Source organism: Quercus suber, unplaced genomic scaffold (assembly GCF_002906115.3).
Source record: "Quercus suber isolate HL8 unplaced genomic scaffold, Cork oak 2.0 scaffold_772, whole genome shotgun sequence".
In the NCBI taxonomy this organism is placed as follows: domain Eukaryota; kingdom Viridiplantae; phylum Streptophyta; class Magnoliopsida; order Fagales; family Fagaceae; genus Quercus; species Quercus suber.
In genome coordinates, this window is record NW_027070208.1 from 181,861 (window position 1) to 238,424 (window position 56,564).

The following is a 56,564-nucleotide window of genomic DNA, read 5'->3' on the forward strand; positions in this document are numbered from 1 at the left end:
CGGTCAAGGCGTCCCAAGGAGGGATTGCTTTTTCTCATTTGTTCTTTGCTGATGATCTGGTGTTGTTTGCAAGGGCTGATCGAAAAAAATTGTGTGGCGGTGAGGGAAGTTTTGGAGTCCTTCTGCGAGCTTTCTGGTCAAAAGGTTAGTCAGGATAAATCTCGGGTCTTCTTTTCCCCCAATGTTTCAGCTAATGGTAGGACTGACCTGTGTAATTTTCTGGGATTCCGATCCACCCCGTCGCTCGGAAAGTACCTTGGTTTTCCCATTAAACACTCGGGTACGCCACAAGATTTTGGGTTTATCTTGGAAAGGGTGCAAGGGAGACTTGCGGGGTGGAAAGCTAACTTGCTTTCCTTTGCGGGGAGGCTTTTTCTCACACAAACTGTCACTTCCACAATTCCTAATTATGCGATGCAATGTTGTGCTCTTCCTGCCAAGGTTCTCTCTAATGTGGATAGGCTGAGTCGTAACTTTCTTTGGGGTTCTTCAGAGAACAAGAAAAAACTGCACCTTGTCGGATGGAGTAAGATTACTAAGCCTAAAAAAGAGGGTGGTCTGGGTATTCAGGCTGCCAAAGCCAAAAATATTGCTCTTCTAGCTAAACTTAACTGGCGCCTTGCTTCGAAACCCAACTCCTTATGGGCTAAGGTGCTGACTCAGAAATATCGTACCCCTCGAAGAATTTCCAATCCTCTCATTCCCTTTAGAACTTGCTCTGTCACGTGGTCAGCTATTCGAAAGGGTGAGTCAGTATTCAAGAAAGGGTCAAAATGGATTGTCGGTAAAGAGAGCAACCTGTCCTTATGGTATGATAAATGGTTGGATAAAGGCGCTCTTCGAAGCTTGATCGAAGGCCCTTTGAATCGTGGAGAGGAGCATATCAAATTAAAAGAAGTGGTGAACTTCTCGGGTTGGGACTGGCAGAGTTGCTCTTTCACTCTTCCGGATAAACTTCGGATGGAGGTTAAAGCAACACCTATCTCTTTTACTGCTCAGAATTTTGAACAGATCACTTGGTCTTCCTCCCCAAGTGGTAAATTTGAGCTGAAAGATGCTTACAAAATAGCAAAAATGGAGGAAACGGGTAACTCTCCTGGTCGGTTTAATGGTGATTGGATTTGGAAAGTTCCGACTATTCCTAAAATTCTTTGTTTCATTTGGCAATGTTTCTATAACAGCATTCCAGTCCGGGCTGTTCTTGCGAGTCGCGGAATGGAGGTGCCTATTTCTTGCTTGTTGTGTGATGATGGTACTGAGAATGTTATCCATGTTCTTAGAGATTGTGGTTCTGCCCGAAGCTTCTGGGACTCCTTCCCTCCCCCTTTCCCTACGGCTGTTTTTTATAGGACAAATCTCATTGATTGGTTGAGGTTGAATTGTGGTAGCACAAAGAGCTGTGTCTCGACTAACCTAAATTGGGGGACCGTGTTTTCCTTTGGGATTTGGAGTCTCTGGCTTCGAAGGAATGGGGTCCTGTTTAGGGGTGAAAGACCCAATCGGAATGTGAGGGAAGAAGTTATCTCTAAAGCCACAGAGTTTGCCTATGTGGGTATCAATGGAAAGAAAACCTAGACCCATCAAAAAATTTGGGTTCGCTGGCAATGTCCATCTTTGAATTGGTGTAAAGTAAACTCTGATGGCTCGGCGCTTGGTAATCCTAGGCGAGCAGGAGGTGGAGGTTTGATCCGCAATGATAAGGGAGAGTGGGTTCGAGGTTATGCTAGAGCTATTGGCAGCACAACAAGCGTGGCAGCGGAACTATGGGCTCTAAGGGATGGTATCAGACTGTGTATTGCCTTAAAAATTCCTGTTGTGGTCTTTGAGCTTGATGCTAAACTTGTTGTTGAGTTGCTTCAGAAGGGAGAGGACCATCCGAATGGTATAGGAGCTTTAGTGAGTGATTGCAAAGCAGGGCTTCAAGAAATTCCTTTGGTTCAGATTCAGCATTGCTATCGTGAGGCAAACAAGTGTGCCGACACCCTTGCCAGAAGGGGAGCTCTCTTAGCACAAGATTTTGTTGTTTTGTTAGAACCTCCATTGGAGGTGGCTTTTCTTCTGAGGTTGGACTCTGTGGGCGCATCTTATGAGCGCCTCATTCCTTCTTGTAGTTCTGGTTCTTAGTTCTTTAATGAAGTTCCTTTTCTACCAAAAAAAAAAAAAAAAAAAAATAGTTAACTTTAATCATCGGTTGAGAAATATATATTAAATTTTCTTTGCATTGCATTGCTCAATACAACTATTATATAGACAGACATGTTTTATATAACTTAATGTATGTGTCACTGTCATGTATGTTTTAGTATATACATACCCTAATCATGGCCCCTTATCATATGTAATTAATGACTTCTATAGGTCAATTGTTGTGTGTCTATATTTCCTTATATCGTGTCATAGAAGTCAAATTGTAGTTACTAGGGGCTTTTCAATGTAAATGTAGGCCATCTAGCCAAACTATAAATCCTTACTTTTGTTATCTCTAAATCTTTTATTTTCTTTATTTTATTTTAACAATAACCATGGGCTTGAATTAATTGGATAATGCAATTAACAATACTTAAGAAATGTACCTGCATTTTGCCTTTTGTAATCGCATAAGCTTTTGAAAACACGTTAAAACATATTGTCTTTTTGAAAAACGCAATTTAACACTAAACATATTGTGATAATTAAGCAATTATAATTAAATATTTAATTTGAATTTTTATTATTCAAACTAATTAATTACACATGCACTATTATATTCAAATGTTTATTGACAGTTTTTACATATATTACATAGGCTGGGGACTGGTGCTAAATCACTAATATAAAATGAAAGTTCCTTGTTTGGTTCTAAAAAATAATGTATTCACTTTTTATTTTCTCTAATCTGTATTTAAATTCTAAAATTGATTCATTGAATATAGAAAAAATGACTCATTTTTACATGTGAGGGTGTTTGGTAAGTTATTTTGAATACATTATTTGGGTATAAAATTTATCATACACGTTTTGGAATTGTTTTCAAAAATTTTTTTTCACTTACACACTCTCACATCAATTAGGTGGGGTCCCTTGTGTTTTCACAATATTTATGGAATTGCCACTGTATTCATTTTCTATGAAAATGAAAATGCTAAAAATGTGTTTTCATTTTTTGTATTAAAATCCAACTTTTAGGATACAAAAAACAAAAGCCGAGTACACGTTTTTAAACCAAACTAGTTTTTTTTGTGGTGTGTCTCACTGAAAATAAAAAACAAAAAACACAACTTTTTTTGGCTAACCAAATAGGCCCTTAAGGCCTTAACATCTCAAAATATTTACTATTTAAAAATTGTTCCATGCATTACTTGGGTTGTCAAATAGGAGAAATTATAAGTTTCTCAAGATGGACAAGTGATGTGGTCCACCATTCTACTAAAAAACTTCTACTTGTTTAAAATTGCTAAGTTTGATTTTTTTTTTTTTTAAATAGAAATTGATTACTGACTCAGTAACTTTAAACAAGTTAGAGTCTTTTAGTGAAATTGTGGACAAGTAACGTAGTCTACCATGAGAATTATATAATTTCTCGTCATATAGACATAATTTGCCTCTAAATTGGTTGGCGTGGTTGCTCAATAAAGTATCCATCTAAATTGGTGGGTTTCTCTCTCTCTCTCTCTCTCTCTCTCTCTCTCTCTCTTTCAATTCAATAGGTATAATAATGGGGATAGAGGGTTCAAACCATGGTTATGCTAACAAAGGAGAGCGGTTAACTAATCAACTTTTTCCAATGATGTTATGTAAGCTTTTTAAAGTTCAAAATTTTCACATAATCTTTCTTATTTATATTATTTAATAATTTATTTACCATGTCAAACAAAATGAAATAAAAGACTTTCGCTCTTGTTAAATCCTTCTTGTATTGCTACACAAGTTTAATTTTTCTTACATATAAAAGAAAACTAGTTAGAATTCGTTGTTTTATTATATATAATAAACCGACCAAATGCTAACATTTTTTACTAAATTATGTTTAGAATTTTCAAAAAAATCATATTCTTTATAAAAAAATTTAATTTATTTTTTATTTAATAATATATTTAAATATGATAGTTATCAATATTTTTTATAATATTTCAGTGCTAGTTTTCTTTAAAGTAAAAATAAAATTCATGATTTTGTAAAAAGTTGTATCAAACAACCAATAATATCTTGGCCAACCCTTATTATATGTTTTCGTAATCTTTATAGATTCTCTCAGATTTTACCTGCTACAATTTGGATACTATAATTGACTTAATAGCCTTGAAGATCATACCATAAATCCAAAAGTCCTAAATTCTATCTACTAGACTATGTTCATAGCATGTTCGAGGTATCTTATAGGTAGTAAGTAAAATAGTCCAACTAAAGATTGAGACATCGCTTCCTAAAATATATTGTAATATATAGCATTTTCAATAATAAATTAATTACTCAATTTGAGAAACACCTAATGATAAGACCAAAGAAAATAATAATTTACAAAAATAGGGCAAAAATACAAATTACACCATTTAATTTTGGTCAATTGTCATTTTACTATTGCAGGTTTTGTTTTTGTTAGTTTGGTCCCATCAATTCATATATGTTACCCTCATTACTTCTCCCATCCATAACTCCCAATTGACTATTAAATATAAATTTTAATACTAAAAAACCATTAAAATACAAATTACACATTTTATGTTAAAGGAAATTGTCATTTTGGTCCCGTAGATTTTATTTTTATCGTTTTTATCCTATAAATTCACATTTGTTGTCACCATTAATGCTCCTTAGCAATCAATTTTTTAACGAAATACTTCCTCAAATTTTTATTTTTATTTTTTTTTAACGAAATAGAGGAAGGACTAATGGCCCTTTGTTGAACGATATATTCATTATAGGAAATGTTAACGAGTGCCGTTGGGGCATTGGTTAAGAATCCATTTTAAGAAAGTTTTGATATCACTTTTATGGAAAATGAAAAAAAACTGTCAAAACATTAATTGTTTTTTTTTTTTTCTTTTCCCATAAAAACTTTATTTAATTGGATTGTTAACTAATGTCCTACGGTACTCGTTAACATGATCCATTCATTATTAGTATACTGTTAACTATATCTTTGTGTGTTAACAAAATCAATGTTGTTATTATGTAACATGAGTTCATAATAAATTACCAAATATCTATCCCATTAATTAAAATGTCAATAAAGTTTATTAAAAGATGTTTTTATCCCAATTTTGGTTCAAGTACTGGATTATCAATAAGGGTCTTGACGTGCGATCTCTCCCAATAGAAGAAAGTGGGTTATAATCTTCCTTCCCTATTTGATGTCATATTATTCTCAAGGTTTGTTTGTTAAAATCGAATATTCTACCGCATCACTTATCAATTCAAAATATAATATTGCATATTCTTAATATTGTCATATATAACATGTCAAATGTGAATAAAGTAAACGAGAGGGGAAAAAATAATGAAGAAAGAGAAAAACATGTCCCATGTGAGTAAAGTAAATGAAAAGACAATTTGTAATGAAAATAATAGAAAATGAACATGTTAAAGGTGAGATTTAACATGTTTATTTCCTATGGATAAGAATGGAATGAGATTTAAACTGAGGTGAAATATTTATGTAAACATGATCGAAAATAAAATTTTTTGACGGTTGCAATCGGAATGGAATAGAATTAATAACATTGGTAGACGACAAAATGTAATATGTTGAGAAAAGAGTGGGTGTAATTGTCATTTTCGGAACACCAAAGACTCAAAAAAAAGAAAAGAAAAAAAAAAGGCGTAAATCAGACAAATTGAGGCGCACTGAAAGACTCAAAAGTCCCAAACGAGTGAAAAGCGGGGAATGGAACCAAAATTTTGAAAGAAGTCAAGGAATTGGTTTCCTCACTTGACCTTCCATCTCAGCAAACCAATATCCAAGAAACGCGTAAAAGACTACCTACACCACGCCACACCCAATAGCTACCCAAAATTCAAATCCGAACCTGTGTATTTTCAAAACCCCGCCGTCTCTCTCTGCCTATCTGGCTGTATAAAATCCCAGAGAGAGAGAGAGAGAGAGAGACTAAGACGCATTGACATTACCATCATCAACAAAACACCAAAAAAAGCCTATTCAAAAAAAAGTCTCCATTTTTCTCTCTCACACACAGTCACTCTTAAGTGTAAAAGTGTGTCAGCCATGGCGCCCGTTAGCGAGTTGCCGTGCGACGGAGACGGCGCATGCATGGTGTGCAAGGAGAAGCCATCGGACGAAGACAAGCTCACCTGCAAAACCTGCGTCACGCCGTGGCATCTCGCCTGCCTCAAGACCCGCCCGGAGACACTCGCCTCCGCTCTCCACTGGGAGTGCCCCGACTGCACATCCATCGTCTTCTCCGCCGCCGCCGCTTTGCCGGTCGGAAATGCGGCGGGCGGGGCCTCCGACGACCTAATCTCCAAGATCCGAGCGATCGAGGCCGATGCGTCTCTGACGGACCGGGAGAAGGCGAAGAAGCGGCAGGAGCTAGTGAGCGGAAAGGCTTGCTGCGATGACGACGCGGACAAGAAGAAGAAGAAGAAGCAGCAGAAGAGGAAGAGAGGAGAGAAGGATGAAGAAGACGAAGACGAAGACGAAGACGAAGACGCGAAGGAAGAAGGAGAGAAAGATGTGTTGGATGTTCTCGATGGGAGCTTGAACTGTTCCTTCTGTATGCAGCTACCGGAGCGCCCTGTTACGGTTCGTTCTTTCACGCTCTCATTATTTTTCTGCCTCCTCTGCATTTCACTTTTTTTTTTTTGGGAAATAAATTGTGTTCATTTCTAATTTTCTTGTTCTTCGATGAGCTTAGCGCTCTCACATTTCTCCTATATCTCTTTGTTGTTTTGGATTTAGGGTTCGATTTCTTTTTTGAACTGCGTATTTTTCTCCGTCAAATGCTTCTTTTTTTTTTAATAGAACATTATAGACAGAGTGATTTGTAGTATGTTTGTACTGAATATGAATCTGTGTGAGCTATTTTTGGTAATATTATTGGTTCTGATCGATGGCTGTTTTTTGCTGGACTCCTATTTGGTTATTGTCCTCTGCGTTGTATGTGTATATGCACTAGTTTTAACGAAATTTCCATGGATGTTTGGATGAGATTTGGGTCTAAGATTTGTGCATTTTGATACTGTTTTTGAGAACTTTTCTCTGTGTACGTCATGTGGACCCGTAAATAGCTTTTTTTGACCTCTTTTGATGGCGTTCTACCCATTTTGCTCTTAGTTGTCGGGTTTCCTTTTTCAAACCCACTTTCTTTTCGTTTTAATTATCTTATGTGCATGTACTTGTTTGGCACATTCTAACCATTTTGTCTTACTCTTTCCATCCTTTTTTGGGTGCTCGTCTTTGTCAGTGAATTTTATATAAACCCCATATCTCATTTACGTTGGCAGCATCTTAATTAAGATTATCAAAGTGCCATCTTCGTCATCCTCATTCGCCTCCAGTTGATGGGAAATTCATGTTCTGGTGGGCCTATTTATTTGCAAACTAAATTGCCTAAATTGGCAATCTGGGATGAATATGTTTCATTGACATGGAAATTGGATTTCAATGTACCACTTGCCTTCATTGTGTATGTGACATTCAGCTAAGAATTAGCTTGTGATTTTGGTTCTGTTTGTGTTTTTACCAGACACCATGTGGACACAATTTCTGCCTAAAGTGCTTCCAGAAATGGGTCGGGCAAGGGAAGCGTACTTGTGCAAAGTGCCGTTGCTCCATTCCTCCCAAAATGGCAAGTCAGCCCCGCATCAATTCTACGCTTGTAGCAGCCATTCGTATGGCAAAGGTGTCCAAGTCAATTGGTGCTGGAGGGCCTTCAAAGGTCTATCATTTTGTACACAATCAGAATAGGCCTGACAAGGCATATATGACTGAGCGTGCACAGAGGAAGGGGAAGTCCAATGCTGCCAGTGGAAAGATATTTGTTACTGTTGCCCCTGATCATTTTGGTCCTATCCCAGCTGAAAATGACCCTGAAAGAAATCAGGGTGTGCTTGTTGGTGAATGCTGGGAAGATAGATTGGAATGCAGGCAATGGGGTGCACATCTTCCACATGTTGCTGGCATTGCTGGGCAATCAAACCATGGTGCCCAGTCTGTGGCTCTTTCTGGAGGCTACCTAGATGATGAAGACCATGGAGAGTGGTTCCTCTACACAGGAAGGTTTGTTTTTAGATTGCTGTTCTGTCAACTGATTCTAGTTGCTTTTGCAGCAGTCATAGAGTCTACTATCTTGCTCATGAAGTTTAAGCATTATTTAAAGGCTTAAAATTGAATTTGTTACTGCAAATCCTGGCTGCTATTGATGGTTTATTTCCAATTGGTTGTTACTGTAAGATTTGATGCTTGGAACATCTCAGTAGCCTTTGCATTCAAAGAGGTCTATAAATGGAGATTTATAATGTGAGGCCATGTAGCCATCAATTTAATTTCAAAGCTTAATACTTTAGGACTTGCAAGTTTCAAAACTTTGTTTCTCTATTGCAAGTCTTTCACTTTGGGTATGCTTATAAGATGTCCCTCTTTGAGTATGTCCTATATGTGCACAAGGACGTTCCTTGGTGGATAATATTAGGCTGGAACCATTGCTGTATTGTTTATAATTTTTTCATTTCACTTTCATTGTCCTATCCAATGAAGTGTAAAATCTTTGGTCATATTTTTTCATGTTTATTCTGCATCCCGCATATCAAGCTTATTTTATCAATAAATGTGATCAATTTACCTCCCCATCCCTGGCCTCATCACTTATTAAGAATCTGTTAAATTTTATACATGTGGATGGCAGTGGAGGCAGAGATCTTAGCGGGAATAAACGGACAAACAAGGATCAGTCTTTTGATCAGACGTTTGAGAAAATGAATAAGTCACTTCAAGTTAGTTGCTTAAAAGGGTATCCTGTTCGAGTTGTCAGGTAAGTGTTAATGACTCTATCTCTATCTCTATCTCTCTCTAAGGTATTTTAAATCCTTTATTGTTTCATTATTTAAAAAATTCATAATCTCAAACATAAATGCTTTGCCTAGTTAAACTCCTTTTGTTATGCTACAAGTGTTAATGTAATTCTTTGTGCAGGCATTGATTTTGTAATTGAAACAATATTTTAAAGGTGTGTATGAACATTGTCCATTTGAGACCATTTTATATGCAAGTTTCCATAACTGTTGGCTGAGGGAATAATTCTCGTTCTTTTTCTTGGATAAGAATTAATTCTCATTCCTGCTGCCATGTATAGAAATAGACAACTAATAGCTTACAGTGAAGCAACAGTGCTTGTTAGATGAAGAATAAATTCTGAGACTGGCTTTAAAGGATAGTGATTGCCTAAACGGATGAATCTTTTCCTATGAGTTGAAATTTCTAGTTCTTGGGAATTATATCATCCAGTGAACTTATCATAAGTAGGTCAAATTGGGACATTATCATAATGTTTTCTTTTTTTTGCCCTTATGATGAGCAGGTCCCACAAAGAAAAGCGCTCCTCATATGCCCCAGAGAAAGGGGTCCGTTATGATGGAGTCTATAGGATTGAAAAATGTTGGCGAAAAGTGGGTATTCAGGTAATATGTGCTATCCTATGTATTTGAATTGCCCATCTGGTTTAATTTTGCACAACAGATATGCTGACTTTGTTTCTGTAATATAGGGTTTCAAGGTCTGTAGGTATCTTTTTGTTAGGTGTGACAATGAACCTGCCCCCTGGACAAGGTTTGTGTTCTGCCAGTTATTTTGTTGGTAAACCTCATCTGAACTGTACTAAATTTCTTAACTTGAACTGCAGTGATGAACATGGTGATCGTCCTAGACCTTTACCTGTCATTTCTGAGCTGAAGAAGGCAAACGATATAGTGGAGAGGAAGGAAAATCCAGCATGGGATTTTGATGTGAGTGGTTAAATGAATCAATCTTGTTTCAAACTTAATACCTCTTGGTTTCTTCCATTTCTGATTGGGAGATTTTGTCCTTCTCATTACAAAGCTACATTGTAATGAACCAATCTTAACATGAATATAGATGGTATCCTTGCTGATGTTCAAGAACTGAATTTTGATAAACAATTCTGGAATTTCAGTTCATTGTTATTGGATTCACGTAAAAAGTGAATTTTCTTGTTGTAAGCTAGTAAAGCTACTAAGCTCTAGCCTCTGAATTTCTGGAATTATATATATATATTTTGTTGGGTATTTTTTGGTAGGAGGAAGCAGGTTGCTGGAAGTGGAAGAAACCTCCACCCCCCAGCAAAAAACCGGTACGAACTGGAAGTTCTGACGACATAAGGAAGACAAGGAAAGTAATACGGCAAGCTAAGAATGTGAATGTGAGGGAGAAGCTCCTGAAAGGTCTGTTCTCTCTCCATCCTTGAGTCATTTGTCTTTAGCTCTTTAGTTTTGACCTTCAATTTGGCTATCTCCGGTTACAAATGTGGGTAGGGTTGATCAAACATTGAAAAATGAATCTAGAAAAGAGTCACTTTGGTTCTTTGTGGACATGGAGTTGTTTTCAAAGATCCAATGTAGATTTAGTTGATTGTTTGCATGATAAACCATGTGAGATATTCACCTATATATTTTCACATGCAGAGTTCAGTTGCCTTATCTGTCGTCAGGTGATGACTTTCCCTATAACAACACCTTGTGCTCATAATTTTTGCAAGTCGTGTTTAGAAGGTGCATTTGCTGGCAAAACTTTTGTGAGGGAGAGAAGTAGAAATGGACGGTCGCTCCGGTCCCAAAAAAATGTCATGTGCTGTCCATCTTGCCCAACAGACATCTCTGATTTTCTTGAAAACCCTCAGGTGTGTCATGTACTTGCATATTTTCTCTTGATTTATGCAAAGTGAATTTTGTTTGTGCTTTATTTTGTACTCCCTCAGTCCTATATTGTGGGTCCTGTAAAAAATTCAAATTCTAATGAAAGAGGGGGCATTGATTTTTTGTTGTTTTTCCAAATAAAAGAGGGTATGAATTTTTGAGAAAATGGGAGAAGGGAGAGTACATGTGTATTGTGTACTACTAAAAGAACATTATGGGTTGAATTATTGTTGGAAAGTGCACGACCTTGTTTTGTCTTCTAAGCAGCCAAATGAGGCAATAGTGACTTCCTAATTTCCCATGTATGAATCATTATTTACGGCTTATGCAAATGGAGATGTATATTTACATTATTTTGTGGAATTGAGCGTGACAGGTAAATAGAGAGTTAATGGATGTGATAGAATCTCTGAAATCCAAGACTGAAGAGGAGAATGGGAACAATATTGAGGAGTCTATTAAAGAAACAGACGGCTCTGAGGAAAGTGCTGATCATTCATCCACAAGCAGTGACACTAACACAGAAATTCCTGACAATATAGGCGTAGATGATAGCGTGCAGAGTCATCCAGAGAAAAGCAAACCCAATAGAAGCCGAAAGCAAGAGAATGTTGTTGATGGGGAATGCTCAATAGAGAACAAGGATGGGTTGGAAAACGAACTCTCTTCAGAGAAAGCTGATGCTAAGAGTTGCTCACCGAAACATGTTGATGGGGAATGCTCAATAGAGAACAAGGACGGGATGGAAAACAAACTCTCTTCAGAGAAAGCTGATGCTAAGAGTTGCTCACCGAAACAGGGTGTTGGTGCAAAGACCAGGAGCAGGAAAGCTGAGAATGCTTTGGATGAAAATAATGGTGTTGGTGTAAAGGCCAGAGGCAGGAAAGCTGAGAATGTGGTGGATGAAAATAATGGTGTTGGTGTAAAGACCAGAGCCAGGAAAGCTGAGACTGCTGTGGTTGAAAATAATGGTGTTGGTGTAAAGACCAGGGGCAGGAAATCACGGAAAGTGGTGGATGAAGGAAATGGTTCACCATCGAGTCCTCTCCATGTGCGAGCTGATGATGATGACTTTGAATGATGAATCTTATCTGTTGGATCATCATATAAACTCATTTTATTAGGAGTATTTTGAGAAGTGGTTTTGGTAGGCTTTTTGCGAACACTTCAGGAGTCGTGAGAACGGGGCTGAAAATTGGATAATGCCTGAAGTATGGCGTTTACATTTTTAGAGGAGGAAGCTGAACTATCTATAAGTAGTTCTTTTCTGAATGCTTAAAAATATATTTGGTGTAGGATATTGCACCGTAAAAAAAATATTAATATTTCATAATTGTTCTTCATTTCCAAGTCTTTTGAAAATTTAATGCTTTGTTGTCTTGACATGTCATGCCTTGCAGAATATGATTTGACCATCTGTTTAGTGAAAAACTAGTTAGCTGTAAGCACTATGGATGATTGGCTGGTGAATGAGTTGCATTACCTTTCTTTTTTTTAATCCACTACTTTCATTAAACAATAAGACAATAAGAAAAGCAGCATCTTTCCTCAATTACTCAATAAGGAAGAGAATGCTTGTTACAAAATCCAAAAATCCTTTTAGTAGTAGCAAATTTAGCAAGAGCATAGCAACATAATTAACAACTCTCCTAACCCAGCTAAAAACACACTGGACAAAACTTTTGCTAAGCTCATACACATTAATCAAAAGAGTGGAAATAGACCACTCAATAGAAGATAAACTTGAATTTAAAGCAGCAACACATATTTTAGAATCTCCTTTCAGGCTTTTCACAATAATCTTCTGAAGTTCTTTAGCCTGTGCTATCTGTAATGCCCAGTGCCACAGGAAGGCTGCAGCCTCGGCTTGAAGAGGATCACACAAGGCATTCTGTTTTGTCCAAGTCATAAGTACCCCACCAAAAACATCTCGAGCTACTATGGCCAAAGTAGTGGAGGTATTTGTTCCCGCAGCATCAACATTAAGCTTGACTGCATTTGATGGAGGAGGAAACCATCTATCTCTCCATCTATTTTGAACTTCTCTAATGAACCTTCTCTTAGCATTGTGAAGACTATCTCTTAGCATTGTGAAGCACGTTACATTAGAAATAAGTAGTTTATTGCACAACAATGAAAAAAATTCCTTTATTTATTTAACTCATTCATAAATGAGGAGATTTTATGTAGAGAAATAAATGTTTCATATTAATGAATTGGGACGCATAACCATGAATTTCAATATACAAGATATTGTAGCTCTTACCATTGAGATCTGCTCAACAAGTATTAAATGGAAAAAATTAATTGTAAAAGTTAATATAATTAGATCAGCTCTTTACTGACCAACTTGTCATTGCAAATCTTAGGTATAATCTGATTATGAGCATTTGATAATTTTGTGGGCTTTGTTTTAATTAGTTCTCTAGTATTTTCATATCAACTAGACTCAGAATCACGTAATATCTGAGAATATATAATTATTTTGAGATTTTTATAATGTATAATTTATTCTTTAAATTTTATTTTAAATAATTTTTCTCCTTAAAAATTAAACAATTTCTAAAAGTATTTTCTAATTTTACAAATATATAACTTTATTGTTTTTGGTGTTTTTTTTATTGCTCATTTAAAGTGATCTATATTATTCCAACTATTGTTGTTATGCATTATATTTTCCTAATCTCTTTTGGTACAATTAAAATTTTTAAGTTTCAAATTTATCCTTCTCTTAAGGAGATAATTATCATAATAATTAAAAGTTATCACATAATTACAAGTGAGATTACTCAAATAATTGATAAGCACATCAAGCATATAATCATATAGATCGTACTTTGATAAAAACTCAAATTCTCACTTCCAAACTAAGGATTAATTCAAATAAATGTCAAACTAAAGTTATAAGAGAGAGGACTTTTGATTGAAAACTTAAAAAACACAAATCAATACCATACGAGAGTTTGGGTTACACTAAAAACCTCAACGAGACTTTGTGTTTTTAAGGGAAACCTCGTGGGTTTGTGTGTGTGTTTTTCCTAAAAAACATACTGTGAAACTTTTTTATTTTTTGAGAAAAAACATATTATGAAAGTGGATGGTGTTAAATTGGTGTTGTTGAAACCCAACACAAAGAATTGAGCGTGTTGGGCTTTTACAGAGGCACCATAAATTGAGCTGTAATCGGCCCATTTCTTACTGGGTAGGTTTGCTTTACACGGTTGGGTCGTGTTCGTGTTGTTTAGTTTCCTTCAAAATTACATTTATACTTACTTTCTGAGAATTCCAGGCCAACCTTTCCTCTCTCTCTCTCTCTCCTTTAAACCCTAAACCCCTCCTTTCCTTGGGGAGGAAGAACACACCGACAAAATTTCCATTGGATTTGTTGAAAGTTTCGGGTAAGTAGTAGTATTAGCTATTACCATTCCTTACTTTTATGCCTTTTCAAGTTTTAACATTCATGTATCTATCTTTATTTCCATTTTCTTCTTCTTCTTCTTCTTCTGTTTATTTATTATTTCAATCTTTGCCTCGATTTCAGTTGTTTTGAATGGTGTTATTGTTGACTGCAATCCTTGGGGATAATAAAATTTCAACATCTAGAATCAATTCTATTGTTTGCTTTCTGTGTCGCTGACTATATATATATATATATATAGTAATTTCATGTTTAGATAAGTTTCTTGATTTCAATTACAGTATTCCCATGTTCGACATTTTTTTAATATTAAATTTTATACCCTTTGGCATTTGTTGTGGGGCGGGGGGTAGTTTGAGTTGAAAATTTGTATGAGAACAAATAGACTACAGTTTAGGTGTTTTGTCTGGTTTTTGATGTTTGTGTCTGATGATTTCGACAGTCAGGCATGTGGGCATGCTCAGACATCCATAATTGTAATTGATAAACCTACAACTTGTCCCAGAAGCATGAATTTAATCATTTAACTATTATTCTAGTAGTGTCAATGTCGAGTAATACAGAGTTGTTAATGGATATTTTTTTAACATTATGAAGAAAGTTTGCGATAGAAGATTGTGCTAGATTTTGAGTTTTAATTTTTATACAGTTTTACATGCTCATGGGAAATCTTTTGGTTTGATTTTAGTGATTATTGTTATTTACTTTGTACTGTTCAAAGTAGATATGTTTTTTCTGCCCATCAAATTCATGACTGGTTTATGGCTTATTATTTGTAATATAAAAATTTATAGAGAAGTTCTGTTGTGCATTCTGTTTTCCTTCATACAATTTGTTGTTCAGCCTACTCTATTCACAATTTAGTCTCCTAAAATTTGCATGGTTTGTGTGAGTTTCAATATACTTGATGTGCACACACATACAGAGTGGAGCCAAAAATGTTAAGACGGTATTTAAGGACATATCTGACACATTAGTTCTGCTTTTTTAGGTTTTTTTGAATTCTGAAGTAATCATTTGCTGCTTCCACTTCCTGGATATTATTTCCTCCCTCTTCAGTAATGGTAGGTATACTTAACACTCTACACGCATACACCCTTTTATGCATTTTCATGTTTTTGTATGATTGCAGTATTTATATAACCAGATATATAAGTTCCTTTTCTCCTTGTTCCCATTTTTTTATTTATGATGTTTTGTGGAATTGGGCCTGTTGGCGAGCAACCTACTGGCCAGTGGGCCTCTTGACTGGCAAATGATGAGCTTACTTGAGCTCTGCTGAGTATCCAGAAGGCCCCTGCTTGGTATGAGTGCAACCTTGGGGTGTGAGTGTGGCATCTCATATTTGGGGTCACTTTGTTAATTGATGCCTGGCTTTCAAGGATGCACTTGAAGAAGATTGCTTCTGAAACATTTTAAAAGTAAGTCTTGCAAACCCCTGCTTGGTATGAGTGCAACCTTGGGGTGTGAGTGTGGCATCTCATATTCGGGGTCACTTTGTTAATTGATGCCTGGCTTTCAAGGATGCACTTGAAGAAGATTGCTTTTGAAACATTTTAAAAGTAAGCCTTGCAAAAGGGTCCATGCAGCACCTTATTGTTGCCCAGGTGGCTATTTCTATATAATATATGAGGGGCCTTGTAAATGACTTCTGAAATTTTATTGCTGTTGTGGAATACTTGCACATTTTGCCTGTGTAGTACACTGCTTATCTAGGATTTTAAAATTGGATCCTAAAGGATTGGTGGAGGGGCTTCATGAATTTGATCAATAGGATCAGATTGAGGATCCTAAGATCCTACTTCCTATTGAAAAAAAAAAAAGAAAACTGAAAAACACATTGATTGTGACTTTGTAGGTTGAATAATCAATAGAATTATCATATTATCTATAATTAAAAAAAAAAAAAGTTTTACTTGATTATAAATGACTCTCTTCAATAATGAAGCCATAAATATAAAAAACATTTACAAATCAATAAAAAATGTAGTGACCCATTGAATCACTAACCCAAATGAAGCTTCCACCACATTAAAACAGGGAGCCATCAGCCATTCCAAAATAATCAAAACAGAGAGCAATTAGCCACGTGAAAAATATTCTAAACAAAGAGCCCATTATGATGATTACATCAATAGAAATATTCTAAATAAGCTGAGCAAAAATGGTTGTTTGCCGAATTGAACCTACCAATCAAAGGAATCGTTCAAACGAAGCCAAAAAAAAAAAAAGATACGGTGAGTCAGCGATGGTGGCGACAACTCCTCAGCAGCTTAGCCTTGATACTGACTCATAATAATCTCAGCCTTGGCAGCAACTCCTCAGCGGAAATTAGATATTTAGGTCCTCTAATCTCTAGTCTCCAAGTTCGCTGTGTGTGTGTAAATTTGGGGATTTGAAAGAAATTTTGGGCAATTAGGGAAGATTTTGGGGTTGTTGGGCCTTCGCTTTGGTCATTTTCTAACTAGGGAGTTGGATTTTTCTGGGATCATAGGATCGTACGATTCCACTGATCTTGAAGGCGATTATAATTCCTCACCAATCCTAGTCATTTTGGGTGAGCTGTATGGTAGGATGATATGATCCTACTATCCAGATTGTGATTTGAACAACCATGCTGCTTACATATTTTGTTATTGGTAAATATAGGAGTGGCAAGAACTTCTTTATGGTATGGCTATTTAACTTAATCTTTGATGACCTAAAGTGTGGTTAACTGATTGCTAATGTTTAGGATGCTTCGCTAGAATGGATCATAGATGCTAGTCATGTATTGATTGGGCTTATGTCCAGCTTAGTTGCTTTCTTTTGGTTTGTCAGTCATGCATTTGCTTTTGCTGGTATTCAAATTTGCCCCTGTGATAGCCCTGCTGCTAGGTCTGCTGTTAAATCCATTGTTTTGTTAACCGTAGTTAACTGTTCAGTTACTGATACTTTATGAGAAGGTTGAATATTTGCGGGAGATCTTAGCCTCCTTTGAGGCGGTGTCAGGGTTGCACATAAACCTAGCTAAGTCTGAATTAGTTCCAGTTGGAGAGGCGACTAATATGGGAGAGCTTGTGGCATTGTTGGGTTGTAGTCAGTCATCTTTACCAATGACTTACTTGGGTCTGCCTTTAGGCGCTAAATTCAAGGATAGGGCGATTTGGAACTCTATCCTTGAAAGAATGGAGCAAAGATTATCGTGTTGGAAGCATTTATACTTATCAAAATTCGGTAAGATAACCTTAATCAAAAGCACTGTCTCAAGCTTGTCTACTTATTTCCTATCTCTCTTCCCTATTCCTGTGGATATTGCTATTCGTATTGAGAGGCTTCAAAGGAATTTTCTTTGGGGTGGAATAGATGAGTCTCCTAAATTCCGGCTAGTAAAATGGGCTCAGGTTTGTTCTCCCTTGTAGTCTGGCGGTCTGGGTATTAGAAACTTGAGAGCCTTCAATCAAGCCTTGTTGGGAGCTGTACTCTCCAGGAGGCTTTTCTGGAACTCTATAATATTAGTTGTAATAAGGAGTCTTCCATTGCTGATGTTATGCACTTTCCTAACCAGAGGCTTCACTGGGATCTTCTTTTTTCTAGAGCTCCTCAAGATTGGGAAACTGAGCATTTTTACACCTTTCTTGATCTTATGAATTCATTGCCCCTTAACGGTGAAGGTTAGGACAAACTTTGTTGGAAACCAACAGGGAATAAGAACTTTAAAGTGAGTGAGTTCTATCTCTTCCTTTCCCCTACTCTTGACATTTCTTTCCCTTGGAAACCTGTGTGGTGTTCAAAGGTCCCTAGTAGGGTTGCTTTCTTCTTGTGGACTGCCTCATTAGGCAAGATTTTGACTACTGAAAATTTATGGAACAAGGGTGTCGCAGTTGTTGGTTGGTGCTCTATGTGTAAAAAGAGTGGGGAATCAATGAATCACCTTCTCCTTCATTGTCCTATTGCTTATGACTTATGGTCTATGGTGTGAGCTCTTTTTGGTCTTCATTGGGTTATGCCACATGGTGTCTCTGATTTATTTTCGAGTTGGCAAGGTTCCTTCGGTGGGCATCGGAGCATAGATTTATGGAGGGCTGTCCCTCATTGTGTCCTCTGGTGTATTTGGCGAGAGCGGAACTCAAGATGTTTCGAAGGGAAGGAGCAGTCTACTTTTGATCTTAAATCTCTTCTTCTTCATACCTTGTTAGAGTGGTGTTCTTCCTTTAATCTTTTCCCTTGTTCTTATTTTCTTGTAATGCTTGATCTTTGTAATTTTTGTATTTGATGTACTGTTTTCCATGTTCACCCCGGTGTACCTGGGCTTCTTTTTAATACAATTCCGTTATTTATCAACAAAAAAAAAAGTTTGTTACTCTCCTAGGCCAACTCTGTACATCCATATGTCTGTGAATCAGTTACAATGTTTTACTATTGGGTTCTTTATGCATGGTTCTGGCACAGCCCTACTAAAAAAATGTAAGATGACAGAAGAATGTTATGTAGTTTATTTTCTGTTATTTGTTTGTACAGGCTGCAAGACTTCTTGCTAACTTGCTTGTGCTGGGCTCTGGAGTAGTGGCAAGGTCTTTTCTTCAGGCATACCGGCAGGCACTTGCAAGTATGTTCTATCTGAAGTTCACTATCAAATCTATTGTGTTGTGCTATCGCAAAACTTATTGAAATTTTTAGCTTAGAAACTTGTGTGAATGATTGCAGATGCCTCAAAATCTGGTGTTGCTCAAGAAGCAGCACAGAATATTAGGAGAGCAACCAAAATTATGGCCGAGCCGGAGGCAAGGCAGGTACTAGGTGTCACTGAACACTCATCGTGGGAGGAGATCTTAAAGGTTGCTTTACATTTCACTTATGCTATAGATTTATATGTCTTAGAGATTGCAGTATTGAATCCTTTTGTGGTTGCTATCTAGCAGCATACTGACAATCTGCTGTATACAGAGGTACGACAACCTGTTTGAGCGGAATATGAAGAGTGGGAGCTTTTACCTTCAATCAAAGGTTCATAGAGCTAAAGAATGCTTAGAAGCTGCTTACAAAAAGAATGCTCACTGAACTACAAATCCACAACTCCTTGAGGCTTGCTTTACTGCCCTATTACCCTTTTAGCGATCCAATGGTTGCCTTCCTGCAGTTTGATCTGCATGAGTTGTCATAGCACTAATATAAACTGGCCTAGTATTTCTGTCATTCGTATACCAGATGCAAGAAAGTTTTGCTTTTGCACCTTTAAAGTGTAATTTGATTAATGAAATTATGGTAAAATTGATTATTGGAATGCATTGCTGATGAGCTTAAAATTTGCTTAGAGACGAGATGGGTTCAATGACCTTTTGTATGTGACTCAAGGGTGTATTTACATTTATCTTCATTTGTATATATCTCGGTAGATTTCTATTTGACAAATTATTCCCTGATTGTTGGGTGCACTCCTTATGCAAGTATTCTGATATTTAGCGTATGACCTTTAGTGTTTCATTGATCAGGGCCATAGGCAATGCCATGATAGGTAGCAGAACAGTTTAAAGCATTGGATCCATACTCTCAAAGGAAGATAATTTATACTCTTCAAGATTTGGCGTGTGCAACCTAGCATTCTTCCAAATGTTTTGGTTTTTGACATCCTTAAATACCTTTATCCCAATCATCGATGATTTACACGTATTTATTAGCAAAACAACTAGCCTTCTAGATAGTTAGTAGCTGGTGGAGGTTGATTTTGGTACACAAGTCATATTCCAAGCATGTTTTTATATGTTGGCTGCTTGTAAAGGATATAATAATATGAGTAAAATGTTTTTCTATCTTTTGAATGCTCTTTTGCTAGAAAGATGTGGTGAGGTGTCTTTATGCAAGACCAGTGTTGGCATTTGGGATATGATGAATTGCATTGGGTGATAAACGAGATGAAGGAAGGAGGTTTCAAGAGTTGAATGTGCGAGAAAGCTTGATTTGCAACTTTTTACCGTTTACCATTATTTACAGATGGCTTAGGAAAGCAAGGTGTCATTATGAGGTTGATATACTGAAGTCTATTAGGAATTATGTCATGTGAGATGCTGGTTGTTGACCAAGAAAAAGAGTCATAAACAAAATGCAGAGTAGGTTTTTTTTTTTTGTTTTTGTTTTTTGGAGGCTAGCAGCTTCTGTTTTAATGTTATCTGGCTGCTAATTGGTTTGTAATGTAGTTGTAGTGGCAATTTCAATTCGTTGGCAGCTCTGCTCTGCTGTTTTGGTAGGCTGGCTGCTGATTGCTGACTTTTTAATGTAATTGGTAGCGGTGTTTGCAGTTTTGCTCTCCTTCTTGTGGTTCGAAGAGTGATTAAGTCAAGCTCTCACCCAACATATCGTTGTCATGTTGTAACATATTTTTCTCTCTCATTTGAATGAATGAATGAACAGAATAACATATTTTTCTCTCTCATTTGTGTGTATTTGCAATGTGAATAGAATAAGGGGGTTTGTTTTGATCTTCCTGACGATGATGACCAAAGTTTTAGTTTTTATTGGGCCCTTGACTTGAGATTGAGACTTGAGAGTATGGGTGTGCCGGTGGGGGTGTGGGTGTGTGACCACGTATAGGAAGATATTGACATCAATTATTTTTGTAATGGATTATGGATGTGTGAATTGAAATGAAGGGTCTCTCTCTAATAATTGACAATAATGAAACTAATAATAATAATCCTTGCTTTATGCTTAAAAGAAAAGAAAAAGGAAGAAAAGCTGCGCAGCAGCAGCAAAGAGAGGACGTGGGGAGGTGGATTCATATTATGTATTAATAAATTAAAGCAGGCCTCTGATCTGATTGTTGTGTTGAGGAAGCCAAGGGAGGTACCATTTGCCGAAAAGTTTGACACTGAGAGACGCTCTCAGCCCCCGACAAAAGCTTTTTTTCTAAGTCGGCGCCGAAGTCATAATTAGCCGAACAATCTATTCTTCTCCAACACTTCACACTTGCGTGGAGACTAAGGCAGTGTCAAACCGGCCCTAGCTAATCTATCTACCACCTAGTGATCGCTACTCGGGTAAGGGTTGGCTGCCTTCATTACAATACATACGAGGTTTATAGCATACCGACTCTACTCTCCTTTACTTTTTCAACTAAATATGCAGCATCTTATTAATTTTTTTGGTTTCAAGACTTTGTGGTCCGTCTTTGTGTTTAATATTACTATACTCTGGTGGAGTTTGGATAGCGTTTTTGAGTTCGTGTTGCGCAAAATTGTTATTTTTTTGTGGATCTTGTGCATTGTTCACGGGACCTGTAGGCATTTTTTTAAGCAAAAATAACTTTAAGACTGAGTCTCACGATACTATTTATACATTTAAAAATTATTTTATTACAGTGTTTTCAATTTTCAGCAATAAGCAGTATCTAAACAAATCCTTTATGGGTTTATTTTGAAACAACTTATTTAACTTTTTTGTTGAAAACTTTTTGTTACAAGTGTACTATAGTTTACTTGTACGTTAAAAAAATTGAAAAGGTGAGGAAAAATGAAATTTTAAAAAATTGTACATAAAAGCTAAAGCTTAAAGATGTTGTCAAACTCACCCTATATATTGAATTTTGTTTATAGTTTACTTCTAAGTAAAAAAAAAAAAAATTTCGGATTGCCGTTGGTTAATTATTTGCATAAAATTTCTTGATTTTATTATGAATGGATTCACTATGTGTGCGTTTGAAATGAGCTGAATTTTTCAGCTTATCTCCACTTTTATCTTATTTTTTTAATATTTTTTTTACACTTTTAGCAAAAAGTTTTTAGCTTTATTTAAATAAATTGTTCTAAACAGACACTACATATATACAATAGAATGTTCCTTGTTAGTTATGTATTGCATTTCAAAGAATACAAATGATCAATTATAATTTGTTTCATAGTTGATCTAAAAAATTTTGAGACTTAAGTTTGATTTTTTATTGTTAAGAACGTTATTGTTGTGTCATTACCTTTTCTCAACAACCAAAGAAAAAGTGTCATTACCTAATTTTGTTTTTCTTCCATAGAGAAAGAGCTTAGATTCAAATCATCCCCTACCTCACTTTGTTGTAAGCCAAAAAAAAAGGTTCAGCAGGTTTAGCTCTTTATGCTTTAGAAAGTTAAAGTGATATTGTACAGTCATGTTAAGTGAATATGGACTCAAACAATATGGATTAAGAAAAGTAATTATTCATTTTTTTTTTTGACCAGTCATTATCAATTATCAAAGCCAAGGGAAAACTGAGAATGTTAGGCATCTTTATTTGCAATCACTGAGCTCTCTTTACCCTTCTACATTAGGATTCTTACCAAAAATGCGTAAAACGTGTCTGTTCAATATGACATTGTATTTCCTGCTTATAATTTTGAAATATTCTCATGAAAAATCCCAGAGTTTGAGCTTAGTTCCAAATTATACTTTAAAGTTTCATTGCATAATGTCAACCTCATATTTTTGAAGTCGATACAATCTTCTTCTTCTTCTTCTTCCTTTTTTATTTTTCTTAAAAAAAAAAAAAATCATTATCAATTAAAAGTAATATGAGAAAATGTAAAGAATATTATTAGGAAGGATTATATTAAGTAATTATAAGAAGGAATCTTTAAGGGGTGCCATGAGATCAACCCTTTAGGGTTCGCAAAAAGTTTTAATCATGCATACAAAATCCTAATAGCTAACAAAAATTTAATGAATATGCAAATTACACTTTTTCATAACTTTCACTTCTTTTACAATGTACCCCCGGCCCAAACGATCACTTCACACAATTCTTAATTTGAAAGAATCGTATCAATATAAACCTAACTGTAAAAATTGAGAGTTAAATTAGGCTGAAAATGTGTTTTTTCATTGCAAACGATGAGAGTGTTTCTGTGATTGCACCCAATTTTTGTCTTGCAATTTAGATTGCAGGGGCACATTGAAACATGTGTTTTAAATTAGGATGTCAATCATGCATATTAATATAGTAAAAGTTTGGGGGCACGTTGTAAATGGGGTGCACATATATCTTCATTGGATTTCCATTATTTTTAGTTAACTAAAACTAATTGAGAGAATTTAAATTTGACTAATTTTGCAACTATATGATACCATAATTACAATTGAAATTTAAAGAATTTAAATCATGGTTCAAACTCTAAGATGAATTATATATTGTTAAGGTAATGATGCCAAAAAGGATAATCAAATTATACGCAAAATTGGAAATGAGTCCATAAGAACCTTGATACACTTTGAGCAAAAGTGAAACACAAAGAGGTTTAATTAGATATTATTCGGTTGCAATGTTGTTATTTAAGCAACCAAGATCAAATTTAGTAATTAAAAAAGTCATACTTGGGTTTGAAAACTTTAAATGAAGACAATTACATTTTACCTAAATGTGCTTTAGGTCGAATTCAATTTACTAATCAAGCACTTTACCCATCTAAGCTTTAATTTCAATATAAAAACAACTCAAAATCATTATAAAATTATATGTTTAAATCACATTCTTTGACAAATTAAAAAAAAAAAAAAAAGATTTATACAACCACCTCACTATAATCTTAATATATTAAAAGTTACGAATCAAAAGTAACTAAAGTGTAATTCTTTAAACGTATTCTACTTTTTTTTTTTTTTTAAGTTATCATTACTTTTGAGTATAGTTTGTAGTGTGTTTTTGTATTAAGATTTATTTCTTTCCCTTTATATGTGTGTGTTTGTTTCTCAAAAACAAAATGCAACTCTCTAAATCACACATTGATAAAATTACATTTGATCCCAAAAAAAAAAAAAAAAACTCCTTAATTTTTAAAAGGATAAAGAAGCCTTAGATTTAAATTTGACATTCTAAGAAAGAACAAAAAATTATTTGTTGTATTGAGTTGTTTTACCCAGTCAAGGTTGGAAGTGAGAGCTGACCAACCAGAAAGTCAGACCGGCCAATTGCGCAAACAAGGGGCAATATCAAGGCCCACCGTTTGTGTTTGTGCTCAACTTTATCATTTTAACAGCCGAATTCCATGACCAATCGTCAATCGTCCGCTAATAGTTTCAGAATTTCTTTCATACCGATCTATATCTTTTGTGATTGTCAACCAATGAACCTCCTCGACGACTTGACCTTATTATATTGTATTCTAGGTTCTAGACCAAATAAGAGAGATATCAAATCTACAAGGAGCTATCTATTTAATGTACCAAATCTTAACTTCGCTAGCTTCAATCTATCTATAAATGGAAATCCAAAGGGTGGTTTCCGATTCTAAGAGATGAGCTATGGAATGGAATCAATTACACCTTGTGTGCTCTTCATGGCTGGTATGCATAACGGGATGACAAAAATCACCCACCTTATTCTGAGCATACTTTTTCCGCTTTTCAAGAGGTATGAAATAAAGATGTATTTTGTTTGACCCACTCGTCTCTCCTGCCCTACTCTCTCTCTCTCTCTCTCTCTCTCTCTCTCTATATATATATATATAATTTAATATTTCTATACATATCCTATTTATAATTCAATTTTTTTTTTTTACATATTCTATTATCATTTTCCAAATGTTTGTTTTTTTCTCTCTTAGCATTCTTTTATTATCCATCATATTTTTCTTTTATTTCTACTATATTAATATTGAGGTCAAATAACAAAATATTTTTAGCTTGTCTTGTTCCCACCCTAAAAGGGGAGCGAAACACCTGTGAACTGGGCTCATCTTGCTCCATTTCCATCCCTAACCAACCACCATATATCATAACCTACTAATACAATAGTTTCCATCCTATTTCTCTTTTATCTCTATTTTATTAATGTCGAGGTCAAATAAAAAAATACTTTCAACTTGTCCCAATTTCACCCTAAAAAGGGAACAGGACAGGGTTGAAACACTTTTGAAATGATCTCATCCCGCTCTATTTCCATCCCTAACTAACAACCATATCATGACTTATTGACTCACACAATTGTTCAGCATCAGATAGAATATATTGTGCTATATATTTTCGTGTACTTTTAATTTCATGTCTTTCCTCCTTAATATTCCGTGTGAACATAAATTGTCTTTCATGCTGTGCTATAACACATGTTGTCTGCCATCGCATGCTTTCACGCACTTTACGCTGTGGCAGTACGTCCTGCTTTTCTAAAAGTTAGAGCATCAGAAGTTTCTGAGCATGACTATTTGACTACATATCTTAGCTAACTTTTCTTGCCTGGCTTGTATATTTGATCATCCCCTAAGCTCATCACTTAGAGACCCCTGCATAGCAATTGAGCCATGCTTAATTTACTAAACCAGCAAAACAACTTGTTTTGCTTTCTTTATTTCTTTCAACTACTTTCCCTGTAGGTTTACTATGGTCGAACACTTTTGATCTATGAAGGAACAGGCCTTACAAATCTCAAGGTACATACAATTTAAAATTTTAAATAACATGATATTTTATACACCTATAGATATTAGAAATAAAATGTTAAACTGTACACCTCGATCCATTTCAAAAAGATCATATTACAAGATACAACCAATCCATTTTATTTAGAAAGCATCCACCACATATTGCCAATAGAGGTTGGCCAACTTATTATTCATCAACTAGGTACATATATCGGCAGAGGCTACAGGTTGTTAATTATCACCATAGAAACCTAGATACTCAGAATATGATTCTTGTATTGTTGTTAGCATACCATAATGTTGTGTTTGGGGGCCGGGGCTATCACTAAAGGTTTTTGTTCTCTTACATAACTTTTTTTCACATTAATTATTGCACATCCACTTTTATATGTTAAAACATGAATATTCCCACATGAATCGTGAATATATGCATGAATAGTAAATGTAAACTAATGTGAAAAGATATTTTTCTATTACTAAAGTATCCCCAATAAAGTCGGAAAGACTCTAGCCCTTACACAACGCTTATTGGGAGATTAAAGGTCTGTTTGGTTGCGTTGTTTAAACAACCATTTTTGTTACAACATGTATTTCTATAACACTTTTTTACTCACATATTTTCACAATACTTAAATAATATTATTAAAACAACATTACTAAACAGGCCCTAACACTTTCACATGATTGAATGTTTTCTACATGCAAGAAATATATAGAATTTACTATAAGTATAGAATTCATGGCTTCAGCTCTACCGGCTACACAGGAATCGGCAGTGCTGAATGATTCATTTTTCTTAGTGGTTCAAATCTAGAGAATATGGTAATAAGAATAATTAAGTCTTTGGAAATAATTGACTCTTGGTTCCTAAAATTTGGGATTGGTTATGAAATCTTAATAGGCTAGTCAAATTCGACTGTATACAAATCTAGGAACTATTCAAGTATAGACGAAAATGTTTATTGAAATGCACCTTTGCTAAATGATTCTTTTTACTGGGTCCAAATCTAGAGAATACTAAGTCTTGGTTCAAAATTTTGGGACCGGTTATAAATTCTTAATAGACTAATTAGGTTCGACTGAATACAAATCTAGAAAATATCCAAAAATTTCAAGTATGAACGGAAATGCTTACTGAAATTGCACCACGTGCACAACTTTGATAAAACACTTCTTGATAACTCATAAATAGAAGAAAGTTTCATAAGCAAGAATTTAAAAATGTGGGAATAGGTATAACATATATAACCCCAAATCGTTTAGTTTTACCTTATATATATGTCCTTTTGAATTATTGGTCTCAAAAGTCCTTCATGTTCTTACGAGGATTAGAACTAGTAGGAGAACCACCTCCAAAGTGCGTTGGAAATCTTAGAAGCTCTTGTTGTTGATATTGTTGCTGTTGTTGAGTTGGCATGGGAGATGAAGATGAAGATGATGAAGATGTAGTAGTTGATGAAGTTTGTGATGCAAATCTTTCTTGCCCATAGAGACTTGGCACATTAACATAATGTAAGCTACTATCTCCAGTCTGAAGAAGTTGTGCATATTGAAACATATTGGGATATGTTTGTTGAGAAGTAGTTTGATGAGGGGCATGATGAAGAATCTGGTTAGGAACTTGTTCAGTCCCCAAACCAGTTGTAAGGTAACCTGTTTCGCTTGTCCCTTGTACTCTTTCCGGGAAGTTGAGCTTAGCTTTGCTTCCTTTGAATCTGAGAGCTGCTTCATCATAAGCAAGTGCTGCAGACTCAGCTGTTTCAAAAGTGCCAAGCCAAACTCTGGCGGCCTTATTTGGGTCTCGAATTTCCGCTGCCCATTTTCCCCATGGTCTCTGCCTTACTCCTCTATAGTGTCTTCTCCTTGTGTTCCCTTCACAGAAATGTTTTTGTTTTACCACATAAAATAGAGAAAGTCTAGACATGAAATTTATGTAAGGATATTGATGACTATGCATCAATTAAAAAGGACTTGTAATATTCACTATTAGTTCTTCTGAAAGAAAACCTAATCTAAGGAAAAATAGACTTTACAGTCTTCCAAAAAAAAAAATTTATTCATTGAAAAAAATAAAGAGAAACTTGTGCATGATATGGATAAATACAAGTGCATAAACCTTTAGAGAGAACCAGTAGTCCAAGTAAGAGGGAGGTAGGTATGCGCGAGAAACATATAGCTAGGAGAGTCAGTTAATGATAATACTTGCATCGATCCTTTCACAGCCAAGAGCATTAAAGCACTTGGGTCGATTCAATATTGTTCTATTGGGGGGGTTGTGGGAGAAGAAACCATTAAATAAATGAAAACTGATACTGTAAAAAAATTAAACATGGAAAATAGGAGCACATGAACTTGCAATATATTCAACCCTAATGATTTTTCAGTCTGTGACTGTGAATGCATCATGGATCGGTGAACATATGCTCAAATATATACTATTGTCATCATCCATTATTGGTATAACAAAATATGAATGAAAAGTGATTTCATAACGCAAAAAAGCTTGTTATTTATGTACGATACCTTGATCTACAGCCGGTTGAGACTGATGTTGTTCCCTTGGGCCAGACTGGGATGTGATTATTGGATTTCCATGCACTTGAACTGGGTTTTGGTCAGTGTTACTAATAACTTGAGCTAGGGCTGAGACCATGACAGACATATCTTGTTGGGAACGAGCTGAGTAGACAGGAAATTTATGATCCTCCTCCTTCTCTTCCGCTTCATTGGAAGGAAAGGGCCTCTTCCCATGTTGTCGATCCAGCACTTTCAGCTTGATGATGCCTAGCTTGTTGTGTTTGTTGTGCTAAATCATGCAGTTAATATAAATTTCACTAGGGCTATACTTGTCACGTTGATGCGGGCGCTAAATCAACAAAAGAAGATGTGATTTGGTGAACAAAATATGTAGCAGAAGACGGAAAGAAGGAAGAGGAGAAGAAACAAGATCGAAGACCAGAAAGATAGGGTTTACTCTACAGAGAATTTTTATACCCGCAGGTTCAGCTTCTTTGCGTGAAGTTTGAGAGATGAGTGGAAAAAGAGTTCGGTCTAACTTTTGACTTTGTTTCTTTCTTTTTGTTCCTGTCTCTCTGGCAACGACCAAACGCTCTGATCTCATCTAGAAAAATACTTACGGTTTCAAAATATTCCCCCCGTTTGAATTTGTTTGTTTTGATTAAAAAATTAAATTTTTTAAAAAAACGTTATTTATTATTTTGTTTGTCTTATAAAAATATATAAGTTTATAAAATTACATTTAAATAAATATATTAACTTTTTAAAATAGAATTATTCTTAATAAGGCAACTAAAAAGGTGCTCCAATTAAATTGATTTTTTAAAATATTAGTTAGTTTTCTCTTTAAATAGTTTTAAAATAAAGTAGGGGTATAATAAGAATATTAGTAAATTAATAATTTTTATTTTTAGAAACAAGACAATATTTAAGGATATCTCAAAATAGAATAGATGACAAACAAACTGGGACAGAAGTAGCAACAAATATATATATAGTAAGATTTCAATTTAAATTATTACATGTAAAATTCAAACTAACATTTATTTAATATTTAAAAAAAAAAAAAAAAAAAAAAAAACCTTCTTAATACGTTGCAACTAAACTAACAAAATGAAAGTTCCTATCAAAAAACAAAATGAAAGTTGAAAATAATTTATAATTGATTATACACTCAATTTTGTAATAAAATTCCTTGTATTTTCTATTTTATTGAGAAGTTTAATTTTGAAGATATTTATATATACATAAAAAATTCAAATATTTTAATAGATTACATGTTAATCTACAAATCATGAATAATTATATTTTTTATTATTATCTAATTATGTGTACAATATTAATTTTGAGGTGTTAAGCGTATTTTTTTAAGTTTGAAGTTTTAATATCTTATATATCTATCTATATATACTATTTAAAAAAATTGAGGGAGTTATGGCCTCCATGTCTATACATATATATTTTGTCCCTCCTCTTGTTTGTTCGTTGGGTGTGGACACAAACATTAATTTGAAACCAGTGCTATGTCTTCATGGCAATTTCACGCAATCAAGGTGTGGATGTGTTTCATCTATAATCACCCAAATTTAATTTTTCGTCATTGTTACTTTTTGATAATAAATGCATCCACAACATCAATATCAATCGTGTCATTACTAGTGGAGAAAATATGGAGATATAAGTAAGTTTAAATGTAGATGGGTAGTATGCATTGATCACTCCGCAGTTTGACACATAACAAGTGTGCACTGGAGAATACATTGTAACAATTCTCAAGGCCGCTATGTATACACAATAGCAGTAATTAGAACAAGAAAGTAAGAAGTATTTTCTTCATTTTACACTTTCATGTTATATATTTCTTAATATAATTAAATATAAGAAACATCAAATTTGTCTTTAGCTTAAATTGATTCAAGTTTCAATTACATCAATGTTCACTCAATAATTTTTCATTATCTAGCTAGATCTACAATGAGTTTCTACTAACTTCATAATAATATTTTTAAATTAAAAAACAAAAACCGTTCATGCTTGTGCAGTATATTTAAGAGTTAAGTCATTTTGAATATACACCACTGTCAACTTCTTTAGGACCTTCTCTCCTCTCTACGTGTGTGTGTTAAAAATATTTAGTATTGTTAAAAATATTTAGTATTCTTAAAAGAAAAAATACTGAGTTAATCCACATTGAAAAATGAATGTGAATTAAAGAGATTTAAAGTCTGTGCTGTGTATCCAAGAGTTAGGTCATTTTGGATATACATCACTATTAATTTCTTTAAGACTTTTTCCCCTGTGGGTGTATTAAAACTATTTAGTATTCTCAAAAGAATCCATTCATGCAAACGCCCCAAGTAGTAATTTAGTGCAAGAAATCCACAAATTGATGGTTCTTTATTAAATTGTTTATATATTGGTTTTTATTGATTATCTATTTATTTTTAATCTTTTACACATAATTAAGACATTTTTGCTATCTTTTAATATATCAAAATATATAGCACCTATTTTTTAATCGCGTGGACGGACTTTTATACTTTTAAGATGTTATAAATACAACTTACGGTTCCCATTCTTACTGAGGGCTCATCTAGTAAAACTTTCTTTTTTAGATAAAATCTAGTAAAAATTTCTAATAGTGAAAATCGATGCAATTAAAAATTCTAAGGTTTGATTTAAAACCTGGATGAAACCTTGGAATATATATGGTCTAATGGGAAGAAAAAAGTTTCTCTTATTTATTGTTGGAATTAGTGGGTTCCAGTTAACTTAACTGATAAAATCTCTGATGGTTGAATAAGAGATATAGAGTTCAATTTGTACTTACACTAAAAACCAATTAATATCTTGGTCTGATGATATAGAATTATTATCAGGAGCGGACACCATATGTTAAAACTCTCTCTCTAAAAAAAAAATGTTGGAATTATGTAATATGTAGGATAGACTTCTTTTAACACAGACATAAATTTTCTTACAATAAAATTATGGTATTTTACTATTTATGTACTTACTAAATGTATATTTTATCCTTCAATGGTTAAAAAAAAGTAAAAATAAAATAAAAATAGGAAAAAAAATTTCCTTTTACATCCACTATTTTACACAAATATTTAAAATTGATGCAAAAGTTTATACATTTTAAAAAGTGAATAAAATGTCCACATCTAACACAAGAAAGTAGATATGCATGAGAAAATGAATGTAGTGGATGTGAGAGTATTATTTTCCTTTAAAAAACTATTAACAACAAAACATCTGTTAGGATTGACTCAATATAGTTTGAGGTCTAAGGCAATTTATATAAGTAAGGCCTTTTATAACTAAATATTAATTAAATAAATTTATTTAATACTTATCAAGTCAAGGTTAATTTGAAGAATCAAATATATAATTTGCTGAATTAGTACTAAGGTTAGTTTTATATAAAGATTGAAATATCATGTTTCAAGGATAAAATATAACAAAAAGAATTGAAAATTTATTTCTTAATTTTTGAAAATAGAGGGTTTATTTTATCTTAAATAAGATGATATATTGTTAAGTAATGTTGTAGTTTAAATTTCAATCTTGATTATGCATGGTGTTAAGAAAGAGAGAGATCAATTATTTAATGTGTGGCCGTGTGAGAGGAGTAATTATTGAATATTTCCAGAATATCATAAATGTATACTCCCCTCTCTCACATAATTGTAGGTCCTCCTGATTAAATTTATAGTAAGACTCATAATTCATGTGAAAGGGAGGAGTGCGCATTTATTGTATTCCCAGAGTATTCAATAATTTTCGAGCAAGACTTAGGCAAAGTACTTAGGTACTGTTCTTTAGGTTCATTTTTTAAGATTTTGTTATGTGGATTTTTTCTCATGAGAAGAAATAACATTTTTTAGTTAAATAGCCACATGACTAAATCTTAAGAGGAGAACCGAAGAAATAATTCCTAAAGTACTGTACTTAAGTTTTGACCATAATTTTCCGTGTGAGAGATTAGATTGCTAACATTGGCTATTTATCATGTATAATCTTGGTTTACTACAAATATACATATATATATATATATATATTTTTCAAAACAGTTTTAAGGTTTGAATTGAGTTGAGTTTGTACTGGTTCAATATTTTCAAAATTTTTTTGAGGGACGAATACAACATCTACATATGGATTAATAGCAAACCACCAAAGTCGAATAGCAATCTCTCTCTCTCTCATATTAATTACTAAAAGAAGTGGTCCGTTCCATGCATCAATGCATGGATGATGGACCATTGGACCACCATAATTTGACATTTTTTTTGGTTAGTTAAGATAGCTGCGCCCACCTATATTAAGTTTTTTCATTCTTCAATAGCTCAATAGGTCGACGCACATAACTCATTGATGACAGCAATGGGCTTTCAAATCCTAAATTCCTAATATCTACGTTTCTCTTAATAAACTAGCTAGCCCATCTACTTGAATATGCTTTGGATGTGCCACCGTCTCTTTTACAAATGGACAGATAAAATATATGCATCCAAGACCGTGAGTCAAGTATGGAGGCAATCAAACACACTGTTACTTAGTGTAAATAATCATAAGTAAACAACTATTGTTGTTGTTACGTAGCGATCAAATGTCCCATGAGATGAGCTTGCCTAGCTATATACCACTGCAGTAAACACCCTTTTTTTCCTTTTAAATAATGAACATTTTTAGTGCGTGTTTGGGACAAGCTGAAAATTTCAACTTATTTGTAAATTCAGCTTATTTTTACTATTATTCATAGGTCTCACTGTACTATTCAGCTAACATTTACTTTTATTTATAATACTTTAAGTAAAAAGTTTTCAATTTCAGCTAAATAAGTGGTTCACAAACAGACACTTAGACCGAGAAAAAAGACTATTAGACATTTCTATGTTGTCCAATAAGCTCATCCTTTAGATGGGCCTTAACAACTCCCTCTAATCGCAGGTAGGCCTAGCATTTCACACCTATCCAACAAAATGATAATTTGCACAAGTTTTATTATTATTATTTTTCCTTAAAAAGTTTAGAAAAAATAACAAAATATCACAACATTTTCATAACTCTTATTATTATTATTTTTTGACATAACTCTTATTTTGAGTTGTAGAGGAAGTTGACACTTCAATTTCTTGAATATATATGAAAAAAAAGAGTTGCTTGGTTTTTTTTTTTTTTTTTTTTTTTTTTTTTGGGGGGGGGGGGGGGAGAGGACAAAACGACTGTAAAAGGATAAATGACATGAGTCTAAATGTATGCTGTGAATTTTTTTTATTCTAACGGTTTGTTTTAACTTATATTGTAAAAAATGTGAGATTTTGTTGTGCAAGGGGAACAAATCTTTTTCAATAGAAAGCTAATCAAAGTTGCATCTCAGAGGTTTGCAAATCCAAATCAGTAAGTTCCTCTCTCGAGGTTTGCACCAGATTTCATGCTAATTCAATCTTGTAGGCACAAGGCAACACGAAATTACGGATTGACTTTAGCTCTGGTGAGACAAGTTTAGCATTGATTTTGGGGGTTAATAGCTGCAAAGACCTGTTCACTTCTCAAATTCAAATTCATCTGTCTTTTAGCGATCAGACTTTCAAATTTCACCGGCAAAATTCGCCAAATTTTGACCCATACAGATCGCATGAGCATAAATTGACAATTTTGTTCAAAGTCCTTCCACTCGGACCATCTTGGTTTGTACTTGATCCCTTTGTACATGTGCATGGATTTCATTAGTGCATCTTGATTTGTTTTCATACTCAGCTTCCAATTGGTCAAAATACCTTGCAAGTGCGTATTTTACATTCCACAATTAAATTTAGGCTGCGTTTGTTTGGGTGAAAACCATTTCCGGAAATGGTTTTCGAATTTTCCTTGTGTTTGGTTGCGCTGAAAAATGCAATTTTCCGGAAAATATGCTTAAAGTTTGACCAAATTTTCACCCTTGACCCGGAAATCATTTGAAGCCCTTATTTTACCTTCAAATGATTTCCGGAAAGAGAGAGCCAGAGCCGAACCAAAACCGAGCGAGAGAGAGAGCGAGAGCGAGAGAGAGAACGAGCCTTCGACTTCGACTTCGCCGGCGTTCACGAGCCTTGGACTTCGCCGGCGCCACGAAGCTCCAGATCGCTCCAACGGTCTCCTCAAGCTCCAGATCGCTCCGAGCTCCAGATCGACTCCAACGGTTGCCTCAAGCGCCTTCGCGATCGCCTTCGCCTTCGAACCCACACGCCGTCGCCTTCGAACCCAAACCCGACCACACGCCGTCGCCGTCGCTTCGAACCCACTCGCCTTTGAACCCACACCCGACCCACACGCCTTCGCCTTTGATCGGATTTGATGATTTTTGTCTTTGGTTTGTATTTTTGTGGCTGTGGACTGAGGAATGATGTTAATGTTTGTTTGGGAGCTGAGGAATGAAAATTGTTAGGAATGAGAATTGTTGTTGTTGTTATTGTTGCCGGAATTTGTGTTGTTGTCGCCGGATTTTGCGTTGTTGTTGTTGTCGCCGGTTGTTGTTGTTGTGTCGCGGTTGTTGTTGTTGTTGTTGTTGTTGTCGCCGGTTGTTGTGTTGCCGGAATTTGCTGCCGGAAAAAATTGTTGGAAAATTTTCCAAAAACAACCAAACACATGAAAATATTTCCACAATGCTATTTCTAATATAACCAAACACTTAAAATATTTCCTTTCGGAAAATAGCATTTTCGGAAATATCTATTTTCCGGAAATATTTTACGCAACCAAAATTAGCTACAAAGCTTATTACCAATGCAGTACAACCATGACTTAATGAATACTAATCAATGCACATCCTTGTGTATATGTTTGAGTTGTTGAGTCTTGGCAAATTGAAAGAGAAGAAACACATAAGCAAGATTTTAACTCTTATTTATTAGGTTACAGTGAACCAAATGTAGGGCTAATATAATAACTAGCTCCAAGCATACCCTAACCTAACCATAGACTAATCTAGTAATCTACAGTTCATATTGCCTGTTTTACAGGTAATCAACTTATAATAAGTTTGGCCTCTTAGGTCACAATATCTCTTAACAGAATAGTTACACGAAAACTTCCAAGGTCAAGGGCCCCCATGGAACAGAGATTCACACCCTTGCGGACAAGCTGGCTCCTGCAGAACCTTAGGCCTAAATAATGTAGAAATTCAACCAGGTATCACATTTCAACCCAAAAGACAAAAAATGTAATGCAAGTTGGAAACTTGAGAGAAGATTGAAGAGAGTCCATTCTAAAAACATTCTTCACATTATTATCCAGTTCAAATGATATAAATGTTGTTTAACCCCACATCTTTTTCATTTAGGGCCTTGGTGTTGGTTCCAACACACTAAAAGGAATTGCTTTGAGCACGCACTTAGTCCAGTAGTCCATGTAAACCTTTACTGGAGCCCAAGTTGACCAAGGAAAGTGAAGCCGTGAACCCTCAGTAGCTAATTGACAAAGGGGCTTGTATGGAATCTTTAGCCAGGCACGATGACGCGCTATAATATTACCCTTTCTTAGCAATATGAATGATGCCACTCACGACAAACCTCAAAAAAATATGGTGGCCTGAACGAAGGTGAACCACTTATGGAAAATCAAATTTCATTATGTACAATTCTTTACATTATGAAGAAAGTGGTTGGATATCTCTGGTCCGCATGTAGGTTAAAAATTGCGTTGGTAATTCGGAAAGAAGTGCTTGAACAACAGAAATCTCTCCACCTGCAGGTGCAAGGCAAAGTTTCATTTTGAGGATAAGAAAATTAAAACCGCAAGTCACTACTTAGAAACTATTCATAAAATTTTCAATTAGTTAAGTCAGCATGGGAACCAAATATAATAAGCAGATTGACTTACTCTGTACATCTCGGAATGGAACAAACTGGACTATATCACGCGAAGCAACACGTCCAGTTGAATTTTCAAGTCTCTCTCCCTTGTCTGCATCTAAAATCTGTACAAAAATGTAAGATGAGATAATTAATTATGCTGAATAATTGAACCTCTAGTCCTGTACCAAATATTCCAAGACAATCAACCAACAAAAAGAAATGAGTTGAATAAATACCTCCATTTCTTTGAAGTCGGCTCCTCCAACTCCAACAATTAGGATCGACAATGGCAGGTCAGATGCTTTCACAAGGGCATCTTTGGTTTCTTGGAGATCTGTCACTACTCCATCCTAAGAACAGCAGTGGGAACTCAACAAAAGGGGGATATTTAATATTGAAAGCACATATGAGTATTGATCATGTAAAACAAATTTTTTAATTCTGCAACATGGAAAAGGAAGTGCAGAACAAGCCACTGAAGAAAAGGTTCCAAGTTCAAGTATTATTCGTGTTAACTAAAATCACACACACACATATAGAACCTTCATAAGCGAACACGAAAAAATTCATCCAAAGATCCCAATGATTTACTCTTACCGTGATTATTAACAACACAAAGTATTTTCGTCCACCGTTTGCAAGAGACTGGCTAGCAATAAGTGCAGCATTGCTAATAACAGGTCCAAAAAGAGTAGGCCCTGCAAGAGAAACGTTAAGGAGGGCACTTGTATATGCCATCATAATTCCTTGGATTCCTTCAACCTGAGAGAAATAGGCTCACATATGCTTAATATAAAGGCTTCTAAACAAAAATATCACATAATGAAAGCAAGAATAGATTTTGCAACCGTTCTACCTCACAGTAATGACTGCTTCCATTCAAGTTGAAACAATGAGAGACTGGACCGTCGATTGGCCGTGCTCCAAATCCCCATGCAGGAAACCGCTTGTCTGAGTCATAAAACTGCAACACCTCTCCAACCTCAATGATTGCCTGAAAAGCAAAGGGCACCATCAGATGGGTATATCCAAAAAGAAGTTCAAGAAATTGCTGTAGAAAGGACCAATTTCTCACTCTTTGGTATGCATTTGGCCGTCCTGAAGGATCAATATAATGCAAGGAATCGGGAAGGCGTGGATTTCCATTTGAAGCTAATAGGAAAGAATGACACTTTAGTATATAATAAGATATTGCAGTAACTATAACCAATACATGTAATGATTTAAAAGTAAACATTCTCTTCTTTTTTTTCTTTTATTTTTTTCTTTTTTTATTTTATTTTTCCTAAAAGGAAAAAAGAAGAAAAAAAAGAGATCAAAATTAATTTTCCAAGAAAGTAGATATGAATTCAGAAGAAACTAGAAGCAACAATGAGCATGGCAAAAGTTCATAAAACTAAACTGCTCTCTTGACAATCACAATTCTATCATATTTCAAAACCATGAATGTGACCCAGAGATATCTTTGACTTATGAAGAAACTCAAATTCTATCACTACAATATACCTTACATATAAATAAGCAATCCGATAGGGTTATTAACAGAGTAACTAGAAGAAAGGTCAGGAGAATGGGATGGATAAAGTGAACCAATACTTAGGAAGAGGTACTTGAATAACAATGCCAAGTGTTCATAAATGCTAAAAGCACAATTATATCCGAAGGTAGGATATAGTGTTGCAAAATAAGGAAACAAAATGCCAATAGAGTGCAGTTGAAACAAGGATGTTAAAATGAATAAAAAACAAGACAATAACAGGTATCAGTAAATGGTATAAATGAATGTGTTATGCTAAAAAAAATTGCATTTACTCTTAATTTTTATAGAGAATAACATTCGGACTGCAAATAGAAATTTTCAGGTACAGTAAACAAGTTGATTGCATAAATATATACCAGTGAAATCAATTGCCACCATGAAATTCAGTTCACAGCCCCCAGCCAAGTAATCTAAGAAAGTGTGTTCAACACTCTGGGAAAACTTCTCAACAAATAGCTGACTCTTCAGTATCTGCATGATATTTAGAGACCTTCAAACTAAAGGCAAAGAATTTTATACAATTCAAAATGCGAAGTATACTTGAGACGCATAAAAGGACCTTGTTGTGGTAATCATGCCCAACTAAAGTCGGTAAAAATAAATTTTCGCCTTGCCCACTAGAATGAAGCTTTTCCAAATCTGCCAATGATTTGTGAATTTTTCTGATAATACAACAAGAAGCTTTGTCATTATGCTGGTCTATAGAGATGAGGAGATAATGAAGACGGGCAAGATTACAATTTACCCAATCAAATCATGTTTTCCATTGCTATTGAAGTTAAAGCACTCTATTACCAGTGGACTGTCCTGCAGATTAATTTTGAAAAATAAAAATGAGAAAACTAGCAACGAACAGACAAGGACATGAAGCATCTTACAGGAAAAATTCCAAAATCCATATCTAACAACATCTACATAGGTTTGGCAGATGGTTGCCAATTTGGAGCACTGAGACAACGAATATTGTCCAATTAGGTCACTATGGCCATCAAGCTCTAATAAGCAACCAAAACTTGGAGCATCCATCTATTAATAAACACAGTATGCATAGGTTTTTTTTTTTTTTTTGGGGGGGGGGGGGGGGAGTATGCTGACAGCATAGGACACCAGATTTTTAGTAGTGGATGCAGACTATAGTACTGAAGGTAAACTTTCTTATACCTTGCTTCCAACTTGTTGAATATTCAAAAATACTCGCTTCCACGTCGGCTTGAGGTCATTCTTGATTACTTCTGTTTTGCAAACTGGGATTGGGGTCCCATTCTCCACTTCTTTCGATATTATTAAAAAGGGGTCCTGCAAGATAAATCAGCACATGGACAGATGGGGTAACTAGGGTACTTCTTTAAATCTAAGAATATAGAAAGAGAATTAAGAACTTAGCAGCCCATACACTTTTTGAGAAGAGATCTTTATATTCCAAATCAGAACACCTTAATATCATCTCTGTTGTGGTTTTGGAGCTAACAGATTCCTCAGCATGCACAGTAAGCTTTCCGAGGTTTCTTGGACGGGTTGATCTGGTAGATTCTTCTCTATGTACAAGATCTAAGGTCAGCGACCTGTTTGATTTAGTGACTATCTGCACAGAGCGACACAAGAATGTTGAGGGTTTAATATATTGGAATGCTGACTTTCAGTAAATGTAATGAACTTCATGGTTCGGGTGAAGGCCAGTTGGAAATATCAAAGGTAAAAAAAATGTACAAGCAGAAGGGAATGTGAAAGGGCAAAAAAATAAAAAGAGAGACCAAGAAAGACACACAAAATATGTGTTTTCATCAAATCAGGTATCTAGTTTTCAACATGTGATGAGGGCTGCTCTCTCTAAAGAATATTATCGTGGGGGTTCTTATTGTTCAATAACTACAAGAGTGACAGTAAGTATGATATACCTCAGACAATGCACAAGTTGCCTCACCAAGAAATTGCTGCTCATCCAGCTTAAGCATCTGCACAAGTTAAATTGTCCCTTATGAACTGATTTTTTAGGCGTCCATGCACTTGAATGAGAGTAATAAATGTGCCTTGTGAGCATTCTGCTCAAAACATTGAGATCCTATTTATGACATCAATATAACAAAAACATAAAAATATAAATCTAGCAAATAAATAAGCAAACAAATTCTTAAATATACCCTTCGGGCCTACGTAAAGCTGAAAGTAGACACAGAGAGAAAAAAAAGGAAAATAACTCATTCACTTTAGATTAGTGCTCAAGCTGATCAGGTTCAGTTCACTATTTTGTTACACACAATTTATCAAAAACAAAAATAACTATCTACTCAACTTGTTGTTAGGTTAAAAAGATGATAAATTCAATGATGAAACCACAATCAGAACCATTCTTGCACCAAAAATAAAAGATTAAGAAAAGAAGAAGAAGACCAGAGATATCATCAGGATATATACCTTTACTTCTACATTGTGAAACTGAGTGTCAACATCATACACGTGAAACCTGTCACAAACAGCAATTTCAAAGAATATTTTATGGTGAAAAGAGTAACATGCACATCTCATAGATAAATATATGGAGATGTTAGCATTAAACTTACACTAAAGTCTGCACAATCTCAAAATGATAAGTGATTGTATGTTTTGCGATCCATGTGGGATTTAATGAATTTAAAATTACTTCAGTGCGGCCAAGTTCTTCAAGTACTCCATCTCTTCCTTTTGTATAAACAACCAACATGGGGTCACTCTGTAGAACACAAACTTTATAAATAACAGGATAAATCTTCAGCAACAACAGTAAGATTTCCACAATGGAAAAATGGAGCATGATAGCACAGTAAAGAGAAGGCTTATTAATCATCAGAAGCATGACATCTAGAACCACAGTTTTTGACAATGTAGTGAGAAAAAAAAATGATCATGAAAACATCGTCATTAAGAGAGAGTATACAGAACAATCTTTTAAAAATTAAAGGTACTTCTTAATCTGTCAAAACCCACACCAAATGCATTCTGATTCTCTAATATGCATATTTCTTTTGTCAAATAATATTTGATTATTTGTTTATAGTACTTTCTCGATCAAGTAGGGTAATGCCATAGTTGACATAGTATGTTGCTAAGTTAATTAGCTTATCACTAAGAAACTTATCCACAATTAGAATTTTGACCCATGGTGGTGTAATTAAACAAATGAATGCATCTAACTTCATCTCGCAGAAGAGAACTAACCTTCAAGTGTACATTAACAAATAAAGCAACAGGACTTGTTTAAGTAAATATATCTACTTTAAAAAGTAAAGCAACAAACCTTGGAGAGCACATCTCGATCGCGCAAGTCTGCAGCAGAATACGATAACTGCATTGGAATTGTATTCACAAAGAAAAGTCAATGATGGATGTAAAGTGTAAGCCTCCCCTTACCCCCTAAAATAAATAAATAAAAGACCAACATTGAAAATATGAGCATAATTTATTTATCCCAACGTGAACATATACTAGCCAAATTGGCCCAACACTAGCCAATTACACTCAAAATTTTAGGTAGGCTCACTTTGTTTGTATAAAGCTTTTATTGATGCTAAGCCTGTGTTTGGTAACTCTACAAAAAAAAAATGCACTTTACAGTTTTTGAGGCTTAAGAATGCATTTTACATTTTCAGCTTGTTTGATAACTCAAATTTGCAGTGGACTCTTAAATACATTCTCCATAACCTCTACAAATTAGTTAGAAAGAGAACTTCTAAAAATCGTTATTCTCATTTTGAAACAAAATATAAGGGCCTAAAATCATAGCACACAAAGCCACAACAGCTATTTAGGTAGCTCACTTCATTATTCTCATGTCTTCTTTCTTTCATTGTTTTTCCCGGCTATTCTCCCTCTTATTTGCCAAGAGATCATGGCCGAGTGGTACCCCAACAAACCCCCAATCATAACAAGCAGTTCCAAGCCCTGAGTTGCACCCTGAATGGAAATGGGAGAACAGTGCTGTTACTGCCACTAGAGTGAAAGCGGCGTGATATTCAGCTTCAAAATTTTCTTGTTCTCCTTTACTTTCCCTTACTTGATCAACAAGAACTTCGATTTGCAGACCTTCACAAACGGGCAACAAAGATGTATTTCATGTGGGCCCACCAACCCTAACTCAGCCGATGGTGCCACAACAAGTTCCTCTCCTCCGCCCTTGGCTGCTGACAGAACCACAGCTCCAACCCCAATTCGTAGTTTCTCTTTTTTCTTCTTTTACTTTTCTCCTTTTTTTTCATTTGGTGTTTTAATGATTATAAAAATACTTGTCGGGATTAGCTTGCTTGAGCAAGCTAATATATGGAATTTGGAATTGAATTTTGGATTTTTTTCAATTAAAATTGGAACTAGATTGGCTTAACATTTTTTTTTTTCCTCCAAGGACAGTTGCTAAACTGTGTTAGATAATTAGAGTTTTTTTTGGATGCTGAGAAAGTTTGGGGGAAACATGCGGGTACTAGCTTGCTTGAGCTGGTTTTATTTTCCATGCATAAACAAGTGACAACACCTTTTAAAAATTATTTGATGATACTCATGTATGATAACTAAGCCCAATTTCAATCAGCATAGTAGCAACTGCTACTTGTCAAAATAACGTGAATTGCGAAAATTCAATATACTAGGAAAGATTCATTCTGTTTGGGCAATAGAGCTACTAAATTCAACCAAATTCATGTTTAGCCTACACATTTGAAGTCAAATCGTGTTAATAACTTGAGAAGGAAATGATTGAATACCGTCATTCATCTCAATTAACAATTGAAGCCAAACAATCCGAACAATTAGTTTTCTCAGTCAAGTTTAAAAAATAGCATTAAGAAAAATTGTACAATAAATGTAATTGGTGTCACGTCTTAGCATCGCTTGTGCTTGTGCACACATAGTCACTAATATCCAAATTCCACTAAAATGCCACCATTTTTATGCTCAGTCAAGCACCCAATCGAATTTTAGTAAAGCTAAAAAGAAAAAGAGCAATAAATGCAGTGAAATTGAAATAGGTAGCTGAGAAACAGTGTAAATCAAATTCAAAATGAAATCCAAAAGGCTAATATAATATAAGTAGTGGAAATGAATCTGGAAAAGAAGAGAGAGAGAGAGAGAAAGTAAAAAGTTGAAAAAGGAGGAGACCTCGATCTGAGAGAAGAGGCCGTGGTAGCCGCGAGACTTGAGGAATTGATCGATGGCTTCGTTTGGAGCATTGGGGTTGTGAGATGAGGAGCCGCCCACGGCTGCCCTTCCGCCGGCTTGGTCGGAGCAGCAGTTGCCCATAACCCAACAACCACCACCAAAATTCTTCACCTCACCTCACCTCAGTACCAGCTTCAGCTTCAGCTTCAGCTTATGAAATATAGAATGAAAGAAAGCAAATAATAAATCGTAACCTATTGCTATGGAGAACAATTATAATTTTGAAGTTTAAAGTTTTAACCCAGGACAGGAAGACTGACGACTCCACATCTATTTATATATAGATATATTGAAAATAAATTGAGGATAGTGACCGATGAGTTGAGCAGCTTTGTTCTTGTTTTGGCCCCCACTCTAGTACTAGTCTAGAAAAAGAAAAAGAAAAAGATTACAAAACCGCGTTCTTTTTATTGGGTTGTTAAACTCTGATATGACACCTTTTATTGTTAAAAATTAAAAATATTATAATAAAATAATTTTTAAATGTGTAAATAGTATTGTAGGGCTTAATTCAAAGTATTTGTGGGTTTCATGAGTACTGTATGGGACCTATAAAAAAAATGCTTCAGCTGAAAAATGTACAAAACGCGCTTCCCAAACGGAGGCTAAGGTAAACTGGCAAAATATTTTACAATAAACTATTGTTTGTGAAATATTTAGTAATTTATCATATTTTTTAAACTCGAGTTTTCTGTGTAATTGGAGTTCCATAAACTTGAATTCTTTGAAAAAATAGTCTTCAAATATGTTGTGCTATTTTTTATGGATCTCGAGTCACATTCAAAATTGGTGAAAATTTTCCATGGAACTCGAGTGGTAAACTAGAGTTTCACAAATTCAAGTTTAAAAAAAGTGGTAGATTCTTAATTAAATACTTAGCCATTTTGCCTGTTCTTAAGTACTGTTATTATTTTATTTTATATATAAAAAAAATAAAGACGTTGAGAATCCATCAACATTAAAAATAAGAATTTTTTTTTCTATTTTAGACATTTAACTCAATAGTTTTTCAAAAAAAAAAAAAAAAGATATTTAACTAACTAGTATTTTTTTAAAGACATGGCAACTTGATTATTTATTCTGTATTTTATTTGATTTTTTAAAAATTATTTTTCTCTTTTTACACACAATAATCATCATCTATTCTCTTTTTTTACCATTAGGAAACATTAAAACTAATAAAAAATTGTTTTGCATAAGATACAATGATTTGTACATTTGCGCAAACATTATAACAAAATCTCATTTTGCATAACTGGTTCATGATCTAATATTGGTGATTTTGAGATTTTATTGGCTATATTTTGAGTTTTATGTTATTTTACATGAGCTGGTACAAATGCTCAAGGCTTGTTGTTGTATAATATATATAAGGAAGTGATGTTATAGTCTTTAGCCATATTATTTCACACCTTGATAATGAAGACAGTCCGAAAGTCCCATAAGAATGAGGATGTCCAAATTTACACCAAGTCATTTCAAATCTAGAATATAGGGGAGAGGGAGATTTTATTTCTATTAATATAAGAAATAATGAGTCTTTTAATTGACCCATAAAACCCATGATAATTTCTTTCTTCTTTATAACTTTCTTCACATGTATTGTCCATCAAACAAGATTATTTTACTGTGGCCTTTTTTGATGTATGTTTAGTTGTTTACCCCATTCGAAGGTCATCTCAATAATAGTCATAGAGTATCTATTCGTCAAAATAATAGTAATTATGTGAATTCCAATTGTATATCCTATAGTATATGCTCTTAAAGTACTGATTTATTATTTTTCTTGAGCTACTTTGACCAGGAAGACTTGAATTCAGCAAGAATATTGATATAACTGTAAATATATATCCTATCCTATGGTGTATGCGAGGAAATTACACCCATACTTTCTAATCTTGTCGTGGACCGACTACCGACCTGGAATTGGAAAGGATATGCCCAAAATCATTCACTTTGCCACTTACCATTTTTTTTTTTTTTGAATGAAAAAATGGGATTTTCGGTGTGGGCTCATCAAACCCGCGCTACGTGACGACAATAGATAATACTAAATGTACCACACGAGCCTTACTGAGGCAATCACTCAAACCAATCCTTTCTGAATGCTGGGATAAAGACTCTTACCATCAAATCACACTCCGTGTGGTGCCACTTAGTCTTCCCATCCTTTGAGAGTCAAGACTCAACACATGACATGACCGTCAAAAGTTCAAATCCGTGGAAGGCCAGTTGGACTTGGCCTTGTTCATACTTCTTTTTAATATTTATATGAATAAAGTATAAACATATTAGACAGTGGTTTTTTTTTTCTTCTTAATTTTGATTAACCAGTTGTTTTCTTTAATTCTTTCTTTACAAACGGCTTCATTTCTTTATAATACTTGACTAAGAACTGCCCTTTCTCCGGTCTTACACATGGTCAATGATTATCAAGAAATGGTGGCCCCGAATAGTTGGCTACTATAATACAAAACTTTTAATTCAAGCTTTCACCGTAAGAAATCATGAGTACAATAATCTATTTCTATTAGACCAATACCTATATAATAACTTACTAAGATTTTTTATTCTTATTTTTAAGGTACAAAATGATTTGAATCAATTATTACTTACATTTTATGATAATTGTTATTTATGATTTGGTCAAGATACCAAGATTTTTGTTTTCGTATAGGCAAGATTAATATCAAATTATCAGTTTGGATAAAGGGAGAAAGAGGGGAGTAGAGTTGAACTGACCCTTATTTAATAACAAGAGATGCGTTTAAATTATCAAAACCAACATGTCCACAACTAATTAAGATTTTTAAGTCAAATGACTTTATTAATGTTTTCAAGGCAAATTCCCTTCTTCCACCTAGAACGTATCCCAAAAAAAAAAATTAGGCCATTTTTGTTGTGTATTGCAATTGGATTATCCTTATGAGATCATGTTTTCTACACAATATATATGCCTAGATTATAGGTTGTAAATGAATCAAAAAAAAAAAAAAATTTAAAGGGAGAATTCTATGGTATATCATGATTTACTTCCATGATACTACCCGTTCTTTATTTAGAAAAAGAAAAATCAAATTATTTATAAACGGGAAAATATCTCATAAATCCGATATATATATATATATATATATATGCATGCCGATGCATATTAATCAAATGCATAAAATATTGTTGTTTATGAAGCACTGGGTTCAACTTGACAAAAAGCTTGTTCAAATTTGTTTATTTAGCAAACAAGTCAAGTGCCCAGGTTTAGTGAGGTTTTATTATTTATTTATTTTTATTGAACTAAGTTTAAGCCATACCATTAAACAAGTCAAATTTAAACATAAAAATGTGTTTGTGAACAAAATCGTAAAATGACAACTTTACTGGCAATCTTTGAATATTAAGGCGTGGTGGTGGTTATTGTTGTTGATCTAGATTGAAAAATATGGGCGGTAATGATGGGGTGCATGGTTTTCTTTCCTTTTTAGGGGACGCATATATGTAGCTAGTGTAATTTGTTGATTTGCAAACCATTAATTTCAAAGATTTCGTGCTGGAACTCACTTAACTTAGGTGATGGCAAAAGAGAAAGAAATTGGGACACCAAGAAGCATCCAAACTAAAGCAAAAGGCATAAATGTCTGCTGCTAAGTGGCAATGACTGGGTCCATATGGCGACTTGTTTGGTACATACCTCTTAAAAGGATAGCATAATAATTCGCCCATTCTACCATCTACTAACTGTTCTCTGCACCAATTAGCGTTGGAAAGTTAGTATTAATTTAATCAGAGGCTAGCTACAATATCATACGCATTACCCATGCCATAAAAAATTCATTGTGGCCCACTTCAACTTCAATCTAAATAACTAGAAACCTTATTGCAAATTTTTTTTTTACTATTTTCTTTATAATATGTAGTTTTTGTTCTTACCCAAAACCTTAGATACGGTTCTTTAAATTAATTTTAGTTTCTTAGAGCATTCACAGCAATGGTGCTAAATAGTTATATTGCTATTTTTTAGCACCACTGATTACAAAAATCACGCTGCAACAATGGAGGCATAAGTAAAAAATTTAGATGTTCAAATATAGTGCACATCTATCTATAGATGTGTACTGTAGCGCAAAGCTATAAAAAAAAAAAAATTATTTAACTTCTCTCCCCTTTTTCCATTAAAATATTCTCTCTCTCTCTCTCTCTCTCTCTCTCTCTCTCTCTCTTTTTGTCTCAGACTCAAGAGTCTCAGCCTCTCTCTTCCTTCTCTACCTCTTCGCTATCTTTTCTCTCTTCTTTTCACGTGATCGGGGAATGGGTCGGTGGGTTTCGTGGATGGCGTGATCTGCGATGGCGTGGGTCAGTGGGTTTCGTGGATGGCGTGATTAGCGATTGGGTCGGTAGGTCGGCAATGGCATGGGTTAGTGGGTCGGCGATGGGTCGGTGATGGCGTGCGTTAGTGGGTCGGCGATGGGTTAGTGGGTCGGTGATGTCGTGATCGGGGATGACTGGTCTGGAGCATAAGATAAATAGTGGGTTAGTGATGGCGTGATCAATGACGGCGATGGCTGGTCTTCTCTCTCTCAATCTAGCTCAGATGGTGGGTTTGATGGTGGTCTGGGTTTGTGTAGTTGTTGGTGGGTGGTTGTTCTTTGGCAGTGGAAAAGTGGATTGTGCCATTTATGTAGTTGTTGTTGGGTGGTTGTTCTTTGGCAGTGGTTATGGATTGTGCCGTTTGTGGTGTTTTTTTGGTAGTAGTATGTATTTTTTTTTTTGGAGTGGATATATTATTTTATTGTAGTAGATATATTATTTTATTGTGATGTTTATATTATTTTATTGTGTTGAAAGCTAAAATAGATTCACTGCTACAACATGTGTGTAAGTAAAATAGATAAAATAAGTTTTGATGGTGCTAAATAGCTAAAATTATAGATTTACTGCTGTGGATGCTCTTATAATTTCAAATTGAATTCAACCATGTTGTTATATTAAATAATAATGTTATCTTTTTGAAAAATAATTACTCAATTATGGGATTCATTGGTCATTACAATCAAATAGTTGAATTTAAGTGAGGGAAAAATTTTAGTTTACATTGCTAGTACAATGTAAACCGATAACTATCCTTAATTAAGAGTTAGAAATCTAAGTTACAACACCCAAAGAGCACTTAGGGTACAATACTTAAGTTTGGGGTTTAACTGATGACCTAATACACTAGCATCCTCTATGGTGCGCTCGGTTGCTAAGTTCAACCCTCACCTTACCCAGTAACCCTCCTCCCATAAAACCTATAAAGAAAAGAAGAATGTACTTAAGTTTCACACCATATGTTTCTCAAGTAGAGGTTAATTAGTCTGTCTGTTCAAAGGAAAAATGTTAATTAACACCCATGATGGAGCCACTAATAATTTGCAGTCCTGTATCGTTGGAAGACTGAAAATTATTAAGTCCAAGCGTAGGCCTAGAGGGATTTCATGTCCCACAAAATGTCATGGAGTCAACGGGCACTAAGGTCAAAAGGTCAACCACTAGAGGATGGTGGAGACGGAAACAGAGACGGAGACGGAGATGTGCACTGCATGGATGCAACTAAGTCCCATCAACTTATTAAAAAATCTCTCAACAATATTCAAAACATTATAATTAACATGAGCCATTGCAACCAATTCTGCTTTTAACTACAGTTTGACAAACTAGTTTGACCGAGGCAGGGCCGGCACTAGGCCTAGGCCACTTCTTAGGGCCCCCTACCAGAGGAAGGCCCCAAATTTTGGGGCAAAATTTGATATATTTAAAAAAAAAAAATTGAAATATAGGAAAAAAAATTAGTTTTATAATTTTTCGCTACTTTTAAGAAGTCCCAAAGTATTGAGTAATGTTAGAGATAATACAACTTTAAATACATGAGTCTTACAAATAGAGTAATGCTATAATTTTACAAACTATTTTACAACATTTTTACAAATTGTTGTTGTGGCCAACTTCTTATTGGTTCTCATTTAGGCCCACTAATAACATCACTTTTTTATTTATCTATAATTATCTACCATATCATCAGTTTGTAAAAGTTTTAATAAAAGAATTTGTATATCTATCATTTTTCCTTACAAATTATATGTGTTACTAATCGTAAGAAATAATTCAGATAGGAAAATGCTAGAAATATTATTAATTTTGCTTGAAAACTTTACAAATTGATGTGACAATTAATATGATATGTGGACGTCAATAACCTATTAGATGCATTTTTGAAATATTTTTTGTGATTAATGATACATCTTTGTAAGTCTCATCTTGTAAAATTTATAATATCCCTAATATCATTCATTCAAATACTTGTTTATTATCTTCTTAAAGTGTCACTAATTGCATTTATTTCTACATCATTTGAAAAAAAATTTTAGTAAAATTTGTTATAGTTTTAGCATTTTTCCCAAAAAAAAAAAAAAAAAGCATATTACAAAATAAAAGGAATAGATTTTTTTTTTATAAAGAAATTATGATATTAAATACTAGTTAAATATTATTTAAGTGATAACAAAAATGCCCCATTTAAATGTATCACCTTAGGCCTCCAAAATTGTTGAGCCGCACCTGGATCGAGGTCCTAGCTAGCCTCTGTGAGCCAAATTTTGGAAAAAATTTGATTGTATATCACCAACCAATCCATATATATAAAATCACATCCTTTTTTTTTTTTTGAATAAAAAAGAGGGTCTCCAGTGTGGACTCATCAACCCCACGCCACGTGACAGCAATGAGTAATACCACATATACCAATCATCTTTGAGCCTTACTGAGACTATCGCTTAAACCAATCATCTTTGAGTGCTGAAATAAAGACTTCTACCATCAAGCCGCACCCCATGTATCCCGTGGTTGTTAAAATCACATCCAATTGTGAATAATTCTTAACGTTATAACCATACATTGATTCAACAAATGGACCCATTAAAATTAATCTCCTAAATAGCTAGCTAGCCAAAAGGGCCAAAACAGTTAAAAGCTTATTATGTTTAGGTTGTGCCGTCACTGTCTCTAACAACAGCACCCCATTACACCCTGACTAGTAACTTCATTGTGCAAAAAGACTTTGCTCTACTACTGATAATCTAGTGGATGTGTCTGGGTGAATGAACGATCGATTGTTGAAAAATGTGAGCCCATTCATGATTCATCGTCACAGCCACATAATAAGGTGAAGCTGACAGCATATTTACATGTCTGTCATTGGTGAAGTGAAACATCACAGCTTTGATTTTAGATTGTCGGTCAAGCATCATATGTGACATTGTGACAACTATATGTTTATTATATACTAATATAAAAGAAATTAGGGACAAACAATAATAGATATGAAACTGAAAGTACTTATCTAATATATATATTTCGGGTGGTCATCCACTCTTTCATATTGCTGAAATATCTCAGCAAAATATATATATATATATATAATATTGCAGAAAGATATACATAATTTTCTTTTTCTTTTTCTTTTTTTGGTAGAAAGGGAATGTATTAAAAGCTAAACATCAATCAAAGTTTCTGGACAAAGCCTGTTTACAGACAAACCACAAGCATCAACCTCCAAATATGAAGAAGGTACATAGGTGGACTAGAAAACACAACAAAATCACTCTCAAGCGAAGTGCCTAATTTAGCTAAGAAGTCCGCGCATCTGTTGGCTTCTCTGTAGACATGCCTAACTCTCGTTTGGGGAATTTGGGTAGCCAAGTGCCTGCATTTATCAATAATAGAGGATACAATAGTATTAGAATAACCTTGCGAGTTAAAGGCATCAACAATGGCTTTTGCATCTAATTCAATGAGGACAGCTTAGGCTTGAATTTGTAAGTAGAGAAGAAGGCAGTCCCGAAGAGCCCGAAGCTCCACCAGGAAGCTGGTAACGGTCCCAATCTTTCTTGCAAATCCTATTACCCAATCGCCGTTGCCATCTCTGATTAAACCTCCTCCTCCAACCATCCTAGGACTTCTTGCTACCGAGCCATCTGCATTTAGAGTCAACCAACCATCCCTTGGTTTCTCCCATCTTATACTCTTCAAGATAAGCCTTTTGGTAGCTAATTGATTACAAGCACAAAAAATAAACTTCGAGGCACAATCCAAGATTTCTTTCGCCAGATTAGGGTTTAGATTTTTATTCCTAAACACATGCTGGTTTCTATCTTTCCAGATCATCCAAATAGCAAAAAGAAAAACTTGGTACCAAGGAATGTGGCCTCAACCAAATTGTTGACCAGATTTGGCATTCGAACTGAGCCACTCCTACAGATTTTGGTTGGAAAAGAATGAATCTGTTACTTGCCTACCCAGCTGCTGCCATATCCTTTTGCTTATAGGGCAGTCACGCAGTGCATGAATGACAGACTCTGCTTCTCTATGGCAACGGGGGCAGTTGGCTTCAATGTGTACTCCTCTAGCCATCAGGCATTGATTAACTCCTATGCTATAATGCATACATTTCCATACAAAGGTTTGTATTCTCGACATGGTCTTCAATTTCCAAATCCAATTACCCTTGAAAGAAGCATCCCCTCTGGATTCAGTGGTTAGTAAATATACACTCTTAAGATCAAAACCTCCTCTCGAAATACTTCCAAGCTAGTCTGTCTTCCATTCTAGTAGTTAGAGGGATGGGCGTAGCTTTAAGTTCACCAATGACCTCACTTGGTAAGGCCATCAGAAGAATATTCCAATTCCATATACCTGTACAATCTACAACATCCTTGAACTTTAATTTTAAGGCTTCCCGAGACAGAGGGCCATGAATAATATTCCTTAGCGGACCGAGAGTAGACCAAGTATCATTCCAAAATTCAAGCTTGCTTTCAGAGCCAGGCAACCATCTAATTCCCTTTCTAAAAATTTCTTCACCTTGCTTTAAGCCTTTCCAAATTCTAGAGCTCGGTAACCTGCTAGCATTTCTGGAGCTTAATCTTTGATGGTTACAATATTTCAGCCTGAGGACTTTAGCCCAAGGGGCCTTTATCTCAATGTGAAATCTCTAATTCAATTTTGCCAAAAGTGTCATATCCCTTCCTTTAGCAGTTTGTAGTCCCAACCCCCATTCTTCCTTTAGTATGGTTACTTTCTGCCAACCCACCCAATGTATTTTTCCCTTACTCTCATCTGAACCCCATAAGAAGTTTATGTTCACCCTATCAATGCCTTCCAAAACTCTTATAGGCAGTTTATTGCTTTGCATAACATAAGCGGGTATTGCTGAAGATGATGCTTGGATAAGCACCACCCTTCCTGCTATGGATAAAAGATTGGCCTTCCATCCCGCCAACTTTCTCTTTACTCTATCTAACACAAAATTAAAATCCTAGTTGCTGCCCCCTTTGTGCTTGATGGGAAATCCTAAGTACTTTCCCAAACACTTTGTTTGCTGGAAGCCAAGAATGTCACTAAGAGCCACTTTGTCACTTGGGTCAATATTTGGGGAAAAGTAGACCCTAGACTTAGCTTCACTCACTGTTTGACCGGATAGGCTACAAAAGGTATCAAGCACTTCCCTAATGGCTATACAATTTTCTGCATTGGCCTTTTTTCAAAAAGCATTAAATCATCCGCAAAAAACAAATGGGAGAAGGAAGGACCATTGCTAGAGGCTTTTACTGGGCACCAAACTTTGGCTTCACATTTAAGCTAGCCCAAGAATTCCATGCAAAGTATAAATATGTATAGGGATAGAAGATCTCCCTGCCTTATGCCTCTGGTAGGGTAAAAGGGCTCAAGGCTTCCCCCATTAAACAGGATCGAGGTAGAGACTGATGATATGCAACTCATCACAAGCTCGATAAGATTGTATGGGAAATTGTATATGTTCAACATGCTCTTTATGAAACTCCATTCAAGTTTGTCATAGGCCTTTTCTAAATCAATCTTAATCACCATATATCCTGCATTTCCCTTAGCTTTCCCCATAGTATGGATTATCTCCTGGACAATAATTGCATTGTCCACACCCCTTCTACCTGGCACGAAAGCCTCTTGACATGACGAGATAAGTTGATCCAGGAGCGGTCTTATTCTGCCAACTATGATTTTGGAGACAATCTTATACACTAAATTACACAGGCTAATGGGATGATAATTGCTAATGGATTCGGGTCCTTAGTTCTTTGGAATGAGCATAATGTTGGCTTTATTCAGGTACTCCGGAATATTCCTATCCCTAAATACTTGCTTCATCTCTTCTCTAACCAACTCTCCCACTAAGTGCCAAAACCTTTGAAAGAAACCAGCATACAACCCATCAGGCCCGAGAGCTTTAAAAGCTTTAAGAGACCAAATTGCTACGGATATTTTCTCATCTATCAACACATGACTTATGCTTTCCTTCTCAATATTTGTAAGTTTGATTTGCCATTGTTGATTGTACCTTATATCCCGATTGCTGCCTTCTGGCTAGTGGTATATAACTTAATAAAACCCTCCCTGATATGATTGGCAACTTCCCTTTCCTCGGTTAACCATTCTCCCACTTCATTCTTAATTGTTGTAATAAGATTACGTTTCCTTCGAGCAATCGCGAAAACATGGTAAAAAGAAGTTTTCCTATCCCCCAAAACCATCCAATTAATTCTAGATTTAAGCACGCACATGTCCTTTTCTTACTCCAAAACAACATCCAGCTCCTTAATAAGATGATTCTTAAGATTTACTAAAGAGGCAGAAGGATCCAAAGCCCTAACCCTTTGAACACCATCAAGCCGGGCCATGATTCTCTTCTTTTTATGGAAGATATTGTCGAAATGGATTTTTATTCTACAAGGTAGCTTGCTTGGCGAAGGTGTCAATTGCCTCCATAAGCTTCCTTGGCTGTCTCCTAGCCTGGTTCACTACAGTGGGAAATGAGAGATCGGACAGCCAAAAAACTCTAGAATTTAAAGGGCCTATTAAGAAATATTTGCCCTCTAGGATTAGTTTTCATTAGTATAAGGCAATGATCCGAGTGGCACCTCGTGAGGTGGGACACTTTAGCATCCGGGTAAAGCAAACACCAACTGGGATTCATAAAAAACCTATCTATTCTCTCTTGAATAAGACTACTGACCTCCCTTCTGTTAGTTTATGTATATTTTGGCCCATTGAACCCCATGTCCACCATATTACACTTCTCTAGGCACTCCTTGAAGAGTAGGGATCTAGATATGCTAACCGGCCTACCCCCAAATTTATCCTCATCAACAAGGGATTCATTTAAATCCCCAGTTATAACCAAAGCAAATTATGAAATTTAGCAACTTTGGAAAGATTCCATCACAAAATCTACCTCTCTACACATCTAGGACTAGCATATACAACCGTAAAAATCCAAGATAGGTTATGATAGGCCACAAACTGAATGACCATTTGTGATTAAACCAATTAATTAATTAGTCAAGTTATTAATTAATCAATTTATCATGCAATTGCGTGGAAGCACAAACAAATCACCAAAAACTAAATATGCAGCAGAAATTAAATGACACGGTAATTTGTTTACGAATGGGGAAAAATCTCGCTGCAAAAATCCCACAGGGTGATTTTCAGGTCACCACTCCTGAAACTTCACATTATCAAATTAAGCGGTTACAAGTAAAGGAATCCTAAGTACCTTACCAACCTACAGTTGAACCCTTACCCGATACCCAATTGGATTTGATCTGTAGTGACAGTTCCCACCTTTGATGCACGGCTCCCAAGTACGTGACTAACCAATGTGCGGATCCCAGTACACGACTTCAAAACACCAACTTAAGAAAGAGAGGTTGGCTGCAAAGTTCTTCAGTTCATCTTACACGATGAAGATCAGGAAAATGCTTGGTCACAAAACCTTTTGGTGCAAATACACAACAACTTCTTCAGAGAAGATGAATTAGGTCAAGAACTTCGTCTTTGATCACAATTTGCTTGAACAGAGATTGCTCAATACTTTTGCAACTTGTGTCACACTTGACGGCTCTTAAAACAATCATTTTATATGTTTAGGGTTTGGAGAAAAGAAGGCCCAAAAGCATATTCACGGATCTCAAGAAAATCAGATCAAAAAATCTGAAATTATAAATCTCGACAGATAGCAGGTGTCGAGGTAGCTATCGAGCAGGTGTCGAGCTTTAATGAATTTGCACTTCAGCTTGTTTTTTCTTGGACAGACTTGATGACTTCAACACTTGACCTTGAAACCTTGTTTCTTGAAGTATTAAAAACACCTAGAACTACCCAATTACAAGTAAAGTGCGTTTTGTCTAAGGATTTAGCCAATTAACATAAATAAGTGACATATGTTCTTAGCAAGTGAAAACACATATGTCCTAATAGGTTAGAAGGTAATACCTTAACTTCCAAGTGAATCTCTTGCTCTGTGTTAGCAAGTTGCACGACCTCCACCCTATCTGAGTTCCATAGTAGCCAAATGCCACTAGCAAAGCCAATTGTCTCCGTGTGAATGACGTCGTCAAAGGGAAGACAGTCGGTTATCTCCTTAGCTCTGTCTCCTCCACTACAGGTTTCCATGATCATCATAATAGCAGGATTATGAGTCCTCACGAGCTCCCTAACATGACTCTAAAAGTTGGGTTTCAGAGCACCCCTATCGTTCCACACTATTATATTCATGGCTAACTGACGATAAGGGGTTGGGCACTTCAAAAAGGGGTAGTAGCTTCACTTCCCTCCAGTTCCCTCCCATCACCACCAGCATCTACTTTGTCTTCCCTTCCCTGGGCATAGAGTCAGCATGTGTTTTGGAACATCCAAATTCAATTCCCTCACCATGGCATGGAAGCAGAATTCTAGAGTTGGTTTAAGCACTTGGGTAATCTTGGTGTTGTGATGATTCCCCATTATAGTAGTTGAAATGGGTTGGACTTCCAGTGTCCTTCGTTCTGAGAGTGCCTTCACTTGATTTTCCTCACACAATATTAGAAGCCGTGATATTTGGGGAAGCATCAACCCCCTTGCTGGATTCGCGAAGGGTAGGAACCCTATCCTTACGCTATCCGTCGTCACCAGAATGATCAGTTTCCAAATGTACTTCACCTTTCTGTCGCACCAGCCCATCACACGTGTGGGCTTCGCTCTTATCTCCCTTATCTTGCCTTCGAGATTGATTGCCCCCTTCGGATCAGCCAGCAGCTGCAAACTGGAAGTGGCCATTAGGAAGTACTGACTCCATCGCCAATAGTGTTAAGCAAAGACCACTTCAATGAAGTATTGAGGTAGAAATTACCAGTGCTTCCTGCGGCTTCCTTAACAATCAACTTAGTTGTCCTATTTCGCACTATCTCTTTTTTACCCTTGACTAAAGTGCTAGATCGGGTATTCGGCCTCACATTTTCCCTTTCCTTACTAGTATTAACCTCATGGCCCACTTTTGTTGGCCCATTAGTCACACAATTCCCTATGGCCTCAGTAACTGCTTTATTGCCCAAACCTTTAGCCTATTCCGTCAGCCCGTCCAAAGGTCCTTGCCTAATATTATGTGGCAATGGCCCTAATCCAACATTCGTGGGACCCCCAGGGCTAACGGTATTCTTTGTCCTTCTCTGCCTAGTCTTTCTATGTTCCATTAACATCCAGGGGTCATACCTTTCATCCTCCATACCTACACCTCTATCCTCCGTCGTTCCACTAACTAGCATAGTACTGTGCGTGTCATGCACTTGACGTGATTTGGCAGTTTGAATCAGACCATCACCCGCTCCTTCACTCATCGGCTTTCCCTCCATTGATGTTCCAAAACCTCTAATTGTGAACGAACATGCCTTTTTCTTGTGCCCTAATCTTCCATACGAGAAGTAAAGTTTGTGGATTCCTTCGTATATCACAAGTTGCTCAAATCTTCC

General features: G+C 35.3%; 4 protein-coding genes across 4 annotated transcripts; 2 read left to right on the forward strand and 2 right to left on the reverse strand.

The window, feature by feature from the left end:
* The first annotated feature begins 6,043 nt into the window (after window positions 1-6,043).
* Window positions 6,044-12,206, forward strand: LOC112013932 (E3 ubiquitin-protein ligase ORTHRUS 2). The gene is made up of 9 exons (XM_024046315.2): window positions 6,044-6,739; window positions 7,683-8,215; window positions 8,841-8,966; window positions 9,513-9,612; window positions 9,699-9,760; window positions 9,834-9,936; window positions 10,248-10,392; window positions 10,633-10,847; window positions 11,240-12,206. The coding sequence occupies exons 1-9, from the start codon at window positions 6,203-6,205 to the stop codon at window positions 11,942-11,944; spliced, it is 2,526 nt and encodes an 841-aa protein (XP_023902083.2). The 5' UTR covers window positions 6,044-6,202; the 3' UTR covers window positions 11,945-12,206.
* A 1,919-nt stretch (window positions 12,207-14,125) lies between these two features.
* Window positions 14,126-19,675, forward strand: LOC112013854 (mitochondrial import inner membrane translocase subunit PAM16 like 2). Its single transcript, XM_065767094.1, has 5 exons — window positions 14,126-14,261; window positions 15,273-15,345; window positions 18,782-18,869; window positions 18,968-19,098; window positions 19,208-19,675. The coding sequence occupies exons 2-5, from the start codon at window positions 15,343-15,345 to the stop codon at window positions 19,319-19,321; spliced, it is 336 nt and encodes a 111-aa protein (XP_065623166.1). The 5' UTR covers window positions 14,126-14,261; window positions 15,273-15,342; the 3' UTR covers window positions 19,322-19,675.
* Window positions 19,676-26,755: 7,080 nt separating this feature from the next.
* On the reverse strand, window positions 26,756-28,646 carry LOC112014108 (ethylene-responsive transcription factor ERF113). The gene is made up of 2 exons (XM_024046488.2): window positions 28,159-28,646; window positions 26,756-27,507 (listed from the first exon to the last, which is right to left on the reverse strand). The coding sequence occupies exons 1-2, from the start codon at window positions 28,295-28,297 to the stop codon at window positions 26,936-26,938; spliced, it is 711 nt and encodes a 236-aa protein (XP_023902256.1). The 5' UTR covers window positions 28,298-28,646; the 3' UTR covers window positions 26,756-26,935.
* Window positions 28,647-35,022: 6,376 nt separating this feature from the next.
* On the reverse strand, window positions 35,023-42,992 carry LOC112013968 (protein BONZAI 1). The gene is made up of 16 exons (XM_024046355.2): window positions 42,655-42,992; window positions 40,805-40,852; window positions 40,092-40,240; window positions 39,946-39,994; window positions 39,429-39,485; window positions 38,927-39,115; window positions 38,695-38,829; window positions 38,279-38,340; window positions 38,093-38,195; window positions 37,890-38,004; window positions 37,069-37,145; window positions 36,850-36,987; window positions 36,591-36,755; window positions 36,230-36,343; window positions 36,019-36,115; window positions 35,023-35,883 (listed from the first exon to the last, which is right to left on the reverse strand). The coding sequence occupies exons 1-16, from the start codon at window positions 42,793-42,795 to the stop codon at window positions 35,786-35,788; spliced, it is 1,737 nt and encodes a 578-aa protein (XP_023902123.1). The 5' UTR covers window positions 42,796-42,992; the 3' UTR covers window positions 35,023-35,785.
* Window positions 42,993-56,564: the final 13,572 nt, after the last annotated feature.

What these genes read in the sequence shown, in the direction of transcription:
- LOC112013932 (XM_024046315.2), top strand. Translation starts at nt 6,203, where the DNA reads ATGGCGCCCGTTAGCGAGTTGCCGTGCGACGGAGACGGCGCATGCATG. An exon ending in GAACCTGCCCCCTGGACAAG is followed by an intron (nt 9,761 to 9,833) that starts GTTTGTGTTCTG and finishes CTTGAACTGCAG; the next exon opens with TGATGAACATGGTGATCGTC. An exon ending in GAGGGAGAAGCTCCTGAAAG is followed by an intron (nt 10,393 to 10,632) that starts GTCTGTTCTCTC and finishes TTTCACATGCAG; the next exon opens with AGTTCAGTTGCCTTATCTGT.
- LOC112013854 (XM_065767094.1), top strand. An exon ending in ATACCGGCAGGCACTTGCAA is followed by an intron (nt 18,870 to 18,967) that starts GTATGTTCTATC and finishes GAATGATTGCAG; the next exon opens with ATGCCTCAAAATCTGGTGTT. An exon ending in CGTGGGAGGAGATCTTAAAG is followed by an intron (nt 19,099 to 19,207) that starts GTTGCTTTACAT and finishes TGCTGTATACAG; the next exon opens with AGGTACGACAACCTGTTTGA.
- LOC112014108 (XM_024046488.2), bottom strand. Translation starts at nt 28,297, where the DNA reads ATGTCTGTCATGGTCTCAGCCCTAGCTCAAGTTATTAGTAACACTGAC. An exon ending in TCAACCGGCTGTAGATCAAG is followed by an intron (nt 27,508 to 28,158) that starts GTATCGTACATA and finishes ATTTCTGTGAAG; the next exon opens with GGAACACAAGGAGAAGACAC.
- LOC112013968 (XM_024046355.2), bottom strand. Translation starts at nt 42,795, where the DNA reads ATGGGCAACTGCTGCTCCGACCAAGCCGGCGGAAGGGCAGCCGTGGGC. An exon ending in GAGATTGTGCAGACTTTAGT is followed by an intron (nt 39,995 to 40,091) that starts GTAAGTTTAATG and finishes TGTTTGTGACAG; the next exon opens with GTTTCACGTGTATGATGTTG. An exon ending in TTCAACAAGTTGGAAGCAAG is followed by an intron (nt 38,341 to 38,694) that starts GTATAAGAAAGT and finishes ATTAATCTGCAG; the next exon opens with GACAGTCCACTGGTAATAGA.